General features: G+C 44.8%; 2 protein-coding genes across 2 annotated transcripts; one reads left to right on the top strand and one right to left on the bottom strand.

The window, feature by feature from the left end:
* The first annotated feature begins 3,103 nt into the window (after positions 1-3,103).
* On the top strand, positions 3,104-5,810 carry RAX (retina and anterior neural fold homeobox). The gene is given in 3 exon segments (XM_077816230.1): positions 3,104-3,377; positions 3,535-3,794; positions 5,355-5,810. Coding segments are annotated over 3 exon segments (990 nt in total).
* Positions 5,811-35,756: 29,946 nt separating this feature from the next.
* Positions 35,757-43,582, bottom strand: GRP (gastrin releasing peptide). Its single transcript, XM_077816716.1, has 3 exons — positions 43,138-43,582; positions 39,928-40,178; positions 35,757-36,124 (listed from the first exon to the last, which is right to left on the bottom strand). Exons 1-3 carry the CDS (start codon positions 43,580-43,582, stop codon positions 36,071-36,073), a joined length of 750 nt encoding a protein of 249 aa, XP_077672842.1. The 3' UTR covers positions 35,757-36,070.
* Positions 43,583-72,089: the final 28,507 nt, after the last annotated feature.

Here is a 72,089-nt window from a genome sequence, read left to right as displayed (position 1 = left end):
CACACAAAAGCTAGCCTACCCTTTTCTTGTCCTTTCTCCGTCTCTTCCCTCCTTGCCAATGGCGGCTGAGGTTTTGCCTGCTTTCCTCCACTACACAGTAACTCCAGGCTAACCTCACCAGGCGCTATTCGGGAGAGCCGGGCAGCTCTAAACGGAATTATCTTTGGGGAAACAAACAAAACCATAAGCCCCTTCGCAGCGTGTGGGCAGGAGCGCAGGAAAGCGCTGCCAGTCTCCGTTGGAGGAACAAACACTGAACCTGAACGTGCCCACAGGACACAGGCTGATACTGTCTTATGTATTTTTCTCTCCCCATTTAGGCTTTTCTGTCCACCCAGAGAGAGAGTCTAATATGAATGCTCGGTTTAATATTGAGCATGCATTTTATGTAAACTTCCTCAAGTAGGGGGAGAGACAAGTGCCAAGGAAAAATTAACGAGCTCGCTAACTTCCTCTCCCACCTGGTGAGCAGAAACTAGACAGGAACAAACTCCTCTCTGACTGTCCTACGTGATGGGCGCACGTTGGCCATACCACTAGTGTAACTGTTAACTCCGACGCTATCGGAGACAGCAAAGTACTAGGAATGGTTTCCCTGTCCTGTGGGTAGTTCATTTGCAATTTATTCAGTCCCTCTTCTTAGCTGAAGGTCCACTCAGTGGCCCCCTGTCTGATCACCCAGTACAAAATCGTTCCATCTCTAGGCATTAGGTGCATCTGATCACGTCCTCAGTGCGCCGGGTTTATCGGCTCGCCAGGAGCCAGGCACTCCTTCCAGACGTCGGCTAATTCAGAGTCTCAGCTTTAACCTCCTCTTATTTATGCTCAGCTTGTTTTAGGAATAATGCCAAGATCCGTTTTTAGATTTAGAAATAATGGTAGATCAGTAACTGGTGATCCCACCACATAACCCCTCTTCGGCTGAAGTCAACTTCTATTTGAAAGCTAACGATGGTTTTTTTAAAAGAAAATTACATTGGCGAAATTTTGGAGAGCAAAACGTCAACAGATCGTCAGAGAAAACGTCTGCCTTTGAATGGATTCTTTATTGTTATGGTTAATGTAATTAACGGGTTTCTGGTGAGCTGAGACACACAATCGAATTTTAACTACCCTGTCGGACTTCGTGAAAGGCTCAAGTGACCCCATTGTCAATTTTATGTCGGTTCTGCCTGGGATCGCCGAGCTCTGAGCGATGAAAAGGGGTCGCTGTGCTCTGAGTGCTTCGCCTGGAACCTACCCAAGAGTGTCTCTCCAGCACCCCTAACTGTTGCTGAAGAAGTTAGCTGGTCTATTGAATGTGTAGCTGGTACCCAATGCAGAATTGCTGGAGAGCTCTCCCCAGGTGAAGGGAAATGATCTGATCCGTCCCAGCGGCTGAACAGCACCAACTTTGACGCCCCGTTCTTCCTGCAAATAATCTCTGCTCACTACCAAGAATATAGCCCGTAGGGCACCCCTCGGGCGGGGCGGCGGCGAAAGTCTGCCTACGAAGTCTCTTCCCTTCCCTTCCCTTCCCCAAGCCTGCACTGAGGTCAAGGCATGACGCCAGACCCTGCTTGTTTTACTTACTCCCATAGACCCACTGGCTTCAATGAGACTGGGACGTTAGTGGGACAAACTGGGAGGAGTAAAACGAACAGGAAGGAGCTGAAGATGTCAGGAAACAGCGCCCCTTTTCGTGCAAACCGGAGTGAAGAGGAAACGTTTAAATCAGAAGCTGTGTGAAGCCTGCGGTGGGTCCGTACCCCTTTTCTCCAGGGTCTGAGGCGGTAGTTAATCTCTGACGCCAGTAACGTTTGGATTTTCAATACACTTCGTTCTCCGGAGTAACCATCCCTCTTTTACTGGGAGAAACGCGTCTCATACTTGTTTGCCTTTCATTTCCGTTCGCTTCGTTTTTCACACACCTTTGGAAATCGATCCACAAATCTGCACTAACACTGAGAGCAAGGACGGATTGTTTTAAAAAAGCGGAATAGAAAAAACAATTAGCCTGTGTATTGCTGAACGAATTTAGGAAAAGGCATTTCGCTCCCAACAAAACAGAGAGCCGTTAAACATTTTACAGAGGCCATTAAACCAGAAATATCCAAATACAGAGCAAACTAAAAAGGGAAATGGGATAACAAGACAACCCAGAACGCAATATAATCAGAGCCTAGTAAGACGGCCTGATTTCTTTTTAATAAATTCGATTTAAAAAGTAAAAAACAATGTGTTTTTTTAAAGCATTCTTCCCAAACTCAGGATTCCGCTGATGCCGGCGGAGTTGTTTGAAGCACTCTGATAGCAACACAGTAGGTTAGATTTGGAGAAACACAGCGTAGGTCACTACATCTGATTAGGGCAGGAGCTGCATTTCCCCCTGGGTTGTGTGATTGGCTTTGGTCAGTTGAATCCACTTTTTAAAAGACCAAGTGGTTTTCTAACCGGGCCTTCCCCCACCTTCGGGTCTGACGATGCAAACCCGGCCCAGCGCCAAGAGGATTTCAGAGTCAGGAGTAACTGTGGAATAATTGTTCCTCCTCTGGCAAGCCTCGGGCTAATTCCAGCTTCGGAAGCTCTGGCCCCGCGAAGCTGGGCCTGAATGCGTAGGGCGGCCCCTGCTCCCTGGCTGCGCGGGTAGGAGTCGATCGCCCCATTCACTCAGGTGGACACAGCGTCCGCAGGGAGACAAAGCCGCCGGGCTGAGGCTAATCGTGGCAGTGGCGGAGAGGAGCCCGCAGCGGGCGCAGCTGACCACTGCCCGTGGAAGGGCGCTTTAAAACTCTCCGGCGAGCCCTGCCCGAGCCATTGGGCGAGGAGAGGTCACCGGGCGCCCAGCCGCGGCGCTTCAAGGACAAGCAGCCAGGCCCCTAGAAGGCGGCCACGGGCTCTGACACCCAGCCCAGCTTAAGGACTCAGAGCGTGCGCAGGGGCTGGTTTGCAGCCTGCCCGGGCTCTGACATCAGGGGATCGGGGGGCGGCTTCCCCCCCCTCCCCCTCCCCCCAGCCCGGAGCTCCGCGGGGCTTCGCCTTGGAGTCAGCCCAGCCCAGCCCAGCTCGGAGGGGCAGCGGGTGAGCGCCGAGGAGGAGGGACGAGCCGGGGCAGCGGGTCTCCATGCACCTGCCCGGCTCCCCTCTGAGCATGGCGGACGGGAGCTTCTCTCTCTCGGCCCACCTGGGCAGGAGCCCCGGCGGCGCCCCGTCCCGGCTGCACAGCATCGAGGCCATCCTGGGCTTTTCCAAGGAGGACGGGCTGCTAGGCGCCTTCCAGCCCGTGGGCAGCCCGCGGGCCCTGAAGGAGGCGGACAAGCGGAGCCCCCGGCCCTGCTTCCCCAAAATGCCCGGGGAGCCGCCGGAGGAGCAGGAGAGCGGGGCCGAGGAGTACGAAGGTGAGCCGGGGGCTGGGCGGGGGGGACCCGGCTAGGACGGACTCAGCCCCCTTCGGGGAGGGGGGGGGCCCCGGGCCTCTTTCCCCGGGGAGCAGGGCACGTGCGCCCTGGGCCGCGGCCTGGCTGGGCAGCCCGCGAGCTCTGCCCCGCCCGGGAGCCGCCTGACGGTCTCTTCCCCCCGTTGCCCCAGAGCCCGGCTGCCTCCAGCACCCGCCGGAGCGGCTCAGCCCGCCGCTGCCGGACGCCAAGCTCGCGGACGAGGAGCAGCCCAAGAAGAAGCACCGCCGCAACCGCACCACCTTCACCACCTACCAGCTGCACGAGCTGGAGCGGGCCTTCGAGAAGTCGCACTACCCGGACGTGTACAGCCGCGAGGAGCTGGCCGTCAAGGTCAACCTGCCCGAAGTGCGCGTGCAGGTAAGCGAGCCCCGCTGCCCGCCTCGCGGGGCCAGGCCGGAGCGCCCCGGGGGTGCTAAGCCGCTGGCCCCGGGCGAGCGCTCCCGAGCGCCGCTTTACCTCGCACGCCCAGGAGTCGTGCGGGAAGGGATTTTATTCCTCGCGCCTTTCGCAGCGGAGATTGCGAGCTGCCTGCGTTTGTTCCCAGGAGGAACATTCCCCGCTCGCTGCGCAGCCCGCAATTTACCTTAGTTCCCACCGCGCGGCGTTTGGGTGGTAAACTGTTTTGCTTTGATTATGGCCTAATTATCTTTAATCCCCGGGTCATTAAAATGTTTGAAAAGCCTTCAATATTTACTAGTCATCTGTGAAAAATCTGGGAGCGATTCCAAGCGGTGTGTGGGTTTTAAAACTGCCTGCAAGGGACATTGGTGCTTATTTCATCACAGCGACTAGTGGTGTAATGAGACCAGATGTGGGTGGATGGGGAATTACTTGGTTTGGGAGGGTGCCTCTAAATTGCCTCGAGGCGTTTTCTTTTAAAAAGATCAAGCTTGATTTCAGCCGGGGAGCCGGGATCCCGCTTTAACGGGTTCTAGCTGACACTCTAGCTGCGGGATCTCCGGAGCCTAGCTCGCAATGAGAGCTCACCGCTTTGCTTTCGGGGCGTGTCGTGGGGCTGATCCAAACCCGCACTGAAGTCAGTGAAAGGCTCCGATTAACTTCAGTAGGCTTTGGATCCGGCCCGAACTCATTGCGTTTAAACCAGGGCTGTTTCCCATCGGTCCGGACAGGGCATGAAATATTTCTGTGTCGTGATTACCAGTGCCTCTTGGAGAAGGTATTCGGGATAACTCCAAGCACCGAGCAAAGCTATGGGTGATGACTATTTCCTGCATTAAGGCCACAGTATTCCAATAAAGCCACACCGAAGGCTAGGAAAGTTATCCCAAGAGAACTCCAGAAATAGCTAGAATTTTCCACCACAACTAGAGAAAGTGAGAAGAAATGATAGATTTGTACGTGTGTTTTCCTATCCCAGACACTTTCCTTGTCTTGCTTTCTTCTGCCATGCCTGTCTCCTTAAAGGAGTCTTCAGATCTATTCTTCTGGCTTCAGAAAGTTTCTCCCCAACCCAGAAACCAGCCGATTTCCCTCCAAAAAATATGTGGTGACTCTCCGCATAAAAAGCAACTCTGCCTCCTTTGCATCGCGGATAACCCGCATCTTTTCTCGCTTTTTTTTTTTTTTTTTTTTTTTTGCTTTCGGATGAAATTCAATCCCACCCATATCCCGCAAGCGATTTTGAAAAGACTTCGGTTTAAAAGAAACGATTTCAACCCAAGGAATCGCTTTTCCCCCCCCCAGGCCGCGCTGGAACTAGTTCAAGATTCCAGCGTTTTTGTTGGCCGCTGTCTCAGCTTGCCGCAGAGCTGGGGCATTCTCCGAGAAGCAAAGAAGCACAGTGGGTAGACGGATTGTTGTTACCCCATGATTTTATGATTTGCTCTTTGCATTGGAGTTGACAGGAGGAAAATTAGAATCTCCTTTTCGGTGCTAATCCCCAAACTGTGTTTTTAGGTGTGGTTCCAGAACCGGAGAGCCAAATGGAGAAGGCAAGAGAAACTGGAAGTCACTTCAATGAAGTTGCAGGACTCCCCTATACTCTCCTTCAGCCGATCCCCCCAGCCCTCCGCCATGGGCACGATCAGCAGCAATTTACCGCTGGAATCTTGGCTCACCCCACCGATGGCTAACAGCACCCCCCTGCAGACTCTGCCCGGCTTCGTGGCTTCCCCGCAAAGCCTCCCCAGCAGCTACACCCCTCCACCTTTCCTGAATTCGCCGCCACCCATCAGCCACACCTTGCAACCTCTGGGGACAATGGGGCCTCCTCCGCCCTACCAGTGCGGGACCAATTTTGTGGACAAATTCACTTTGGAAGAGACGGATCCTAGGAACACCAGCATAGCTGCGTTACGGCTCAAAGCAAAGGAGCATATTCAGTCCATGGGGAAACCGTGGCAGACAATCTGAAGGGACACACAGACTTCCACCTCCCCAGAACAACAGAAGACCCTACCAGCATGGCTGGTAGCTTTCGACAAAGATCCCCCCAGGAAAATAAGTCACCGATCATAGATCTTTCCTCTGCAGTAGGCATGTAATTGAGAGGAAGGAACAGTCTCCTGGCACAAGCTGCTCACATCCCAGATGGAGCTAAGCACTAAAGAAATGCGTTTCCTAGATCCCAGTAGCCTCCCACCCCTGAAGTTGCTTTGTTTGTATTTTTTTGTGTCCCTTCTGTATCCCTGTGCAGATTAGGGTTTGATTCTAGTTTCAGGAGCTAATAATTTGATATTACTTGTTGACTGGACATTTGGTTATATTAAAAACTACAGTAGGGGCAGAGAAATGTGTAGTCTTAGGGGGTTTTGTAACATTAAAGAAGGACGATTTTAAGACCATGCATTGTACTTGTTGATTCCGAATGGATCTCGACTAAATATGATCAGCAGCTAGTGTGTCTTCTGTTTCTTTTTCGTGTTTTAGTACACAGTCTAAATGCATGGTCTCACTAAACCAGGGGTCGGGAAGGGGGCAAGCTCCGGCTCCGGCGTGGAGAACCACTGTGTTAGACTATTATTGTTCTCCACAGTTAGAGAGGAAAATACAGAGTAGTGTTAAGGAGGTAGCACACAACGAAGTGTGTTCCCGATCCATTTCCAGTGCAGAGTGATCTGTGCGTCGCTGCCACCCAGACAAAGTCAATATACAGGTATTTGTGTGACAACCACCCAAGTTAAAACAGCTGTAAGTAATAGACAGGGCGCCTCTCTTTAAATTCTCATTACCTTCCCCCTCCCACCCCCATTTCTCTGTTTCAATCAAAATGTCATTTTGCAAATGTTTTGGCCTTGTCTTTAATGAAATGACACGAGCTTGGGGCGGGGGGGGGTACGGGAGGCCTGCAGGTTGTACCGCACACGTTTGGAGGGCTGTGAATATAATCTTTTCACCCCCTCAAATCTGCTGTAGCCGCATGTTCCTGCCATTCACCTGCATCTCTCTCCCGCTGTTCCCTGTGACTAAAAAGTCACTGCGGTGTGGAGCCGGGACTGGAAAGATCAAAAGAGCAACCAGAGCTTTTCAGAGCGGACTGGATTCCATTGATGTTGCAGAGGAAGGGATAAAGAGTAAATTGTTCCTATCCAGTTGTCACTTTTCCCGAGGCTGGCCCCCTTTCCACAGCTGAACTCGTCCTGCCTGTCCCGAGGCTGACTCTGCGGCCACCTAGGCGGTGCAAATCAGAAGTAATTAAAAAAAACAAACCACCCTTGTAAGGGCTCCCTCCTGCAAGTGGCTGAACATGCTGGTCACAGCCCAGCAGAGCCCAGTATGTAAATACCTGCTTAATGCTAAGTGTAGGAGTAGCCCCAGTGACTACTACTCAGGGGCTTAAAGTTAGGCGGGTGAGCAAGCGTTTTGCTGGCTGAGGGGCAGAGTGCTCAGCACCCATCTGCCCCCAGCCCTAACTGAGGGCTTGTTTGCTTTTTACACCAGTGTACCTACTTCCATGCTGCTGTACCAAAATCAACGGCTGGTGCGAATTTCCTGCGCTGGTGTAAAACGTGACTTGTGCCAGCAGAGGAGCTGCACGGATGCAGAAAACCCAGCGCCCGGAGAGCCTGAGACGGCACTCAATCAGGCTCAGTGAGGTCAAGGGACCTCAAGCCGGAAGGATCCCTTCCTAGTCTACCCCAGAAGTTCGAGCCCTTACGACATTCAGAAGAGCAATCGCGCTGTGAAGCGGGGCTTCGTTTTCCTATAACAGGGGAAGGGAATTTGGGGTTCAAAGGGGGGCATTCTAGTGAATATTGAGTTAAGAAATATCACACGCTTCCTTTCCTTCCTGGTGCAATCAGAAAAATCCCACCCACGCCCTCGGGAGCCCGCTGCCTACCGACTCAATAGCAGGATCCAGTGTGAAAGGAGAGCTCTCCCTTGAACAGAGATATCTCGCGGTAAGGGTATAAAACTTTGAGACAAGAATGCAGAGGGCGATTCACACGGCCAGTGTAACTCCTTTAGCTAGGCTGGCACGCCTAAAACAAAGGTTAGCTCTGAACTTTCCGGTCGTTCAGTTGTCCTGCACAATATCGTAGTGAAATAAGGAAGTCTAAGCTGAGCAATGAATTCTGCATTAAACCGTTTTTCTTAAATCCGGAGCATGACAGGTGTCTGCACAGCTGGGTCACTGGAACCTCACATTAAAACAAAACCAAACAAAAGCATGGAAATAAATTCAACCCCCTCTGCTGCCCATCTATCTATTTTTGCTAAAATTCTTCCAGTTTTACTTGGCTGGTTTAGATGTTAAAGCACCTCCCTGTTTTAACTTTTCCGGTGTAGTTTGCACTCAGGGTGACGGATTGAAGTTATTTCTTGAAGTTAAAAGTGTCGTATTGTTGCCATTTTGAAAAGGCACGACAAATATTGGTATACTGTCCCCCACACCCTTCCTCACCCCACCCCCCCTTTTAGAATTCCTTCCTTGGGGCCTGATCCAAAGCCCTTGAAATCAATGGAAAGTTTCTCGTTGGCTTCAAGGAGTTTTGGATCAGGCCCTGTCCAGGTGAGTCACTCTCGGAAAACCAGCTCTATTGCAGTGCGGGGGTGGAAGTGTCCTCACCGCTGTCTCTTCTGTACGAGGGGCCAGAACTCCCCACAGGGTCTCTCACACCCTGATCGGGCGGCCTGGTCCTGCCGTCGGAGCAGGGGACCGGGAGGCAGGAACCCCCACGTGCTGGCCCCAGCTGTCTCATACACTCTCTGTGACTTTGGGCAACTCGACTAACTTCTCGGCGACTCAGGCGCCCCATCATTAAATGGGGCTAACACTTGTTCACCCACCTCACAGAGATGGGTTGAGGCTTAATGAGTAACTAATTAGTCTGTAAATATTATGATACTGTGATGCACCCGTGGGGTGAATAACTGATGTCAGCTTCTCCTCCGGGAACCGCTCCGCCTTTCCCTGGGACAACCTTCCAAAATGCCCCGGAAAACAGAAAAATGGAACTGAAGGCTGACCGTATTTGGCTAGCAAGTCCGTTAGGCGCTGGGAGAGTTGCCGCTTGCCCGTGAGCTCCGGGGGCTCGTGGCTGACACAGGCAGCTGGCTGGGCCTGGGCGAGGTACCGGGAGAAGCCACAGCCCTGCCATTGCAACAGGTGGAAAGGGCTGGTGACGCGCACAGCTCTCTGGAGGGTCAGAGGTGCAAATGTGACAATTGGAAATCAGCTTCACACTGGCTCCCACCCTGCAGTCTTTACACAGGTAACCCCCCCCCCATTACCTTCATAGGGGATTTAGGGGCAGTGCCCCTGTCTTGCACAGAGCTTACTCGCCTGAAATGTCTGCGAGGAAGTGACTTTCCTCTCGCTTCTTTATTACTGGTCCGTTGGGTTTGTTTAACATCATCAGGCACCAATCCGCAAAGCCCCCACTAGCGCGTGGGAACTGCGGGATAATCATTACCCTCCCCGCATATGGCAGGAGATCGCTAACTAAATTGTCGGGCCAGGGGATGAACCCAGTTTGTTCCGGTGCAAGCCAAGAAGTGAGTTCCCTGGACAGCAACCGGAGTTCCCAGGAGATGCTGTTCTCATCCACGGGGCTAACATTGCTCCTTCGAGCAAAAGCTCCGTGCCGGGTAATGTTAACCTGGGGCTCTTCGGAAATAAAGTCCCAAATCTCTCTCTCTCGCGCACGCGCACTTTCCTAAAGCCCCCCCCGCAGGCAGCCCGGGGCGAGCAGGCAGATTGCAGGGAGCAGCCCCCCGAACGTGTCCGGTCCCAAGGCTGCTGCCCGGGGGAAGCTGCAGGCTCCACGTGAGGGAATCAGCAGCAATTAAAATTACACATCTGCACCGAGCCCCTCGCCATTGTCCGAGCTGCAGGAATTAAAACCACAGCGTTTTTATTTCCCATTATCTCTGTTACCACATTTCCTGGGGCTGAGAACCTTTTAAAGAAAACACCCCTTCTTTTGGCTGGGCACAGGGTGCTTTACACACTCTGGAAATTGTGGCAATTAACGTTTCTCATTAGGGGAAGGAGAAGGACTCACAAGCCCGCTCATTGTGTCCTGGGGACGGGTCAATAAAGACGGGGAGCCCTCCTCTTTCAACATTTCCCACTCATTGTGGCCAGACAAAGGCTGGCTCCTAATTATATTTTCACAATCTGTGCGTATCTTTAAGGGTCCTGTCAGAAACAAGCACGTCAGCTTTGTTCAGCTTCACTTCAGGGAGCTTTTTAACCTTAGACAGCAGTTTCTAAACAGCCCTTCCCAGCAACGTGGCCCATTTGCAGACTTGAGAGCTGCTTTTGGAAAATAATAATGGAAATCGCTGTATTTTGAAAACAGCCTCCTCTCCTTCCATCCCCCTCCCTTTTCCTTCTCCAGAGTAGAAGGACATAAACTGCTCTGGGGACTTGAAAACCAACAGGCAGATCGTAGGGGCACTCCCCCAAATCATCTCTGACCACTTTGAGGACTTCACTTTCCAGCAAAACATACATCCATTTCCCCTGCCCCTCCCCACCTACTCTGGATTCAACACATTATTAAATATTGGGCCTAATCTTAGCACTGACTTCAAGAAGCTATGGATCAGACCCATTATGTACTAATTCCACTCTCAGTCAAGCTGGGTGTAAAGCTGGAGTAACTCCATTAATGTCAATAGATTGACACCATCTTCACAGAGGCGTAACTGAGGGCGGTTTGCCCCTTGGCCTTCAATAACAATAGCACTTCATTATCTTTCATGACCAAGCAAAGTAGTTTGTAAGTTTCTCATAAACCCAGGTGAATAAAACACTGGCTATAGATTGCCAAGGAAAGCTGTTTATAGCTTCAGCTGTGCATGTTTAAGGCCTGATGCTACAAATTCATAGTTACTTTTACAGAAGCAGAGATTTTTTTCCCCTCCGCGGTAGGGGAACATCTATTTTTCCCTTTGGCTGGCATGAATGCCCATATTAGTATATATGTAATATCCTGTTCATTAGCCATGCTCTGAGACCTTTTCATCAGTTTGCAAAGTGCCCAGCATTATTTAGGCTCTAACAATAAAGGACAAAACAATGACAATACTAATGAATAGCTACTGCCTCAGTGGTAATCATCATCGTCTGGCAACAATTGGTCTGATCTTGAAAACACTTAGACACCTGAGTAACTGTTTGCATTAGGCCCTAATTTCATTGTTGCCTGATTACTGCTCTGTCTGTTCTTTCTAGTGATTAATAAGTAACTTGCTGAAATTTCAATGATAATGACAAACATCAATCTATAGATAGACAAATATATACATACATACCATTTTTTAAAATCTAGCTCTATGAAGTCCTGCTCCAAAGGCTTCATGTATTGAAGTCAATGGAAACACTGCTAAGGACTTTAATGGGCTTTGGATCAGGACCTTAATAAGTGTACACACCCCCCCCAACATATAATATATACATATAATGTAACAAATAGTTGTAGAATTATACATTTATGTGTGTGAGAGGGAGAGAGAGCATACGTTTGTGTAGACAGATAGTGTATGTGACTCTAGCAGACCAGGCCCCAGCTCATGCCACAGTCCCCCTGTCTCCACTGATGAATACAGAGCTGGAACCAGACTGGCTCACCTGTGGGTTAGTATTGTTCAAATAGGTAGAATTCTAAGACTCTGTTTAATGTTTAGGTTTGATGGAATGCTTACCAGTTGCCGCCTGCATTAATCTCACTGATAATATCTGTATCCCGTATTATAAGATAATATTGAAGTGTTTGCATGATAAGCCTCTGTACCTGTGGCAATGTCTACAGTACAGACCTTAGAGTGGCACAGCTGTACCACGGCTATAGAAGGTCTCCTGTGTAACCGCTCGATGCTGGTGGGAGAGAGTGCTCCTGCCGGCATAATTAAACCACCCACAATGAGCGGCAGTAGCTATGCTGGCAGGAGAGCGTCTCCCAGCGACATAGCGCTGTCCACACTGGCGCTTTTGTCAGTGAAGCTTATGTCGGTCAGGTTTTTTTTTCCACCACACCCCTGACCGACAAACATTTTGCCAACAAAAGTGCTAGTGTAGATGAAGTCTGTATAAATCATCAGACAGGTGAGAGACATTAAATAGTGTGACATACTGGTCTCCAACACAAGGCGTTATTTCCTGCCTTACAAGGAAGGCCCATAGGCACCAGACGGACTAGAGTGAAACTTTAAAGAGGACAAAAGACTTTGCTGTTTATTCTCGCTGTCCCCCATGAAGATGAGTCTTGCAAGTAAATTCCTCCCATCAGCTCAGTTTGCAGTTCAAAGCAGAAGGGTGGAGAAGGGAATAAAAACCCCTAGCAAGAAGGAATAATATCTTTATGTTGCTTGGATTTTGGAGTTGTGAGTGGGGGAAGGATTATTAGGTACAGTAGAACCTCAGAGTTACAAACACCTCAGGAATGGAGGTTGTTCGTAACTCTGAAATATTCGTAACTCTGAAATGTTCGTAACGCTGACCAAAACGTTATGGTTGTTCTTTCAAAAGTTTACAACTGAACGTTGACTTAACACAGCTTTGAAAATGCTGATTTTAACTATCTTAATTTAAATGAAACAAGCTCAGAAACAGTTTCCTTACCTTGTCAAATCTTTTTTTTTTCAACTTTCCCTTTATTTCTAGTAGTTTACGTTTAACACAGCACTGTACTATATTTGCTTTTGTGTGTGTGTGTGTCTGCTGCTGCTGCCTGACTGCATCCTTGTGGTTCCAAATGAGGTGTGTGGTTGACCAGTCAGTTCGTAGCTCTGGGGTTTCTTGCTCTAAGGTTCTACTGTATAAGCAAAAGATCATTAGTGCTTGGCCTGAGTTAGCCCTAAAGGCTCATATAGAACTTGCTTATTATAGAAGGTTCTATTACTTTTTGAAACTTAAGATGGTAACTCATTTGTTTGTTAACCTTGTACATAACTCTCTTGCTTCCTTTTCGTATATAATAAATCTGCATATAGTTTATTATAGGATTGGCTACAAGCCAATACAAGTCTTTGGTGCCAGATCTAAAGTGCAATTGACCGGAGGTAAGTGACTTGTCCTTTGGGACTGGGAGTAATCTGAATATTGCTGTGATCCTTGGTGTAAGGAACCATCTATCACAAAAGTAGGTTACCTGAGTGACAAGACAGATTGGAGTACCCAAGGGGACTGTCTGTGACTCCATGCTCAAGCTGTTAGAGTGCCTGAGACTTTTACACTTGATCATTGGTTGGTGAAAGCTCAGTATAGATCTCACAGCCAGTTTGGGCTTTGTGCACTGGTTCTTAACTGCCCTGAGGTTGGTACTCATGCTCTTGAGCCACAGCTGGACAGCTTGATTGTATGCAATCATGTCCTTAAATAGTCCATAACTGCACACTGTCTATCTACACACACATTCTCTCTCTCCATCTCTCTCTCCATCTCTCTCTCTCTCTCTCTCATGCACAATTTTACAAATATTTGTAAAATGTTTTATACATGAGTGTGTGTGTGTAGATAGTGGTCAATCATGTCCTTATAAGAAAACTATATGTTCCTCTATTGCTGAAAATAATGAAGATAAGCAGGCAAATAACCTCATTTAGGAAAAAAGACTTAGTGAAAGTGAAGTGACAGCTCTAGGCACACTGCAGATGTACACATCCATACATTTTTGTACCATGGGTAGTTTTTTTGTGTCCATAATGTTTCTCTCAAATTGTTCTGTTCCATTGTAAGAGCCCACTTGTTCAGTTTGTTGTAAATATCTTCTCCTCCTTAATTGGGTACTGAGTCTAATAATCCTGCCTCAGCTTGTTAACTGTACAATAGCAGTCAGAGTTAATGACCCATTAGTGATTAATTCCTTAACCAGCATCTAATTGCTCACTGTAAAACCTTTTCTTAAAACTGGATTAAATCATCTAGATCCTTAACCACTTCTTTCCTGTAACATTGCTAAGGCTCTTAGCCTGGCCCTTCCTGAACTACCGATTTCCTGTTTTACTTAAACTATTTTAGAAGGATAGTAATTTGAATGTTTGTTTCTAACTTCCTTGCAAGCCCTCAAGTTCTAAAGGACTAAAAAGGCTGTGGAAGGGGGGAAAATGAAAAGATATAAATCTCCTTTAAGTTGATCATGTTGCTCCCTTTCTTTCCCTTCAGAATTGTGGAGCCACATTTTGCAAAGCCGTGAGTTAGGGCCACATTTTGCAAAGCCCTTAGTCAAGTGAATAGCACAATTGCACTCAGTGGGCCCCGCTCTGCATACAGAGCTCTGTGACAGTGATGGAACTACTTGGGTGAGTCAGGGTTACTCACAAAGGTCTGGAGGCTCTGGCCATTGAAGTTGTAAATAATTAGTGAGGTTTTCTATGGCAGTGGCTCTCAACCAGGGGTACACGTACCCCTGGGAATATGCAGAGGTCTTCCAGGGGGTTCCTGGAACTCATCTAGATATTTGCCTTGTTTTACAACAGGCTACAGAAAAAGCACTAGTGAAGTCAGTACAAACTACAATTTCATACAGACAATGACTTGTTTATACTGCTCTATATACTATACACTGAAATGTAAGTACAATATTTACATTCCAATTGATTTATTTTAGAATGACATGGTAAAAATGAGAAAGTCAGCAATTTTTCAGTAATAGTGTGCTGTGACACCTTTATATTTTTATGTCTGATTTTGTAAGCAAGTAGTTTTCAAGTGAGGTGAAATCTGGGGGGACGCAAGAGAAATCAGACTCCTGAAAGGGGTACAGTAGTCTTCAAAGGTTGAGAGCCACAGTTCTATGGAATAGATTCAGCCTTTGCTCGATGCCCTGAGCATAGGACAGTCAATAGCTGCCCTTCCCCAGGGAGAACCTGTGAGGAACCGTGATCCTACTCTTTCCTTGGTCATGGGGCAAAGTAATGTGCCACACCTTTAGGCACAGATTATTTCAACTCCCTCCTGATCCTGCTAGCTGAACTCTGCCATTCCATGCCAAGGGTCTGCCCCCCCCCTCCTGCTCCACTCTGCCCAACTGCTCATGGGTAGGTGAGGAGTAAGAGTCCTGCCAAGCCTGCCATCTCTCTGACATTAGGAGCACCAAGCCAAGCAGACCATGGAGGAGTGTGCATGTGTGGAGAGTTGTGGAGGATACAGCCCTTTGCTCCCCGGCACAGCCACATTGGACTGGGCCACATCTGGCTTTCCGTGTTGCACACAGCTACTGGAGTGATGAAAGCCAGCATAGGAGCCTAGCATTGCTCAACTGTATAGCCAGCTGTCATAAATATAAAGGGAAGGGTAAACCCCTTTGAAATCCCTCCTGGCCAGGGGAAAGCTCCTCTCACCTGTAAAGGGTTAAGAAGCTAAAGGTAACCTCGCTGGCACCTGACCAAAACGACCAATGAGGAGACAAGATACTTTCAAAAGCTGGGAGGAGGGAGAGAAACAAAGGGTCTGTGTCTGTCTGTATGCTGGTTTCTGCAGGGGATAGACCAGGAATGGAGTCTTAGAACTTTTAGTAAGTAATCTAGCTAGGTATGTGTTAGATTATGATTTCTTTAAATGGCTGAGAAAAGAATTGTGCTGAATAGAATAACTATTTCTGTCTGTGTATCTTTTTTGTAACTTAAGGTTTTGCCTAGAGGGGTTCTCTATGTTTTTGAATCTAATTACCCTGTAAGATATCTACCATCCTGATTTTACAGGGGGGATTTCTTTATTTCTATTTACTTCTATTTTTTATTAAAAGTCTTCTTGTAAAAAACTGAATGCTTTTTCATTGTTCTCAGATCCAAGGGTTTGGGTCTGTGGTCACCTATGCAAATTGGTGAGGCTTTTTATCCAACATTTCCCAGGAAAGGGGGGGTGCAAGTGTTGGGAGGATTATTCATTGTTCTTAAGATCCAAGGGTCTGGGTCTGTAGTCACCTAGGCAAATTGGTGAGGCTTTTTACCAAACCTTGTCCAGGAAGTGGGGTGCAGGGTTTTGGGAAGTATTTTGGGGGGAAAGACGCGTCCAAACAGCTCTTCCCCAGTAACCAGTATTAGTTTGGTGGTGGTAGCGGCCAGTCCAAGGACAATGGGTGGAATATTTTGTACCTTGGGGAAGTTTTGACCTAAACTGGTAAAGATAAGCTTAGGAGGTTTTTCATGCAGGTCCCCACATCTGTACCCTAGAATTCAGAGTGGGGGAGGAACCTTGACACCAGCTGTTCAACTACAGTTGTGGTTTGGTATTAAAAATGTCCTAGAGACCAAATAGCCAAGCTTAGCCAAGTTTATTGCCTAAGACAAAGCAGAAAAACACAGGAAGTAACCAATCCTTTTGGGAAGCTTGTTCTCATAGGTTTGCTTTGAAATATGTCCCCCAAACCATTTATATTTATAACATGGTTGTTTACAAGTTAGAAAGCACTTTCTATACCATCTAAACATCCAACCCACCAGTTTGTACCAGTTCCTTAACTTGTTGTTGTGTACCTTTCCTTAGCTCTGTTTTGGATACTACATTTAAACCAGTTGCCTGTGAAGGTTCCTGTACTAGGATATAGAATGAATGTATCTTGCTTTTGATGGGCTTTATTAACGGGTATACTCTATATAGCAGTACAGAGGCAATGACAGAAGTTGATAAAGTACTGGTCGGAACTGAAGAGAACAATCAGACGAAAAAGAGTCCTATTCAGTTACATCACATGAGGGCAGACAACTAAAAATTGATAAATGTTTGCATACAAATGCTAGAAGTCTAAATAAAAAGATGTGTGAACTTGGATGCCTACTGTTACATGAGGATATCGATATAATAGGCATCACAGAAATTTGGTGAAACTATGACAATCAGTGGGACACGGTAGTACCAGAGTACAAAATATGTAGGAATGACAGAGTGGGTCTTGCTGGTGGGGGAGTGGCACTGTATGTGAAAGAAAGCATAGAGTCAAATATTGTAAATGACTGAATCAAACAGTACCAGCGAATCTCTATGGATAGTGTGATGTTGTACCCCATAATGCTTTATGGGAATATCACATAACTGGAATACGTTTTATGCTACATGTGCCATATAACATATCTCTGTAAAGATTATGATCTACTGAATCTATTAATCCTATTTGTATGCATGTATCATTTTTGTACTCGAAGTTATGAATATTGGCTGCATATTTGTTTGATTCTGAGTAGGTTGTAGTGAAGCAGTTGGTCAGCTTCCTGAGAAAGGACTATTCTCAGTAAGTGCCCAGTCAAGAAGCCCTTAAGCCAACAATGAACTTGGAGATGCCAATCCACATCTGGGCTTTCCCAGGAATGTGGCTTGGCTGGTAAGGAACTCAGTCATGCATGGACATGTGACTTGCCCAGGTGACTCCAAAACTCCATTTTGTAGCTGGACTTTGCATAGGAGAGAGGAGGGCATCTGCACCCACAAGAGAAAGTCTATTTAAACCCCTGGGAGACCCCTCCATTTTGGTCTTCAGCTAGCTAGGGAGAGAGCCTCTCCACCCACAAAGACACCTGAAAGAAACTGGAACAAAGGACAGTAACTACAGGGGGTGTGAGTGATTGCTGGACCCAGACTAGAAGGAGACTAGTCTGTAAAAGAAAGCTTACTGGAACTGGTGAGGTTTTTAACTGTATTCAGTTTTATTACTGTACTAGACATAGACTTGCATGTTTTATTTTATTTTGCTTGGTAATTCACTTTGTTCTGTCTGTTACTATGTGGAACCACTTAAATCCTACTTTTTGTATTTAATAAAATCACTTTTTACTTATTAATTAACCCAGAGTATGTATTAATACTTGGGGGAGGGGGCAAACAGCTGTGCATATCTCTCTATCAGTGTTATAGAGGGCGAAGAATTTATGAGTTTACCCTGTATAAGCTTCATACAGGGCAAAACGGATTTATTTAGGGTTTGGACCCCATTGGGAGTTGGGTGTTAAAGGCAGGAACACTTCCTAAGTTGCTTTCAGTTAAGCCTACAGCTGTTAGGGGACGTGGTTCAGACCTGGGTCTGGGTTTGCAGCAGGCTAGTGGGTCTGGCTCAAACCAGGCAGGGCACTGAAGTCCTTAGCTGACAGGGCAGGAAAGCAGGAGCAGAAGTAGTCTTGGCACAGCAGGTGGCAGTCACAAGGGGTTTCTGTGATCCAACCCGTCACAGATAGAAATTCCCTCCTTGAATAACAAGAGGATAGCATTAGAAATATGATATTGACCACCTGACTAGGATGGTGATGGTGACTGCAAAATGCTCAAGGAGATAAGAGAGGTCCCCAAAACAGAAAACACAATAATAATGGGGGATTTCAACTATCTCCATATTGACTGGGTATGTGCCATCACAGGATGGGTTACAGAGATAAAATTTCTGGACACCATTAATGACTGCTTCTTGAAGCAGCTAATCCTGGAACTCACAAGGGGAAATGAAATTCTTGATTTAGTCCTAAGTGGACCACAGGATCCGGTCCAAGAAGAGAATATAGCTGAACCATTCAATAATAGCAATCATACTTGTAGGGGGGGACATATCAAAGCCCCCACGACCATAGCCTTTAACTTCAAAAAGGGGAACTACACAAAAATGAGGACATTAGTTAAATGGAAATTAAAAGGAACAATCAAACAAGTGAAATGACTGCAAGCTGCATGAAAACTATTTAAAAAATACCACAACAGAGGCTCAAACTAAATGTATATCCCAAAGTAAAAAAACAAACAAAAAACAAAAACAAAAACAAAAAAACAGTAAGAGGACAAAAAAAAAGTAACAATGGCTAAATGTATACCCCCAGAGTAAAAGAAGAAGCTAGAGGCAAAACAACATCCTTTAAAAGTTGGAAGTCAAATCCTGGAGAAAATAGAAAGGAGCATAAACTCTGGCAAGTCAAGTGTAAAAGTATAATTAGACAGGCCAAAAAAGAATTTGAAGAGCAACTAGTGAAAGACACAAAAACTTAAAGCAATTTTTTTAAAGTACATTGGATGCAGGAAGCTGCAGGAGCACTCAAGGCACATAAGTCTGTTGCAGAGAAGCTAAATGAATTATTTGTATTAGTTTACACTGCAGAGGATGTGAAGAAGATTTCCACACCTAAGCCCATGGGTGGTGGGTGGAGCCCACCTCTGGGGAGGCTAGCCCGCAGCTCCACCCCTTCTTCCCATGCTCTCCCCATGGCTGGAGCCCAGAGACCTTCTGTGCACACACCTGCCCCACAGCTAGAGCCACAAGCCCCCCCCTCCCCCCAGTGGAGCCCCAGTCTGGCTAAAGCCCTGAGCAACTCCCCCTCACCCCGCCCAGAGGAGGTCTGGCTAGGCTGGCGAAAGCCTCAAGCCTCCTCCCCCAACCCACCCAGAGGAGCCCCGGCTGGGCTGGCCGAAGCCCCGAGCCCCGCCACCAACTCGTGCCCAGAAGAGCTGGAGGAGCCCTGGCTGGGCTGGCCAAAGCCCTGAGCCCCCCTCCATGCCAGGAGGAGCCCCAGCTTGGCTGGCCAAAGTCCTGAGCCAAGCATCCTCTGCCCAGAGGAGCCCAGCCCTGTGCCTCCCCTCACCCAACCCGCCCACCGGAAAAGTGTCTGCAGAAGATGATATGCCCCATGCAGGTTCTGGGGCAGCTGAGGCGGCAGTATGTGCCTCCTCAGCCGCCCCGGAACCTGCATGGGGCATAATAAAGTAAAAACTTTGCTGCCAAGCCCTACAGCCTGGGATCCAGAGGCTGTGGTCACAGCAGAGCCTCCCCTGGCCTATTATAATTGCCGCCCATGCCTAAGCCTTTCTTTTTAGGAGACAGATTTTAGGAACTGTTCCAGATTAAGGTGTCAATAGACACAGAGATACGAGATGTTGGGGGAAAGTCCAATGGCTTTTGTAAAGGAAAATCATGCTTCACCAATTAGAATTCTTTGAGGGACTCAACAAGAATGTGGGCAAGGGTGATCCAGTGGATATAGTGTGCTTGGACTTTCAGAATCCCTTTGATGAGGGCCCTGACCTAAAGCTCTTAAGCAAACTAACCAGTCACGGGATAAGAGTGAAGGTCCTCTCATGGATCAGTAACTGGTTTAAAGACAGGAAACAAAGGGTAGGAATAAATGGTCAGTTTTCACACTGGAGGTAAATAGCAGGGTCTCCCAAGGATCTGTACTGGGACCTATACTGTTCAACATATTCATAAATGATCTGGAAAAGGGGATATATAAACACTGAGATGACACAATTTGCAGATGATACAAAATCACTCAAGATAGTTAAGTCCAAAGCCGATTGTGGAGAATTATAAATGGATCTCAGAAAACTTGGTGACTGGGCAACAAAATGGCAGGTGAAGTATCAGTGTTGCTAAGTGCAAAGTAATTCACATTGGAAAACATAATCCCAGCTATACATACAAAATGATGGGGTCTAAATTAGCTGTTACTACTCAAGGAAGAGATCCTGGCATCATTGTGGCTAGTTCTCTGAAAACATCCACTCAATGTGCAGTGACAGTCAAAAAAAGCAAAGAGAATGATAGGAAACATTATGAAAGACATAGCCAATAATACAGAAAATATCATAATGCCATTGTATAAATCCATGCTATGCCCAAACCTTGAATACTGTGTGCAGTTTTGATTGCCCTATATTAAAAAAAGATATGTTAGAACTGGAAAAGGTACAGAGAACAGCAACAAAAATGATCAGGGATATGAAACAACGTTCATAAGAGGAGAGATTAGATATATTGGGACTGTTCATTTTAGAAAAGAGAGAGCTAAAGGGGGATATGATAGAGGTTTATAAAATCATCAGTGATGTGGAGAAAGAGAATAAGGATGTTTTATTTACCCCTTCATGTACCACAAGAGCCAGGGATAACCCGACGAAATTAATAGGCAGCAGGTTTAAAACCAACATAAGGAAGTACTTCATCACACAGTGCACAGTCATCCTATGGAATGGTTTCCAGGGGATGTTATGAAGACCAAAAGTATAACAGGGTTCAAAAAAGAATTAGATAACTTGATGGAGGCTAGGTCCATCAATAGCTATTAGCCAAGATGGTCAGTGACACAACCCAATGCTGTGGTTGTCCCTAAACTTCTGGCTGCCAAAAGCTGGGACTGGAGGACAGGGGATGGATCACTCAATAACTTCCCTGTTCTGTTCATTTCCTCTGAAGTTACTGGCACCGGCCACTGTGAGAAGGCAGGATACTGGGCTAGATGGACCATTGGTCTGACCCAGTAAGGCCATTCTTATGTTCTTATTTTCAATAATGCCAAAGTCTATGTTAAATTTTTCAGAGAGTGGTGGGATATATATCTCTTGACATAAGCAAGCAAAGTGGACAGAATTGTTGGAAAGGCAATATCATTTGGTTAACCTAATTGCCCACATGTTGGGTTTAATACGATATTAATATGGTATGCCCTACACCTAACACTAGGGCATAACACTAGAGTAATGCTAGTAAGAATCTAAATAGAATCTTTTATTTATCTCATATTTTGTTGACTGTACAAGATAAAACACTTTATAATTTTGCTAATACTGCCAGTTAACATTTCTGAATCATTTCCATTTAAAACCTGACAGCAAAGGTCCCATTTCTAAAATGACTAGTCAATGGTTTACATTTTAAAATCAGGAAAATGATGTATGGAAATATATTGTGACAGGGCAAGGCCAGGTGGCTATAGTAAAGTAATGGGAGACAGATATATTAGCCACAGGCTAAACAAATCCCTGTTACCAAATGGCAAATGGCAGCTGCTTCAGGTCAATTAAGACACCTGTGGCCAATTAAGATCTTTCCAGAAGGCAGGGAGGACAGCTAGGTTGATTTGGACATGTGAAGCTAATCAGGGGCTGGCTGAAACTAGTTAAAAGCCTCCCAGTTAGTCAGGTGGGTGTGCGTGTCAGGAGCTGTAGGAGGAAGCTGCGCTGTTGGAGAGACTGAGCAGTACAAACCATATCAGGCAAAAGAAAGGAGGCCCTGAGGTAAGGGTGAAGTAGATCTTGAGGAAGTGGGGAGCTGCAGTGGGGAAGCAGCCCAGGGAATTGTATGTTTCTAAAAGGTTTATAAAGAGTCAGCTACCATAGCTGATACTATTAGGGTCCCTGGGCTGGAGCCTGGAGTAGAGGGTGGGCCCGGGGTCCCCTCTTTGCCCCCTGATTAATCACTGAGACTGGGTGTCATAAATATAAAGGGAAGGGTAACCACCTTTCTGTATACAGTGCTATAAAATCCCTCCTGGACAGAGGCAACATCCTATTACCTGTAAAGGGTTAAGAAGCTCAGCTAACCTGGCTGGCACCTGACCCAAAGGACCATTAAAGGGACAAGATACTTTCAAATCTTGCGGGGGGGGGGGAAGGCTTTTGTTTGTGCTCTTTGTTTATATGGTTGCTCTCTCTTGGGACTGAGAGAGGCCAGACAGAAATCCATCTTCTCCAACCCATCCTACTCCAAGTCTCCAATATTGTAACCATTATAGGTAAGCCAGGCAGGGTGGATTAGTTTATCTTTTGTTTTATGTGAATTTTACCTGAGTTAAGAGGGAGGTTGATTCCTGTTTTCTGTAACTTTAAGGTTTTGCCTAGAGGGGAATTCTCTGTGTTTTGAATCTGAATACCCTGTAAAGTATTTTCCATCCTGATTTTACAGAGATGATTTTTACCTTTTTTTTTTTTTTAATAAAATCCTTCTCTTAAGAACCTGACTGATTTTTTCATTTTTCCAAGATCCAGGGGTTTGGGTCTTTGACGATTTTGTAACAAATTGGTTAGGATATTATTCTCAAGCCTCCCCAGGAAAGGGGGTGTGTAGGGCTTGGGGGGATATTTTGGGGAAAGACGTCTCCAAGTGGTCTCTTTCCCTGTTCTTTGTTTAAAACACTTGGTGGTGGCAGCATACTGTTCAAGGACAAGGCAAAGTTTGTACCTTGGTGAAATTTTTAACCTAAGCTGGTAAGAATAAGCCTAGGGGGTCTTTCATGCAGGTCCCCACATCTATACCCTAGAGTTCAGAGTGGGGAAGGAACCTGACACCAGGAGACAACAGAGACTGTGCAATGGTGGGTAGCTTCTCCTCACCTCCCTTGCTGGTTTATGATGAAAATGGCTCAGTAGGCTGTGCCCCTTGCCTCTAGAGAGAGAGAAGGGTTATGTGAAGGGTCACAGTGAGCCTCTGAGGCTAGCGAAATGTACCAGGAAATGCGGGACCCACAGAGACAAGGACAGAGCTTTGTCACAGTATTTAGTTGTCCAGTTTGCTCTTGGATTTATATTGTGTTGGAAAAAATCTCTACCTCCACCATCTATATTAATCGACTGATTGACAGATACTGTTAATGTCAGATGACTTGCCATCAAGATATTGAATGTACACAGCTCATAACTGGTAGAGTCTCTATTACCTGAAGTCTTTAAATCAAGGCTGGATGTCTTTCTAAAGGGTATGCCCTAACATCCAGAAGTTATGGGTTTGATGCAGAAATCACATTGTAAAATTCTAGGGACTGTTATACAGGAAATCAGATTAGATGATCACTGTGGTCCATTCTGGTCCATAATCTATCAATCTATGAATTAATAATTCTGAGGAAAATATCCAGAAGAAGCTCACTCCCTGGGCCAGATCCTGCAGTTATAATGCAGGCAAAAAGTCTATAGAAGGCATAGTCTAATCTCTTTCTTCCCCACACCTATGCTTAAGTACACACGTCAAAGATCTGCTCCCACTGAAGTAAATTTATAGCTTTGGACTTCAGTCATAGGTCCAGGATTTCAATCCTATTAATTTTAAGTAGAGAAGGATTGAGCCTTCGGGCACTTTCTATCACAAATCTAAACAACTGTTTATTCAACCTATAAAATAATGCTCCTGGCCAAGTCTCTCTTTAGTACAGTATCCTGGGGTATAGTATAAAACCAAAGTTCAGTATGCACCCTGTGCTCACTGAAACCCAGATCCACAAATGTATTTAGGCTCCTAATTTCCACTGAAATCCATGCAAGTTAGAAGCCTAATAAATTTTTGGCTCTGGGCCTGAAAGATTTTCCGTTGATTTTGATGGGCGTTGGATCAGGTCCTAGGATTCTTTCCTACCCGCCACACACATCTTCCCTTTGTTCCTCTGTTTTTCTGTGCTATGAGATGTAATACTTTAGGGCTTCTTCTATTTCATTGAATAGATTGAACTATTTGAGGTGATGGATGCAGATTTTCAAATATTTTTACCATAGAAGAAAAATAATGTAAAAATTTTAAAGAACAAGAGGCAAAAAAAAGAAAGAAAACTCTCATTTCTCTTTATACACAAATATAGAAAAGAGACTATTTAAAACTAGACCCTGTAGGTCTTATGCAGTTGAAACACCCATGAATAGCAAGAGGGCTCTTGACTGAGAAAAGAGTGCTGGATAGGACCTTCCGTGAGTAAATCTAGTCCAGTGCACTGTATGCTATTCACGTGTGAAGTAATGAAACTGCTCTGTTAATTAAGATGCTAAGGCAATTAGTTTTATTGTACTGGCATTTTTTTCTCCTGCTAAAGCAACACATTTTATGATCTTCCACTGATGTCAAAAGGGGTTTAACTACATTAAAGACTCTGGAAGTCGGCTCAAAGTGATTGAGTCCTTGACAGAGAATTAGAGGTTAAAGATGGAAAAGATCAGTTAGGTAACTAAGAACCAAAATTGGAGTCCTTACTTGGATAAAAGTTTAATAGGCATCAATGGGATTTTTGACTGAGTAAGGCTGAGCTGAGAACTGAAGGATTTGACTATTATGTATGACCTTGTGGATATAATATAATTAATTAATCAGTAATACTTAATGTGTACATAGTTTGAGTATGGAGCAATTAAAACAAATTAAAATACGATCAGTTCAAAATTAAAGCCAGCAGCCGCTACTCACCCTCAAGCCAAAGGAAAATGACAAACCACCAGAAAATGAAACTCCAGCAACCCCCTCTTTCGCTATAGAGATCATCCCATGTTGTGCCCCACCTTCCCCTGTTAGCGATATTATGAATCATGTTTATTAAAGTAGTGCCTAAGGATTAACCAAAAATGGGTTGTGCTTAGCGCTAAACAAACACAGAGTAATAAACAGTCATAAACAAAGAGCTTACTATCTAAACTGACAAGCCCAACACAAGACTGGGGACAGGGCAGAACACACTGACGGAGTGAACAACATGATAGCAGCAAATGACATATCAATTCCACAGGTTTTTTTTGGTGGTGGTGGGGAGGGGAGTGTAGTTAGGAGAGGATCAACTAATGCAAAGAGAAGGGAAAGGAGAAGGGTCACTGAAGGAAAGGGGACATGGCAAGGGAGAAGTGGGTAAGGGGGCAGGTGTGGAGTGAAGCTGAGGTGAGGAGGTTGAGAGTGGGAGGGAGAGGGTTGAAACAAATAGCCCAGCAACACAGGACAGAGAAAGTCCAGTCAAAAGTCCAGTCAAAACTGTATCAAGTTATCTGAGGGCTTGTCTACACTTGAAATGCTGCAGCCACACAACTCTAGCGCAGCCTTCAGTGTAAACACTACCTATGCTCATGGGAGGAGTTCTCCCACTGGCATAAGAAATCCTCCTTCCCTATGGAGGTAGGGTGGTGGAATAATGCTTCTGTCAACTTAGTACTGTCTGCACTGGAGGTTAGGTCAACTTAACTACACTGCTCAGGGGTGTGGGCTTTCCATGCCTGAATGAACCAAGGTCCCTGCTTTGGCTACTTCTGCTCCTACTCCTACAGGCTGGAGTCTCTGGTAGTTCCTCCCTGCAGGTTTTCCCAAGGTTACATGGGGAGGCACCACCTGGGTCCTTGTGCCCCATGGTATGTGTGTGCGTTAAATTTACACTTCTGGGTTAAATGTACACTTCTGGGTCTGGGAGGTCCTGGAAAGAAAGGTGGCCCCAGCTGGGCCCCATTTTACCCCCTGTCCGCTGCACCAATCCACCCTTTGGCTGCTTCTTCAGCTGATCCTACCTTCTGAAGATGGTAAGAAGATGGGTCTCTGTGCATGACCAGAAGGTCAAGAAATAAATAGTATTTTGGACCAAGGGTTCCAGAATGGAGGGCCCCTTAGCGGAGTGAGGTGGTCTGTCAAGCAGGAGAACACAAGTCATTTAAGGACCCAAATCTATCTTAAGTACTTGTGTGCCCCTCCTTACCATAATATCTGAACTCTTCCCAGTTGTTAATGTATTTAGTCTTACAACATCCCTGTGAAGTACGGCAGCGCTATACCGGTATTGTACAGATGGGGAACCAAGGCACAGACAGAAGTGACTTGGCCACTGTCACACAGGAGGTCTGTGGCAGAACTGGGTAATGAACATACATCTCCTAAGTCAGAGGTTAGCACCACAACCACCGGCCCATCCACCTTCTTCATTTATTCTGAATGTTTTTGTAAGAGATCTGATTAAATACGCACAGACAGAGCTGAACACGAAGGACAAAGCAAAGTTCCCAGACAGCTCCCCACGGAGCACCTTTTATCTATTATTTTGCTCCAACCCCTCTGAAATCCTTATCGAAGTTTTTCAATTCCAGCTCACTCAGTGTTGCCATTCCTGCAGCTGAAGAGGATTTCCCCCCTTTGCTGGCTCATGTGGGTCTCACCCTAGAAGACTGACTCAAATGCTAGAGGGACGATTACTGGGCAAGGCCCGGTGCCGTGGCTGTGTACTGCAGTGCACCAGCTTCTTCATGAATGAGAGCTCCAGGGTGGAAATAATTTGAGCCACATTGGTGAACTATTGTGGCGCTGGCTGGGGGAACTTCACCCTGTCCTTTTGTTTAACTGAAAAACCTTCATCCACTGTTCAAACTCACTCCACATATTTCCCTTCCTTTCCCTCTAGCTGTTGTAGCAGAACATTTCTAGGGTGAATAGCAAGGAGGAGGTCAAACACTGCAGCTAGCGACAAATTATATAGCTTGATGGGAGGAGCCCAGATTTGTCTGGACCAGCCCTGCCTCACTGACACTTTCAATAGGCCCATAGCAATGCTGGAGAGCATTGGCACCAAACGAGAAAGGATTAGCTCATCAGAAAAATCCCCTAACCCACAGCAAGGCCTCTTGCTGTCAGTTGAGCAGGATGAAGGGTGCTATGACTGTTAGGAAATTTCCAGACACAGAAAGAGAAATGAGACAAGCCAATAGATCTACAGGATTTGTGTGAAAAGCCAGTGTTTAAATATATAGATCCTCAGCTGGCATAAAGTGGAATAGCTCCAGGGAGGTCAATAGATTGACACTGGTTTACATACTCTAAGGAAGAAGTGCCAGAATATTTAGGAAGATGAAGCTTGTAAAACCAATAATTATTTTATTAAACATATTCACCATATGTAGCCAGATTCTACAGTTCCCATTCACAGCAATAGGAGCAAGACCTGCAGGAGTGAGCCATGGGAGTCCTGTGTATATATTAGGACAGTAATTAGACTACTCTGTGACTAGATCAGCATTGTATTGATACAAAGGAAATAAAAAATGGTGTTAGAATTGTATAACTTGACACAGCTTGTGTATTGCGTATCAAAGACATATTTGACCTCATATAGTAGCTTGTCATCTAATGCATGTGGTACACTATTTATGTGACAAAAAACATGAATATCGTACAAGTCTCCAAAACTTTTATCATGCCATAAAATCTCAGTGGTGACAGTTCTAGCAGTAAAGTTTTTCTTTATTTCAGATCCTGGGAATAAAGGATACGCAAGATAAAAAGCTATCAGTCATGTTTGAAAAATACCGAGTTTAGGGACGAAGCCTTGTTGATCTTATTTGAGTTGTCCTGTTGAGGTAAACAGAATGCTGGTATGAGTAGAAAGAGCAGGATTTGGCCAATAAATTCTAAATTGATCAGAGCAGTTAACACATCTGATCTTTGTTTGTGACATGATGTGCAGCACAATATTGCAATAAAATAGACTGATAATAATGAACCAGTAGAAGTTATAATAAAATGTTAAAATCATATTTGTTCTCTAGGGACTTGTTTGCAATCAGAACCTCTCAGACAGATATTGCAGTGATAGGTATATTGCAAATTCGTAAAAGAGACTTGTAGTTCCCTACCAGACCTTACATCCACTTTCTGCTAGTGAGGAGTGCTAGGTTAGGGGGTGAGAACTGAGTAAAACTCCCACAGGAAGCAGTCAAAGGATAGGGGAGTCACTAGATTTTTAACCAGAACACCCATGTATGAAAATAATAGAATGTATTCATTGCCGATGAAAATCATTCAGATTTCAATACAAATGAAGAAGAAGAGGACAATTTGACATGTCTCTGATAGATACCTTATGCCAGTGGTTCTCAACCATGGGTCCGGGGGCTTCTAGAAAGGCTGTAAGCAGGTTTCAGGCAGTCCACTAAGCCAGGCCAATGTTAGACTCACTGGGGTCAAGAGCAGAAAGCTGAAGCTCCACTGTGCAGGACTGAAGCCCGGGACCCTGAGCCCCGCCACCTGGGGCTGAAGCCAAAGCCTGAGCAACTTAGCTTTGCGGGGCCCCCTGTGGCATGGGGCCCTGGGCAATTGCCCTGCTTGCTGCCTTCTAATGCTGGCCCTGGCTTTTATATGCAGAAAAACAGTTGTTGGGGCACCGGTGGGCCATGGTGTTTTTATAGCATGTGGGTGGATGTGGGGGGGAGGGCTCGGAAAGAGAACCCCTGCCTTATGCAGACCTTCACTCTCCCAAGAATATAGCCTGTCTCCTATAAATTAGGTTGCAGTCAAGGGTATGTTAATTGCATGAGACTGAACTACTCAGAGCTCTTCATTTTGTCCAGCGGCTTCTGTTCATATTCACTAATATAAACTTTTTCTTTTAAAAGTGAGAAAGAGAAGAATTAAATCTACACAACAGCTTGAAGCCCTGTGGCAAGGATCCATATTTTGGCGGAGTCTGCCACCTGCTGGAATCCAGGAGACCTTCATCAGAACTATTTTACAGGTTATGGCTGAAGAAAATGTATAGTTTTACAGCGTTTAAGGCCATTAACTAATCGAGTCTGGCATTCTGAATATCACAGGCCATTAAATTCTACCCAGGTATCCCAATATTGAGCCTTGTGCTTGACCAAAACATAGCTTTGCGTTTGGCTAAAGCACGTCTTCCAGAAAGCCATCCAGACTTGTTCTGACGATACCAAGAGCTGGAGAATCCCCCCGTTCCCTTGGAAGTTTGTTCCAATGGTTAATCACCCTCATTGTTAAAGTGCTAGTGCTAATTGTTAAAATATTCACTTCTTAATCTTCATTTTGATAAACTAAACAGAGAGCGCTCTTTACGTCGTTCACTGTAAGACATTTTCTCCAACTCTTGGAGTTTTGTGGCTGTTTTCTTCCCCCTCTCCAATTTTTCAACATTCTTTTTAAAATGCAGACCCCAAAATTGAATGTAGTATTCTTGTATCAGTCTCAATAATGTTGTATACAGACATAAGAATAACATCCTACTCCTACACACTATTCCCTGTTCAGACATCCAATAATTTCCCCCCCCGCCAACCTTTATATGATGGCTGTACTTAGAGGCCCTCACTGTACACAGTACAAGGTAATTCCTGCCCCCAAAGAGTTTACAATCTATTAAATAAATCTCTGTGTTAGTTATTAATTAATGTCTGTGATACAGTCATTCTCCAGTTTGTAACAGAGGCTCACGCCCTAAATTTATAGATTTTTTTTTTTTTTTTTAAAGAACCGAGGGGACCCTTTGGTTATCTAGTCTGACCTCCTATATGGTCCACAGATAATAGAATTTAATCTGGTTACTCCTGTACTGAGCCCAATCACCTGTGTTTGACTAAAGCCTATCTTACAGAAAGGCTTCCAGTTTTCTATGCTGTTCTACTGTACTCTGGTTTTTACACCGTGCTCATCACTGTAGTACTTACACTTCAATAAAAAACCCACAGCAGTGAGTCTCCGAGCCCAGGTCAATTGACTCAGGCTCACAGGGCTCAGGCTAAACATTGCATTGTCGATGTTCAGGCACAGACTGGAGCCCAGGCTCTGAGACCCTTCCCCATCGTGGAGTCTCAGGCCCAAATGTCTATACTACAATTTTTAGCCCCGCAAGCCCAAGTTAGCTGACCCAGGCCAGCCATGGACATGCTGTGGGTCTTTTATTGCAGTGTAGATGTACTCTGAGTGTCTTCCCGTACATAGGTGCTGACTTAGTGGGTGCTCTGGGGCTGGAGCACCCGCAGGGAAAAAAATGGTGGGTGTGGAGCACCCACCGGCAGCCACCCCATCAGCTTCCACCCTCTGGTTCCTCCTGCCCACTGGTGGCCCCATTGATCAGTGCCTCCCCCTTCCCAACCCTAACCCTCCCACCTGCCATGAACAGCTGTTTCACAGCGTTCAGGGAGACTGGGAGGGAGTGGGGAGGAACAGGGACATGGCATGCTCGGGGGAGGGGGCGAAACTGGGTAGGAAGAGGCAGGGTGGGGGCAGGAAGAGGCGGGGAAGGGGTGGGACCTTGGGGAAAGAGGTGGAGGGGGGGCGGGGCCTGGGGCCTGGGGCAGTGCCAGGGGGTCGAGCACTCCCCAGCAGTTTGAAAAGTCTGCTCCTGTATTCCAGTAGCGCCTTAAGTAACATTAACATCTGTCATGTGTTCAGTCTCTAATCCTTCCCTGAAGAGGAGAAGTGCAGATACACACATGTTTATGTTAGTAAAGGCAAGGTCGAAGACATGCCCCTTGCACTTGGAGCAGAAGGTGGTGAGGTTTGTGATGGTCCTTAGTTCCCAGAAGAGTTCACTGACAGTTTCAAAGTAGCCCTTATTGTAGCGAGTTCCATTACGCCAGCAGAGCATAGCTGTCTACCCCTAGCTTCATCCTGTAGCTTCAGGTGAACTTTTAGGTACCCTCAACCTGGCCTGTGGAGCACCTTGAACCTGAACTTGCTTCAATATTCTACGGAAAGCCAGTGGAGGGGGAGGAGGACAGGTCTGATGTGTTTGCAGACATCGAGAGATGGAGAATCCACCAGTTCCCTTGGTAGTTTATTCCAATGATTATTCACTCTGACCGTTAAAAAAAATATGCCTTATTTCTAATTTGAATTGCTGAGTTTAACTTGGCAGCTGGCATCTTGCTGTGAGATGCCACGTATGGGAATTTCACAGAAGGCTTCTTTAAAAAATGAAGATTTCAGAAGTGGTTGGCTGACACTAATGAGACTTAGGGCTAGTCTAGACACTACATCGGCGCAGCTGCACCGCTGTCGTGCCTCTGGTGAAGACGTGCTATGTCAGCAGGAGAGCATCTCCCACTGACTTAGTACTGGTGTGGACAGCGCTTAGATCAGTGTAACTTGCGTCGCTGGGGGGGGGATGGTTTTTCACATCCCTGAGCGATGTAAGTTACATCAACCTAAGCAGTAGCGTTGCCAAGCCCTTAGATCAACAAACGAGTGACAGTAAAGCAAGCAAGCAGTGAATCCTCCCTACTTAAATTAATACATTTCCCATGCAGATTTAAACCTGTTCACATAAGAGCTTTGAGTCTCATGCTTCCTTTAGTTAATGGATTTAGTCCTTTAGCTCAAGCAGCTGAATATATTCTTTTAATACTGAAGCTCCTGCTTCAAGCTCACTCCCCCGTCAGTCTTTGTGAGGGTGGGATGCTTTAGACCAAGAGAAACAACAGCCACATAAGATATTATTAATTGATTAATATTGTTATTATGAAGGCTGACATACAGTGCTTAGAGAATGTGGCATGTAAAGGACCAAGCCAGCTCACATTACCATCAATGGCAAAACGTCCATTTGTTCAACAGAAACAGGTTGGGCACCCAGCCAGATTGACAGGGTCTGGCCCCAGCCTTTAACCAGTGTCTGTGAGTCCCCCTTTCCTGTGCAGATCCCCAGAATCCACGCTGTCCTGCAGGGGCAGGCCCAGGGCTGACACAACTTTGGAACGGGGCCTTCGGGCTCCAGCAATCCCTGGCTCCCTGCAATGAGTCCAGCTGAGCCAGGCTCCTGTGGGAGACTTTCTAACCCTTCAGAGTGCAATGCTCTCCGTGTCACAACAACACCAGGCAGCCTTTTCAAGACAAGGTAGCAATTTGTTAGTTACCTGGCATATGGCATCTGAACGTCTTTGGGTTATCGTGAGAGGATATGGGTCCTGTTGATAGAAGCCAGGGCTTCTCATGCCCTGTTTCCTCTAGTCCAGCCCAGAATCATAGAAGATTAGGTTTGGAAGAGACCTCAGGAGGTCATTTAGTCCAACCCCCTGCTCACAGCAGGACCAACCCCGCCCTCACTAACCAATCCCTCACTCTCTTTATCTGCTTTTGTCTCTCAGTCTCAAAAGACCCGCAAAAGACCCACACTGGACACTTCCCCCCGGCTTTGTTTCTCGTCTTTTCTTCTCTGTTGCCGTGCAGTGTTGGAAGGAGTCTCCTCTTCTTGGCTAGGTGTTGATGTCCTAGCCACTGGGGTTTCCATTGTCCCCCCCAGATTCTCCTTACACTTGGGTGAGGCCTAGCTAGCCTTTCTGAGGCCGCCTGTTTCCAGCTCAGAGGGGATGTCTCCATAGCGTTTCGGAGCCCCCGGCAGTGAGCCTCCCAACCCAGGTTGACAGATGTGGGTTAGCAAAGCTCTCCCTAGCACTCTAAAAAAACCCCGTGTGTAGACAGCACTTTGAAGCTGCTGTTCGGGGTAGAGCTTGGCCTTGAAGCTTGAAGCTTTTGAAGCCCCTGAGTGTTGGTTATCGGTGCTGGGCACCTTGCAGGATTAGGCTGTTAAGGCACAGCATTTTGTTCATCATTTAACACAACCTTAATTCGTTATAAAAATTCATTAGAATTCACCCCTCTTAAAGGAGCATTGCCATCCCACTTTGAACCAGGTGTTGGCAACTATATTTGCAGCTCGCATATTAATAATATGTACCATAGTTATATATTAGTATCAATTAAGCACAAATAGTGTCACAGTGATTTAGCCTAAAATGACTTATGCCATAATCCTGTTCACTTCGGCCAGGTATCCCATAGCTCCTTGCGTTTTCTGAAGGAAGCATTTGGCATAAACGGATGGGAAACTTGTCAAAAATCAAGCTACATTAGTTCTATATCTTAGTACAAGCTAAGGAAGTACCTTCACAGAGTAATACCTGGAATGCTAATATCCAAAACAAAACTAAGGAAGGAACAGACCAACAAGTTAGGAAACAGGGACAACCTGATGGTTTGTATTTTAGTGCTGTGTAAAGTGATGTGTAACTTTTAAAAATCATACAAATAATATCAGCTGAAATGTGTTACTTGGGAGCACGTCGTCTGTGTAAGGTGAATGTAACATCGCTGCACAGGCTTGGTCTTTGGAGACTGGTATTGTATAGGACCTTTTTGCTATACTATATTAGTAAACTTGACTGACATTGTTTAGTTGGTCCCTTGAGTATATTTTGTAATGAACCAAAGTATGATCAAGGAATTGACTATACAATTTATCAACAAAGGCCTGATGGTTTCAGCATTTAGTTAGCAGGCGAAGACATTTTTCATTCCATTGACACTATCCCTTTGTGGAGTGAAAAATGTGTGTGTTTATTTGGGGGAGGTAATGAAAAAGCATGTAAAATGTAACACCAAAGCACTAGACATTTCCTTTCCTTTAGAGTCATGGTTATGCACACTCTGTGTGCTAGGATCAGTCCCCCCTTAGTGCCCGTTCATTCGTATTAAAGCACCTCTGTTTCTGGTCAAAGCCATTTGTACCTAACTCTTTGGACAAACACATGTCTGGCGCTCTCAAGAGATTATTCCCCAGCCTTGGGGGATTGTTCAAAGTGAAAGGTAGTGATGGATGGCCACAGCTGTGTGCTCAAGGAAGGGTTTGCTTTGCTTTGAAACAAACGTTCAGCTGGGAATCATTTTTGTCATCTAAAGTTATTATAGTTTATAATTATGAGATGCCAAATGTCGCACTGTCTAGCCTGATTATGTATTTTCATATGTCACCACCCATTCTTTAGGCATTTGCATAGAGAAATTATTTTTAGTCTTTGTGGTCTGGTTTTAGGCTGTTCTACTGTGGGAACTAGTAGTAGCAGTCTCCCTTTGCTAGGTGGGACTCCCAGTAGGAAACTGCCCAATTGAGTGCAAAGGCCTCCTTCTATGGAGCAGATTACTTTGCTTGGCCAATGTACACACTGAAGCACAATGCAGCTGAGGGAAGGACTGTTCAGGCCCAGCAAGTGTTTTAGGAGCCTGTCGCTATCTTACGCGGCTGTGTGTGTGTGTGTGTGTGTGTGGTAGGAATGCTCCTCCTTCATGCTGAATTAGGGCCATATGGAACTGCACTCTGTGTGGACCACCTGACCCCACCCTTATTTGTGTGTGACATCCCACATCCCCTCCACATTCCACTCTGAAGACCCACTGGAGATGTCATTTATGTATCATGCAGAGGAATACAGGGTCCGTCTGGATGAGCTTATCCCAGTGCCTGGGCAGAAATACCTCACTACATTGGAGCCTTACACATCTAGGTGTAAGGGGACTGCTGGCCCTTACTGAAACTCAGTGGGGTTTGTTCTTGTTGGCTACCGCCCAGTACCAAAAGGTTGGGGACGGGTGGATGGGAAATCAGGACCCTGACACTGACAGTCCCCAGGAACATTGGGGAGAGGTCAATGCTCCAGGTCAGCCTGATTGACAGGGTTGGCATGCTAATAAGGGAGTCAGGAGGCCAGGGTGGTTCCGTCCTCTGTGTGAGCAGGAATTGCCTAGGACCTGGGTCAGCCCAGGGAGCAGGTCAGTGCTGGAAGCAGAGTCACAGCAGCAAAAGCCAGAGAAGCAGCCCAGGAAGCTGGAGGCAGAGCAGCAGCACTGCTGACACAGGGTGGAGCTGGAGCTGGGGCTGGAGCAGTCCGGAGCTGGGTACGGTGAGCAGCTGGGCAGAACGAGGGGGGGACCCTGGGCAGGGGAACCAGCACAGGGAGAAGCCCCCAGCCAAGAGGCCTTGCAGGCCAGACTTGGAGGAGGAGCATAACCTTGATGTGGGAGGGAGGCTGACGCTGGGAAGGAGGGTCCTGGCACCTAGAGCCTGAAGGCATGTGGCCACCACCAGAGCAAGTGTCCGACCTGCAGCATCCCTGCAGCGCAGCTCAGCCAGGGCCTGGGCACGAGGCCTGGGACTTGTGAGGAACAGACTGAACTTCCCTTACACTTCAGAGATGGTGGTTGTGACGTCCCCATGCCACAGAGCAGGATGATGCATTTTCCTTTCACCTTTCCCATTTTTTCCTTATTTTTTAAAATTGATTTCTGTTTAATACATTGTATTTGCTTTGAATGGTATGTAATGATCAGTGGGTCACGGAAGTATCCAGTGCAGAGAGAGCACCCCACAGTTGGGACACCCTAGCCACTGCCTGAAGTGACCATGACAAGGTTGCGGGTCGAGCCCCCCAGGAGTCCTGGGCCCAGCCTTGTTGGGGTTACGAGGACTCTGCCACACAGGAGAGTGGAAGGGGAGCCTTCAAGGTCAGGCAGGCCTCTGGGTAAAGGGAGTGGGAGTGAGGACTCAGATCCTTTCGCTGCCCCATTTCACCGGGGTAGTGTATAAGCCAGGAAAGTTCCCCACAATAGCGGGACCCCCGTTTACATATGTAAGGCAGTTTGGATCTTGGCTCACTGAAAATACACCCCTTAGGGTCAATGGAACAGATGGACAAGTCCTGACTGGTGTAAATCAGTGTAGCTCTATGGGATTCAGTGAAGCCACATCAATTTATACAGCTGAGGATCTTGCCCAACATGTAACGAATCTCCCAGTTGTTTGTTTGTTTGTGACACAGTCAGTCAACATTTTGTAACTCAGATAAAAACAGAAACTTGGCCTTTCTTCTTCTTCTTTATTGTGAATGTTGAAATGTCATGTAGTTTTAACCTAAAGGTGAACTGATTAGACAGAGAAGTCAGATAACTGGAAGACCCTTCCTGGACATTTGTTTACAGCAAAGCAGTTCAAATAAGAAAATGCAGCTTGAAGGAAAAAAAAAAAGAAGAGTTTAGTCAATGTTGGAACATACAAGAATACAAGTGTTTAGGTATTTTACACAAAAGTAATCTTGTTTACACAAAAGAAACCTTGTTGGTTAGCTGTTACAATTGAGTGCTTGTGAAACATAGTCTCTTAAGGATACTATTTTATTCCTTCAAGGTTGGAAGATCTTCACTTCAGCTTGGAGTGCTTTCTTTCCTATTCATAACTTGAAGCAGATAATCCATCATCTAATAAAGAGAAGTAAATAATATTTACAGAACAGACTTGTCAAAAGTCACATGCTGATTCAATAAACCTAATGTATAACTGTTGTCTGCTTCTATTCCATACAACATATACATTCCTAATACTTGCCCCCAATGTTAGCTTGCTAAAAGGCAACCAAGGTCCAAGAAAAAGAGTTATTCAAAATTATTTTCTTCATAGTCCCATTTACAGAACATCAAATGAATGTTGGAAAGTGAGTTCGTAGAAACATTTTATAATTTACTTTGGATTGCACTTGCGACAGCTTGCAAGAGCAAAACCTTAGCACAACAAGAAAAGCAGCGGCTTCAGTTTTCTACAGCTGTTCCAGATTAGTTTTAGTTTTAATTTACTCTATGTCTGAGGGGTGGGAGGGTTGGTGTTGATTTGCGGTTGTTAAATTAACTGAGGCAGAAGAATTTGACAGTAAAACAAAAATCAAAACCTTGGGGGAATGATGAGCAAGGCTGAATTGTTAGGACATGACATGCAAGAAAATAAAAATGAAGAAGCATTGTAAACTCCCTGAACAGACAGGCAAAATCTGTGGAGGAGGATGCAACTATCGGAAGAGAGAAGAATTGTGCCTAGAACACAATAGTAGCAATGGGAGATTTCAGCTACACAGATAGAAAAAGGGACTAAATAAGCCTGATTCTTATATATGAGCCAGACATGAAACCAGAGGGACCTTCTGCTTCTTGTTTTTAAACTCTAGATACTTTTAATTTGGATTTTTAAAATGTAACATTTGAATATATACATGGAACAATGAAATTACAGCACAGTGACTATGTGTACATTATGGCAACATGCCTTTGACAATCCTATAAACCTATACCCATGCTACACACATTAACCTAAAGTATAATCTCAACAGGATCTCCTCCTGCACTTTCCTTATGGAATAAACCTATAGAATTTAATGGGATGAAACCAATAAATTTCTGTAGAAATTACTGTATGACATATAGAAAACATTACTGAGTGACAAATACTTGGTACCCACTCAGGAGGGGGCCTATCTTCATTTGACTTCATCACTTATTTGTATGTCGTACCCCTTCTCCCACCCTGTGTCTGTCTTTTGGATGGTGAGTTTTTCAAGGCGGAGATTATAGCTTTTATGTTTGGAAAATGCCTTGCACATTGTGGGCACTAGGGGAAATAAATAAAATAATAATAATGCCACTTAAAAAGAAGGAAGCCTAAGTAAATTCCACTTGGAAACAACCCTGACAAAAGGACATCTAGCAATACCGTTTTATATTCTGTAGTTTTCTATTCCTAGCTCAAAACATATAAAGTGTGTTGCTTATTACATTTTATGTTCATACATTAGTATGAAGAGTTACTAGTAAGATTCTTGCCCTCACTAAAACATGCTTATATGTACATTCACTGGATGGCAGTCAATGGTGATGCATACTTGGATGGACCCTTGCGATGCTAACATCTCCACAAGCACATATGTAATCTACCATTATTTACAGCCTTGTAATAGATTGACCATGCAGTGGTCCCAGAATAATTTATATATGTTCTCTCAGCCTGCATATACAGTCTGAAATTTTCTTTGGAACATTTACATTTAATTGCTTGACCCCAGTATCAGAACTCAGCAGCAGATACAATCTACCATGACTGATTAAACATCTCTTGATCTTTCTAGACAGTTGGCTTCCACTGAAGATTCAAATACAGCAAAAGTTGGGACTTATTTCATGCGACTTACGGGCCCCATCCTGCATCCATTGGAATCAGTGGCAACAGCATTATTATAATAATAAATAAACCCTATCTGACCATCTCCCATCTAGCCATGCACAACACATTCATCATTGGGGTATCTATGCACCTTCATAGAGGTGTTCTACAGCACCACTTTAAAATGAAAGGTTTGACTAGACAAAGTCTGAGTAACTAAGACTGTATCATATACCAAAGATTCTGCAGAGATAAAATCTGCACGCAGAAGGATCCTGCAGATCTCTGATAATTACAGCTTTTATGCTCCAAGTCTCATTGGCTATCAGACCAGTGTGCCAGTTTATTATATTAGGCTCAGTTTATTATTAAGGTGGCTAATTATTGTTATTATTTAAATAGTATCATAAATGCTCAGGGAATTTGAAGCACATAAGATCCTTGGGGTCTCCATGTCTGTAAGAGCAAATCTCAGAAGATGGGAAAATTTCCACTGACTCCAGGAAGCATTCGCTCAGAGCCTAAACAGATTGCTTATGACAAAAACAGAAGCTGTTTGTAATACTATCGTTGAAAAATGCAAAGCAAAATCTCCTTTCATGTGTGCCCTAACCACCGGGCTATTGAATATTTTGAGGGGGGTGGGGAGCTCAGTCTCTCCTGCTGAAGCTGTTCCATTTGGATTAAATAGAGTCATTTGTGGGGGCCAGGTTGGAGGGTTGGAGGAGAGCACAAGCATGAGAATGACTCCCTACCTTGGTGGTTACAGCACTCACCCAGCATGTGGGAGACCCAGTCCCCCCCACTCCAATAGTTCTTTCATTATTTATACACATTGGAACAGCTTCAACAGGAGAGACACAGGGAGTTCCCTATATCAGACTATCCCTATTCCCAAAGGTTAGAGCATCACCAAAGAGGTGGTAGATTCCTGTTCAAATCCCTTGTCTTACTCAGGTGGAGGGGGGACTTGAACTGGGCTTCTCCCACATCCCAGGTGAGTACCCTAACCACCTAGCTAAAAGTTACAAAGGAGGTCCTCCTCCCTCCCTGCAGCTGTTCTGGGTGAACTCGCATGCAGGACCCAATCTGCCTCAGAACATGCCTACAGGCTTGGGCCTGGCAGGAGAGTTAGGCAGCCAGGTGCATCTCGCTGGGGCTCAGGATGCCAGATACCTAGAGTGAGGCAGCCCTGTACCTGCACAGAGGCAGAAACATAGGCACCCAGGGAACTTTTACCCAGTGAGTTTAGGCACCTGCATGTTTGGCAGCCACTGAATGGGGGTTTTGTGGTTCTCAATGGGGCCTGATCCTGGGATTTAGGAGCCTAAAATGGCAGTTAGATTCCTAAATCCCTTTCTGAATCTAGCCCCAAATTCCCATTTTGTGATAAAGTGAAATTTGTTTTGAGTGGCAGAAGTTTATCAAGGTTAGGTCATAACATCAAAGGACAGAAATAATATCAAGTGATACAGATGGCCATTCATGTAGCTCAAATATTGAAAGGGGAATACTGACAATTCAAATAAATCAGCTAGCTAATGAGAAGCAGATTGGGCAGTAGTTGGGGATATCTTGTTTGTTTGTGTTTTTAAAAATACAAAACCACTGAGTTTGAACATAGCTCACCTACATAACCATCATGTAATCTTTTTATCATCACCCTTAATCTTCCTCCCTGATGGTTCCCTCCTATTGTTTGCAGGAGTTTTCAGATTACATTGTGAACTCTTCAGTGCAGGGACTACATCTGGTTGTGTGTTTGTTTGGCAATGATTGGGGCACTTTTTATAATACAAATAAATCACAATACTTGAAAAAATATACACATCAAATAGTTTTCACCCAAGCCATAGGCTGAAATTTACAAAATATATGCTGAGCTGTTCTAAATAAATACACCCATAAAAGGTATGCTCTATTCAGTGACAATTTGCGATCAGAAGTAAGGGATAAATTCACTGAATTAGTTGTTCTTTACAAAATGTTTGACCAGCTCTACCAACAATCCCAGAGTGAGGAGCTAATTTGTTTTTTAAAAAATTAGATTTACAGTACCTTCTTGTTTTAAACTTACATCTTTAAAGCTGCTGTCATCATCTGTCTCCCAAGTGTTCTTGGTATACCATGGAAGCTCTTCCCTTAGGGTCTGAGCACTTCTGTTTTCATTTTCTTCTAACAGCCTTAGCAAATTCTTCAGTGTTTCTTCCCATTGCAAGTAATCTCCCAGCTGCTTGACATTTTCAGGTAATGCTGAAAATGGGATCTTGTTTTCTTCTTCATAAACATAGGGAAAATCTCCAGTGCTCTTTTTCCCCATTAAATGTCCTATAAAAATAATCAGAATATCATGACATTAACCAAAAAATAATTAGCATGTGAGTGTGGATGTCCAAAGCCACATTCTGATTGGCCAGTAGAGCCTTTTGGATGATGTCACACCAACTCAGAGTCACACACACAAAAGTCCCTAGGCCCATTATATTAAATGGGCGGGGCGATATGTTGATGAGAAGAGGATAGATATAATAAGCCACCAAGAGAGGCAACTGAGAGCAGGAGTGAGTGTGAGCAGGTGAAGGAGAGGTTGAAAGTTTTATTTTCTTCCCACCCAAGCTTCCAGGTCAGCAGCAGAGTGTGGCTTTTCCTACCACTTTTAACTGTAATTTTTATGGCAAAAAGCTACATTGGATAGGCTTCAGTATTCCAGGTCTTGTTTTTATGAAAGTGACATTGAAATTGGCCGTGGTCCACAAACTGTCTACACTGCAAAAGAGAAACGCTGCTGGGGACAACAACCTGCAAATGATCGTTGTGATAAGTGGAGCGAAAGTCAGCAAGGCTTTCAGGAAATAATAATAATAAGTATCAATTGGGGCTCATTGCCCCTTGGATCTCACTCTCCAATATACATTTTGAACTCAGAAATAGCGCGATATGTTACCATGATTAACTCTTCCCAAGGGTCAAGCTCTCCTTTCTTATTCCCCACAGTAGCGCCTTTCTTCCCCCGGTCGCTATCAGCGCGAATTGCAAGCTTTCGATTCCCTTTGACTTTTGCAAAGATGTATTATTAGTCTGTGGTCACCGGAGCTGTATTTAATTCCGTTTCCACCTCTTGCCATGGCTGATAGGAACGAGCCAGCGCTCTGCGGCTTTCGATGGGGGAAGCAGACCAAAGGAAACAATTCTGCCCCTGTGTCAAGCACCCCAGCCCGCAACCTCCCTGCCTCCGGGGAGCGGCAATTTAGACACATAGATAAGCCTACAAACCAATACTACAAAATGGAAACAACACACGCGCTAGGGGAGTGAAGAGAAACGAGGCCACTCTGGGAGTCTAGTGACTAGCTAGACAGACACTATCAGCTTCCAAATGAAACCGCATCCTCCTCCAGGATCAGTAACACAAAAGGGCCTTGCTGGCCATGGAAATCAGGGGCTGGAGCCAGCTCGTCCGCCTTGAAGAAGAGCTCTGTGTAGCCCCAAAGCTTTTCTCTCTCACCAGAGGAGCTGGTCCCATGAAATATATCACCTCACCCACCTGGTCTTTCTAGGGAGAAGGAATGATCCAAAGAATGTATTTGACTCCTTTTCATTACACCTGCCCTTGGTTCCCTGTCCCACAGGGCGGCTCTGATGGATTTCACTAACGCCTCCTGCCAACTATTCTGATGGAAGAAAGCTCCTCTCTTGCCACCTCCAGCCCAGCTCACTGCTCTGAGTAAAGTGAAAAGAAAGGAGGACTTGTGGCACCTTAGAGACTAACCAATTTATTTGAGCATAAGCTTTCCTGAGCTACAGCTCACTTCATCGGATGCATACTGTAGAAAGTGTAGAAGATCTTTTTATACACACAAAGCATGAAAAAATACCTCCCCCCACCCCACTCTCCTGCTGGTAATAGCTTATCTAAAGTGATCACTCTCCTTACAATGTGTATGATGATCAAGTTGGGCCATTTCCAGCACAAATCCAGGTTTTCTCCGCCCCCCCCCACCCCCCACATACACAGGGACAAAACCTGGATTTGTGCTGGAAATGGCCCAACTTGATTATCATACACATTGTAAGGAGAGTGATCACTTTAGATAAGCTATTACCAGCAGGAGAGTGGGGTGGGGGAGGTATTTTTTCATGCTTTGTGTGTATAAAAAGATCTTCTGCACTTTCCACAGTATGCATCCGATGAAGTGAGCTGTAGCTCAAGAAAGCTTATGCTCAAATAAATTGGTTAGTCTCTAAGGTGCCACAAGTACTCCTTTTCTTTTTGCGAATACAGACTAACAGGGCTGCTACTCTGAAACCTGAGTAAAGTATTTAGATGTATTATTATTATTATTTTCCTAGTGCCCCAGGCATGGACCCAGGGACCGCTTTGCGCTAGGAGCTGTACAAACACAGACTACAAAGATGGCCCGTGTCCCGCACCTGGCTCCAGGAGAGAACGGCCGAGGTCTGGCCGGGAGAAGCAGCCGCGGAGCCCACCCTCCCTGTCCTCGGACGGGCTGGTTTTACCGCTCTGCAGTGTGCAGGGCATTCCAGGAACAAAGCGGCTTCAGATCAGTGCTGCTCAGCGCCCCTTGAAGCCACGGGGAGCCCTGCCACGGACTGCAGGTATCATCTTAAATGAATGACACGGGTTTAAAGGTGGCATCGCTCTTCTCTTGGCTTTCAGTGGCTGTCGCGGGTTTGCTCTCGAGCTCAGCCATTGCATGGGCCAATTGCACGCGGGCTCCTTTTCTTCCCAAATTCTGGGTGTGTTGCGGTGACACTGATCCGTGTGTGTGTGTGGGGAGGGGGGGGAGTCCGCTTTTCCAACAGGGATTCCCAGCATCCGACGGCGCCTATCTTTGCATGTATTCATCATTATAATTCACGGGCCCCCCATGTAAAAGTGCATCTGTCTCGCCAGATCTCCTGCTTTCGTGAGCCGGAGGAGAATCAGCGCCCTAAGCCAAACGGCTCTCTGAACACAAAGCACATCTTCCCCTCAGTGAGATAGCCTGTGTCACGCAAAAACCAAGCCCACAGGCTAGTAAAGTCTGGGCTGCGGTGCTAATTAACAAGAGGCTTGGAACTCAAGCCATCAATCGCTCCCTAGGCAGACACATGGTCGGGCGGGCAGGTGGACGGATGTTACTGGGAGGAGGATCGAGCTAGTCCGAAGTTTCTAGCAGGACCATGAAGCGCTGCAGCGCCTGGAGAAAAGCCCCCTTTACCCCCAATAAATGCTACAGCGGGGTCCGGGGCTGCCCCGGTCTCCCTGCGCGGCGCGGACACTTACCCACCGCCCAGTGGCTGCCCCTGGGGTAGATCTTGGCCAGAGGGGAGGCTCCGCCGTTGGACTGCAAGGGAGCCGCGGCGCCCCAGTGCACCTCGAGCAGGACCAGGGCGAAGAGGCCCAGCGAGAGGAGGGAGCGGGGCTTCCCGAGGAGGAGGAATTCGCAGCCCCCCATGGTGCGCGGCGCTGCACGGGCGAGTCCGGCTCCTGGCTGGAGGGAGGGAATCCGCTGCTCTGGATCTGCGGGGCCAGGTGCTGCTGCCGCCTCTGCTGCCTCCGCCAGCGCTGACCCGAATTTATAAGGAAGCGGGACGAGGTGACAGCGAAGTTCAGGCACCTGGCGCCTCCCCCAAAGGTGGCTCTGGGAGCGCGGGGGCTGCGGAGCGCTCAGCCAGCCAGAGCCACACCGCACCGGCAGGCTCCCTGCGGCTGGGGATGGGCGGCGCATCCTTTGCGAGCCCTCGCCGGCCCCCTCCCTGCTGGCTGGGGCAGGACTCGGGATTCGCCTTCCAAATGGACCATTCAACCACCCCCAACCCGCAGCCTCGGCGTGACAGTCTCTGGGGAGCGAGTTACTGCGCGCTTGGGTCCCCCAGTTATCCGACCCCCAGCTCCCACCCCCAATATCCCCGCCTCCGGGGAACATGGAGCGCAACTGTATCAGACACCCCACACCCCAGTATCCCCGCCTCTGGGGAGCAGAGGTGTTACTGGGGTTCCCCTGTATCAGACACCCACACCCCAATATCGCCGCCTCTGGGAAGCATGGAGCGCAACTGGGATGCCTCTGTATCAAACACCCCACACCCCAATATCCCAGCCTCTGGGGAGCAGGGAGTGTTACTGGGGTTCCCCTGTATCAAACACCTCACACCCCAATATCCCAGCATCTGGGGAGCAGGGGGTGTTACTGGGGTTCCCCTGTATCAAACACCTCACACCCCAATATCCCAGCCTCTGGGGAGCAGGGGGTGTTACTGGGGTTCCCCTGTATCAAACACCCCACACCCTCAATATCCCTACCTCGGGGGAGCAAGGGGGTTACTGGGGTTCCCCTGTATCAAACACCAAAGTCCCCAGTATCTCTGCCTCCTGGGAGCAGGGGGTGTTACTGGGGTTCCCCTGTATCAAACACCCCAGCCACACCGATATCCTCGCTTCTAGGGAGCGGGGTTACTGGGGTGCCCCTGTATCAAACACCCGACCCTGCAAATATCCCTGCCTCTGGGGACACAGGGGCTGCTACTGGGGTTCACCGGTATAAAGCCCCCCAGCCCCCCAGTATCCTCGCCTCTGGGGAGCAGGAGGTATTACTTGGGTTCATCTGTATCAACTACCTCAGCCCCCCACCCCAATATCCCCACCTCTGGGGAGCAGGGGGTGTTACTGGGGTTCCCCTGTATCAAACACCAAAGCCCCCCAATATCACCGCCTCTGGGGAACAGGGGGGTGTTATTGGAGTTCCCCTGCATCAAACACCCCAGTCCCCCAATATCCCCGCCTCTGCGAAGCAGGGGGTGTTAGTGTGGTTCCCCTGCATCAACACCCCGCCCCCCACCCCCAGTGCGATATCGCTGGTTCTGGGGAATATCTGGGTGTTACTAGGTTCCCCTGCGTCAAACACCTCAGCCCCCCAATAGCCCCGCCTCTGGAGCGTATTAACCCGTTCACCCACTACTCCTACTTTTGGGTAGCAGGGGCCCTGGCATTGCGGTTTCCTTTCCAGCCCGGCTCCCAAAGTAACTCCAGGGCTCGGGAACAAGTTGCTAGTTACTGATATGTCCTGAGCACCCCCTCCCTCCCCCGGAGGTTTCCCCGTTCCCTTGATCGACAAGCCCTTCCCTACAATTCCCAGGCCGTACAAAGCCACCACTAGCCCCTCGGCCCCTTCCCCGCACACTCATTGAACGGGGGCGCTTTGTTTCCTCTGTGGGTTGTGAGACTTGATAAGCCCTTGGATGCGCCCCCGCCAGCACGTTCTTATCAAGGCAGGGGGCGAGGAGGAGGGGGGGGTATCTTTATTTACCCAGTTACTGTCGCTGATAACCACAGGGCTGTTCACACCGGGACAGGCGCCCTCTAATTGATGGCCCCCTGTCATTGTATCGTGCACGCGTCCTTCCTCCAGGCTCATTTAGGCACACCCGTGCTCCCACCCACCACCTGGCCCGATTTGTCACGGGCTCACATTATCCGGTTCTATGCTGTACACTTTTAGTGCATCCTTCACGTTGTGGCTTCCCCTCCCTCGCCCCACGCACTTGCACTGCTGCTGCGGATTCTGACAGTATCTCTGTGGCTGCACGTGCCTGGCTATATTGTGTCTGGGGGTCTCTATTGTTAATTAGAGTGACTTTACATTTATCTGCTCCCTTTCACAGGTATCAAGGTTCCATACCATGGGCTGACCAGATGTTTGCTGCCTTCAGTCTGCACCCTCTCTTGTGTTTGTTTTTGGCTCTCCTGTTTCACTCTCTTTTCATTCCCATTTGTGTTGCCTTCATTTTGCTGGGTGAGTTACTTAGTGTATGGGCTGTGTATCTATGTGCCTACATGTGGCTCTTGTGTTTCTGTGCCATTCACCTACAGTTGCTTTGTGTGTGTGGTGTGTTGTGTACCTAGCCAGGTATATAAGGTCTGGTGTGGTTTTATACCTGTGAAGTAGTGGTGAACAAGGGAGGCAGAATTTCATTTTGGATAAAAACTTATGAATCTTGTAAGCAATGTTCCCTCTAATTTTTGACAGGCTGTGTGCGCACAAAAATTCTTTTGCACAAATTGTTAAAGCAGAGTTCAAATTTGTGCGCCATGAGGCAAATGCACCCAAACGAGTAAAATGTGTATACATTTAAAAAGTTTTAATTTGCAATTTGTGATAATAGTTTTACACCATGTTATTTTATTAATGTCATTTTTAAATATTAGAAAAAGGAAATGTAACCATTCTTCATGAAGCAGAAGTTAGTTTTAAGCATTACGCTTTATGATCTTTTTTATAGATAATCATGAGCATATATCAAGCACATATGAATTCATGATCATTATCAGTCTATAGGCTTCTGCCTGTTGGTGTCCACTTTCACCTTTCATTCTATACCCATCTGAAAATATTTTGATAAACATATAATAAAGACAATTCAATAAGTATACCATTATGTCAATTTTTATGGGGGTTCAGATAGAGACATCATCAGTAAAAAAAGAAAAACAAGAGTTTGTTTTTTAAATTTAAAATTTTCCTAAAAAATATTAATAAATGATTATCAGCCAAGAATAATATATGTAATTACAAATGCATTTTAATTTCCTTATTGGTCGAAATGTCAAAGAGCGCTAAATTAACCTTACTGTTTTTCCCTGTGATCTTTTTCATTTGCCTATGCAATATAAACTCTGCCCAGATCTGTCAGTCCTCCATCCAGCTGGTAACTCTTAATACACATCAGCATGTCCAAATGATCTACTTGTAAATGATTCCGTAGTTTGTTTTTTAGAGTGTTCATTAAGCTAAAGCCACGCTCACAGTCTGCACTTGATGCTAGGAATGTTCCTCCAATATCCATCAACTTTGCAAGATCCTGAAACTGTTCGTTCTGGTGAGCAAATGTCACCATATCCAGGAAGCTCAAAACCAATTGGCTTTTGATTCTTTCGGCTACTACAAACTTGAAGTCATTGTACTGACTGACTATAACAATCTCTTCAGCAAGAATGTCTTTGTATTTTGAACATAGGGATTCGACCTGATGAATTCCAGAATTGAAGTCACACTTAACTATTGCTGCACAATCAAAAGCGGACCACTCCTGGACTTCATCCTCTGGAAACCTGTCTGCCAAATGTGCACACAAGATGTTTATGAAAGTTATTATGGAACTGGAATCAATTTCATTATTTTCTTGAGAGCTCATATCTAAGAGAGCCTTAACTTTGTCACTCCATAAGACCGAATCTCCAAGGTACTGTCTTCTGATCTTGTTCAGTTTACCTTGGGCAAGGTGAAATGCTTCAAGAGGTGTAAGGCCCTGTTTCTGGAGCAGCGTGGATAGTGAAGCCAGCTCTGACAAAACATTATTCAAAACTTCTAATGTTATTCACTATTCCATGGTATTCAGCTTTTTGTGGCAGTATTTAGAAACTGTCTTTATCTTTGTCTTGCTCAAAATATTCCAGAAGAGGATTATAGTTGCGAATAATTGCTTGAAGTGCAAAGTGCCTAGATAACCAGCACACTTCACTGAGTGGCCTGAAAGCCACTGACTCACATTCAGAAGCATCCACTATTTCCTGAAATTTGCATTTTCTCCTGGATGACTGACAGAACACTGTGTAGACAGTTCTCATTAAGGTTTCGATATCTCTTATCAGCTTGACCTCTTTCCATGCATCAGAAATCCCCAAGTCTTCCCGGTGCGCAATGCAATGGTGCTGGACTAAGTGTGGAATATCACGTTTCAGCTGAGCTGCCACACCGTTGAGTTTGCCCAACATCACGGAGGCACCATCAGATGTGAACATCACCATTTTCATTAGATCAAGTTGGTGTTTTTTATAAAACTCTTTGATTGCAGGCACTATTGAAACAGCATCACATTCTTGCAATCGTAATAGTCCACCAAACAAAGTTTTATAGTCTGCAGAATTTATGGATCTATATTGAAAGTAGAGTATCCAGTATCTGTTAATGGATATATCAGTGCTTTCATCAACAGCTAGAGTATGAAACATTGCTGATGCTGTTTCATGCATGAGGTCATTTTGGACAATGCAGTTGATAATTTCAAGAAATTCAAAAGCATAATTTTTACTTCTCCAGCTCGCTGGTATGCGTGCATACTTTCCATATGATCATTAATATCCTGAACAGAAAGCACTGAGCTGTTCATTTTAATAGCCAACAACACATTGTCAATAAGTACCTTGATTACTTCTGGGTTTGAGCTCTTGCGTTCAAGATTAATTTGCCTCCTCTGCTTTTCAGCTGGACTTTCAAGAATCATGCTAAGCAATCTGCTCCGTAAGGAAGGGTTTTTGTTTCTAAGTTTTGTTACATCATCTATATGAGACTTCCTTAACAGATGACGCTTTAAGAAATCCAACTTCCATACATCGTTCCACATTCTTTCCGTTGAAAATCCTCCCGAAGCTCTGGTATCTCGAGAATATACAAAACCACTCTGTTGTCCTCATCATATGTGAATATTTCACGAAGTTTAACAAGCATTACACTATGTGACTTTGGTGTAACCGTCCTTATAGTATCATCCAGCCATCCAGATTTAAATGAATTCGGTGTTCTTTTACGCTTTAGACCTCTAGACAGTGACATTTTGGGATTGATTTTTTACCAGATTGGTTTATTTAAAATTAATACTTTTATTATATGGCTACTATTTCAATGTGCTTAACAGCATGACTCGAAAAAAGGGCAAACAGGAAATCATTCAGATCAGGATACCAGAAGTTTGTGCATAGCTCCGATCACGTCCATGCATCTGCGGCAAAAAACGAGGGGAAAATGGTAAAACATCATGAGTAAATGTATGAAGTCCAATGCCTTTGAAAGATTTCAATCACGAAAACAACACTTACCTTTGTTCATTTCTGGGAAATCTTTGCAGTTCCTTAGCAACTACGGCCAGGCATTTTGACTTATTCGCACATATTTGAGTTTGTACACAGCCAAATGAACAGACTACAAGGAGATGTGTGGGTCCCGACCATCCCGACGTGATCAACGTTCCACGTTCAAAATGCTGGCGGGGATGGGTACGATTCATTATCCTCCTTTGCCTTTCCCTCACTTGCCAACAAGTAGAATCTGGCTGTGTTGATAGATGGTGGGCAAACAATGTCAAAAGTCACCCAATATTTTGGCCTGGTTCCGATTTCATTTTTTGTGTGCGTGGTGTTTCGCCGTGTGTGCGGGGTTCAGGATCTGTGTGCACATGCAGACGCGCACAGCTTAGAGGGAACAGGGCTTGTAAGCGCTCTTGTTCCGTTTTTCTCTTGACTGAATTTCACCTTTCTGAATTTTGTTTATGACTGAACTGTATGCCCTTAATGGACAAACTAATACAAATTGCACAGCTAGATAAATAATTTTTAAAAAACATTCACAAGTGCTTATTTAAATCCCAGACTGGCAAACTTCATTTGAATCCACATTTCTTTTGAAACTTCATTTGAATCCAAAATTCAGTTTAATTCTACTCTTTGTTACTTCTTTCTACTCAGCTCTGTGTTTTGTATCCCTCCGTGCAAGTGATGTGAATGTCTGAGTGCACTGTGTTTTTCTGCACATCTTTACAATTGGGGTGCCTGTGTGAATTTCTAAGTTGAATCTGAATTTATTAATTACTGATTATTATTACAATACTTCCTAGAGACCCAATAAGGATTGGGGCCCCAACGTGCTAGGCTCTGCACAGACATAGAATAAAAGACACCCTGTGCCCTGAAGAGTTTCCAGTTCAAATATCAGACAAGACACGAGTGGAGTTTACAAATAATAGGAAAAAGGAGGAGGGTTAGGAAAATTAGAAGATTGTGTGATTTCAGAGATAAGCTTGTGCACAACATGTATTTATGATTTATGTTTTTGTGTGTGATTAATGAAAGGACATTTGCAATTAAAAGGAATCTCACAACTGTACCGGAAATTTGAAAATGAAAATGGCTCCAGAAATTGTTGCAGGAGCAATAAAATACATAATACTGCCTAAAAATAAACAATAATGCATAATAAAAATACATAATAATGCCTAAAATAAATAATAATAACAAAAATAAATAATGCCTAAAAATACAAAACAACTTGACAGAATTACACAAACATTCATGCAAATAAGAGACAATGAAAACAGGCATGAATAGTTTCCTGAAAATCAGTTTTGACTGACCTGCTCACTGTAAAACAGAAAAACCCGAAAAGTCCACATATCACTCAGGGAGATGGCCTGGGACAAAGATTTTTTTTTTTTTTTTTTTTCAAATTTCTTAGTATCTTATGTATTTTCCGTATCTGGGATTTAATAGTATGGCTCACAAGTCTATGGCCTGGTCCACATTTAAAATTTAGGTTGTCATAGCTACAGCACTCAGGGGTGTGAAAAATGTATACCACCAAGCACTGTAACTACGTCAGTCTAACCCCCGGTGTTGAGGCAGCTAGGTCAATGGAAGAATGCTTCTATCAACCTAGCTACCATCACTCAGGGAGATGGTGTTCCTACAGCAATGGAAAAAACCCTTCCATGGCTGTAGGCTGCATCTATACTATGGTGCCATATCTATATCCATGTCTTCACTACAGGGATTATGAGAGAGCTAAAGGAACCTCCTTCCTACCTTGCACAGAGGTCCTGCAAGCTCTCCAAAGCTTGAAGGTCCTCTGGGACTGGCCAATATTCTAATAGATGAAACAATTTCAACCACATTGCAAGAAAAAAGATGCAGTGAAGGAGAGAGTTAAGGAGTCTAGCAGATGTCCTTAAAGGCCATGATCCAGAAAAACACTTAAACCCAGGCTTAACTTTAAGCACATTAGTAGTCCCATTGAAGTCAAAGATAGTATAGGTACATGGGTATGGAAACTTGATGTGCTAGTTAACCTGGACTCAGGAACCAACAAACACAATGACACAGTCATGTGTAATTGTTGTGGCTTGTGTGGTGATTATGCTACCTTGACAAATATCTGTTAGGTACTTTTAAAAACTTAGCCCTAGGATGCACAGCTGATAGGGTTGACTGGAAGGGTCCTGCCAAACCATCCAACTGAAGAATCCTACATCACTTTGACCAAAATTGACCTAAATTTGCCTTGATGAACACTCCTGATGAATGTGCTACAATTATATTGCTACATAAAGTGTTTCACTGTGTAATCATCTTTGGAGACAAATGTGTTTTCTGTTGTCTGGGCTAACTCATATCCTTGATTAACTTAAGTCCATCATATCTTCCTTTACTTTTGAATGTGAATCATTCTTTTATTTTGTTTATTAATTATATTTATTATTTATTATTTAAATTATAATCAGCTTACAGGTCTAGTTAGGGATCAGGGCCCCGTTGTGCTGAGTGTGGTACAAATATATATGAAGGAGACATCCCCGTCCCAACACACTTACCATTAGAGTTGATCATAAAACAGGATTTCTGTTCCATGGGAAATTTAATATTTTGACATTTGTTTTCATCCTAATTCAAGATGAAGAGATGAAAGTTCAGAAAAATTTCAATTCAAGAATGTTGAAACAATCAGAATGAAATGTTTTGACATTCCCCATTTTGTTACAGAATCTCTCCTTTTGCCTTTACTACTTCAGTGCCATGGGAGTCATTTCAGAATCTCTGTTTTTACTTGATCCACCATGCTGCCTCATGGGAGTTGTAGTTCTTTATCCCTCCAGCCCACATTATCCCCTCGGGGCTCTTTTCCCTGTTCGGTCTCCATATTCCATGATGCACTATGGTCTTCTTTGGCTGAGCTGCAGTGATCCTTTCTGGAAGCTGTAGTTCTTGTCTCATATCTCTGTGTTTCAGAATCTATACAAACATTTCTTCCCTACATAAGTTGTGACATGAGAGAAAGCAGAGAGGTGCTTGTAGGAGAAATGAACTAAGGTGAAGGCTGGGAACATTGGCAGGACAAAGGAAGTAGCCAAGTTCTCCCTAAAACTTCAGTATTCTAAGCTGTACAAACAAAGTTAGGAAGATAATGCCCATTTTCCAATCTCGTTATCATTTTATCATTAGTATTTTAGCTGATCTTTTAGCTCTTTCCAGCTTTTTGATGTTTTTCCTTGTAATGTGCAGGGCTATTGCTGTATTTACAGTACAAAGTGATGTTATAACCTCCTGCCCCATAGCTCTGTATATAACTCCCAGAACTCTGTTAATCTTTTGGCAGCAGGATCACAAACTGAGTTCATATTCAGTTTATTATGCACAATTAGCTCCAAGTCTTTTTTTTTTCCACAGAAGCTATGAGAATAAATATTAACAGTCCTTTAAAGTATTAAATTGTACTTCCTTACATTAAATCTCATCTCACTCTGCCTCAAGATATGTTCATTTTATTCCTTCTTCATTTGCTTTTTATATTATCGTTGTGTCATTCATACATTTAATGAAAGTTTAATTTACTTCATCCTTTAGGTCACACATTACTATTGTGAACAATACTGGTATATAGAGCTGGTTAAAAATGTTTCATTGACTTTTTTTGGTTAATTTATTTTTAATTTTTCCCCCCAGTTTTTTTTTTGTTGAAATCTCACTTTTTCAGTATAAACCTACCCCTTACTTCCTCCCACAAAATATTCAGTTTGGGGTTGCCAAAAACAATTTAGGGTATTTCAGTTTTTGATAATATTTTCCCATTTAATTTTCACAGGAAATAAAATAAATTCCCAAACAGCTGTCCTGGTTTCTCTCTCTCACTACTTAACTTCTGTTAGCACCCACCATTAAAGTCTTATCTGAACACCTAGTTCTATTTCAGATTGAAAGCTGTGGGACTTCACTAGATACTTCCCCCTTCCCTCACCCGCCCGCCTTTCTAAACAGAGATCAGAAATTTGGATGTTAATAATCCCAACATTTAGGGAATGTCTGAAATCTGAACCAGATTCAAATTTTGCATATACTGCACCAACACTTCAGTTACAAACTGTGATGAATCCACAGGGCATGCTATGCTTCCAACCTTTATACATTCTTTCTAGGAGTATACCTTTCTTAAATGATAGACCCGAGGCCTCTGCTTTTATCCAGGTCAAGCCCCATGACACTGCTGCTCTGAGCCTGGATCTCTGGCTTCAGCACCTCTCTTTCTTGCCGCGGTTCCTTCAGCATTTCCAAATGAGTAGGATTCCTGTTGGAGATCTACCCTGTTGGGAGTGGTGCAATCAGCAGACATTTGCAGTGACAAAACAAGATATAATGTGACAACCAGAATACAGTATTTAGGGACATTGCACATGTCTCTCAACTAGCTTGCCAGCTTTTCCTTGCTTAGTTAGGTGGACCTGGTAGGCAGACTGCACACCTGCAGCAAACTTTCCTGACTTTGTCCAACTATCCAAGAGCGAATTACCTCCTTGGCTGGGAGAACAGGATTCTTATCCATCTTCTGACACTCAAGTCCTTTGTCTCAAGTTCCAGTCATGCTGTTTTCACAGGCACTGTCCCTCCAGATTGAGGTAAGGGATGAGTTGTGGTCAGACAGGTAATTACCCATCCACATCCAACAGATCCTCTTGGCCCACAGTTATTAAAACTTAATGGTCCGGTGGTTGGTCTGCATCAGAGAGCTCCTTTCACATGTGGACAGTTCTTGATAGTCCATTCAAACCAACCCGGACACATGTATATGGCCCACACCCAGTCAATTCATTGTTCATTCTCCAGTCTCTGGAAAGAAATAAACTCCTTTATACCAAATAAAAATGAGTGGGGAAACTGAGTCCCACATCCTTTTCATAAAAACAATACAGAAATTTCTCACTTTCTCCACATAAATATCCCAAAACGTTGAGGTATTCAAAAGCCTGACCCCTTCAGGACGTTCCAAGAGTTATGCCTGGGACCAAATAGACCTTATGACTGGAGAAACACAAAAAGGTGACTTTAGATCCACTTTTGTCCCCTCGTCCCTCAGCCTCACTGAGCATATCTCAGACACAGCTAAGGATTCAACCCTACATATCTGTGCTATTTTGCACATTGCTAGTGTTTCTTTTATACATGCCTTTGAGGATAAGAATGTTAACATAGTTCCTGATCACATTTTGTATTTTCCTGTTAACCTTTTCAGAACAAAATAATTAGATAATACACAGGAACCCCTCAAACTCAGGAAAGATTCCCGGTACAAGAGGTACAGCTAATCTATTTTTAAGTGACTCACTCATATTCGTTTGAGACAGCCTTTCTTTGCTAAAGCAGAAATCCAATAACATTTGCATATGAACTTCAAGAGATAATCCCCCTAATTTTAAAACAGCGTTCATACTTCTCTTATGTCTACACACTGGCAAAATAAGTCACAATTAAGCTTTATGGCAGGAAGACATTAATGGCTTTTAATTTCAGTAACATTATTACTGTACTGTTATTTCATTTGCTTCCTTTGCATTTCAGGCAAATATGATTGTTCTTCCATTAAAGCAGATTTTATGGAAATAACAGGCACGAAAGATTAAAAATGCTGTATATCTTTCACCATCCCGTTTGCAGTCAGATCCTAAAATGTTAGAGGCACCTATACTGTATGTACAGAGCTGATAATGGTTTGAACCGATCAGCAACAGAATAATAGGGCATAATCCCTAAGGAATACTTTGTAAATGTCTAACATACCGAATTGATTGATGTGCAGTTTTCAGAATCTGGAAACATGCTAGTTGTTTTTCAAATAACCTGCACAATGACCTTCTGCAATAATGGCTTCCTAAAGAATCACTATTCTTCTAAGAAGTGGTGAGAAAAGAACCACAAGATAAATCAGCAGTCACTGAACAATATGCTGTAATAAAGCATTTATTTAACAATAGATGGGTTAACATGTTTTAAATTTTGGATTGGTGCTGTATTTTATAAAGTACTAAATCTATCCACGTCAAGTCCTGCTAAAGCGGTTTCTTATGATATTTGTGTATATGCCTTTGTTTAATTAATGTGCCATATTTATTTCTTCAATTTTGATAAAACTGTGGAGGTGAAGTGTTATTTGCCGATTCCAAGTGGGTAGGGTTTACTTTCTGAAGTTCTCAAGAGCTGTTACTGGTCTGATGCATCTACCATAAAAGTCAGCGGGAACTGGATTAGATCTTGTTAGGGATCAGGCAAAGTTGTTTGGGAAAACTTTGAGAATATAGGCAGGTGGGTTTTGAAGAGCTACTTTATGTACTTACTGCGGGGCTAAATGCTGGACCAAACTGTACGCCTGGATACAGACATCCTGAAACTTGGAGAAAGTTCCCATCTGGATCCAAGTTTCATAATGGCCTAAATCAACTTCACAGATCCAAACACGGCAACCCTTGGCCAAAGTTTGGATCTAAAGTCATAAACACTTATGGGCTAGAATAATGTCTCTCCTTGTGTTTTTGCAACAGCATGGGCCTCTGATCCTGACTGGGATTTCTGTGCACTGTTGTAATAGTTATAACAATGGATCTGAACTTTACCGCTCAAAACCCAGCTGTATAGAAAATAAAAGGCCAGATTGTGTCTGTTAGGTACTGTCCCACATTCAGGGTGGAGCAGAATTGCCAAGAGCGCCAGAAGATTTGGCACCCTCTGCAACAGACAGCAGGAGGTAGTTCCCCACTCTGCCAAAAGCTAAGCAACATCTGTACAGTAGACCACACTCACCTTAGAGGATGCCCAAATTTTTCCATTGTTCACCTGAGTAGTTTATCTTCTGGTGATTTAGATAACATGTGACAAGCATAAAATGCATCCCTGTGCCTGCATACGTCCCTGTGTATTCTATTTCAAAAAGCAATTACGCAGGGTATTGATTTGGCAGACTCTCCCGTGTCTCTTACATTTCATAGTTTGCAGGAATAGGGTATAATATCCACATCTTGAAAGGTCAGCTCAGAAGCAGTTACTCTATGTTTGATGATTGTTTATCGTATTCAAATGCCTACCTTGAAAAAAATAGGAAATTTTAGGTCAATCTCAGAGCTATAATATTCATGGCATGCGTGCATGCTATGTCAAAATATTCATTTTCACTGGCACAGATTGCTTTGAGCAGATAAGACCAATGCTTTGGGCTCTGAAATGGTTACTCTTTCACCTTCAAGTACCTAGTCTCTTCAATTGAACTATCTTTGAAGCATGGGCTAGGAGCTAGTTATAAAAAAATACCATTTTTCCTCCCATCTCTCATTATGACAGTCCAGATCTGTTTGGCAACATGGTGTTCTCAGCTGAGGGACCTCTCCTGTAGAAGATGCTCAGAAGATATGGCAATGAGCACATTGTAAGTGCTTAAATAGACAGATTTGCTCTCTCAGAACTTGAGTTTGGCAAAATCAAGACACGGTGTAAGATTTTGTCATTGAAGGCTTTCCACACAACAGCTATGGACCCTGGTGTAGCAAATAACTGTCAGTGATTTTAATGAGTATTCAAGGTAGGTGACTCATTTGGCATCTGCTAGTTTTCATTTAAAACTATGGTAATGGGTGTCTAGATAAAACACATTTATGTGTGTTGGAATTTTCCAAATCTCAGGTTTCTTCCACATCAAGCTGCTGCTGAGTCAAGGCCATGCACAAGGGTGAGAGTGGGAGGGCAAGCAGGGGCATAGCCCCTCCCCCCAATATTAATCTTACAAAATATGTATTTCTGCTCCAACCCCAGCCCTAGCCCCAGCCGCTGCTCCAGCACCAGCTGCTGACCGCTGGTGGCTGCTCTAACATGCCTCTCCAAAGTCAGTCAAATGTAAATTCCTGAGCAGGTCCCTGTGCTGAGTTCATAGAATCATAGAATATCAGGGTTGGAAGGGACCTCAGGAGGTCATCTAGTCCAACCCCCTGCTCAAAGCAGGACCAATCCCCAACTAAATCATCCCAGCTACGGAAACACAGAAACACCAAATGTGTTAGAGAAAATATATGGGTAGAATATGTGGTTAGTTTTGATAGCTATTGGGCAAAGAGTAGGAGAGAGACAGGTGATATAGCAAGGACAGAGTTAGAAAACTGGAGAATTATCTGCTGGCCCAAACTCAAGTAACTAGGAGAAACAAAACAGTAAAAAGCAGAGTTCACGAACGCATTCAGCATGATTGCTCCTTTAGGTAAGAATCAGTAGAGTAATCTGTGTTCCTTGAGAAGAGTAGTTTTCTATCAAAGGAATGTGTGACTTCCTGGAAGTTTCATTGTTTCCACCTGCAAAGCTGTTCCCTGAAACCTTGGGGGAGAAAAACAAACAAACAACCCCCTCCCCCCACAAAATCCCTTTGATTATCATCAGCTCACAACTAAAACATGTAGGTTCTGGATCTGATCTCACTTACACCTGCATACAACAGGAATAACTCCGCTGAAGTCACTAGAGTTGAGTGGTGTAAAAACAATGGCAAGATCAGAATTGCACCAGTAATGAGTACAACACACTGTGTTGTACAGAAGGGGCCCTCTTATTCCCCATCCCACAAAGTATTTGATAGAATTCATCACTCCATGCAAAAATACAGCCGGCGGCTCCATGACCGCATTCATTATTTTAAAAATATTTTCTTTCATTAAAATGTAGCGTGTATACAAATGATGCATTCTCAGAGATGTTGGATAGCGAGGATATCCCATTATGAGATTACATATACAAATTTAGGGTGGTTGAATGGCATTTAGTCACAGACCTAGAAACTGAAGTCCTAATTTATCCATGAAGTAGGCACAGCTTGGTCAGCAAGTATGCCATGTGCAAAATTCAGATCTAGATTCATATTTCAAACACTTCCAACGTTCAGGTGTAGTTAAATCTGAGGTTTGGCTTCAGACCCATCTCTGTATTTTTATATGGATAGATAGTGGTTGGAACAGTATTAAATATAAAACGATAGCAGCAGAGAAAAATTATATAATTTTATATAATAAATATAATTGAACATTGTTAGGATATAGATATTCAGGCCTGTCTGTAAAGGCCTAGACTCTAAGAATTTAGGTGTATTCTTATCACTTAGCTAGTTATAGAGGTTTAAAAGAAAGAATCAAAATCACTGCCGGTGTAACGGCCTTCTCTTACTGAGACAGTCTGAGGCCCTGTTCTTAGGCTAAGATCTCTGGCTAAGCAGCAGAGGCAGCCATAAGCTGGGAAGGGAACGGTCACATCCTCACATTCCAAACTAGTCACATTGAAATAAGGCAATCTGGAGCTGTTAGAAAGGTGATCTGATCTATCATCTCCAGACAAAGGGAAGAGCCTAGAGGATGTAAAAGGAAGTTTAGTTTGATAGTTTTCTGTTCAGTAAGAACTCACTTATCAATAGATGCAGCTGGGAAACCCTTATGTCTTTATAGATGTAGCTGTGAAATCCTCACTTCTGTATTGTTTTGTCATTATAGTTCCCACTTTGCTATTGTTTATTTGCATGGTCTCGGTCTGGTTCTGTGATTGTTTCTGTCTGCTGTATAATTAATTTTGCTGGGTGTAAACTAATTAAGGTGGTGGGATATAATTGGTTAAATAATCATGTTACAATATGTTAGGATTGGCTAGTTACATTTCAGTAAAATGATAGGTTAAAGTATAGCTAAACAGAACTCAAGTTTTACTATACAGTCTGCAGTCAATCAGGGAGTAAGGGTGGGGGGAAATGGGAACAGGGAATGGAGGTAGGGAAATTGGAATCATGTTTTGCTAAGGGGGGAATGGGAACAGGGACACAGGTAAGGCTCTGTGGTGTCAGAGCTGGGAAGGGGGACACTAAGGAAGGAAACTAGAATCATGCTTGCTGGAAGTTCACCCCAATAAACATCAAATTGTTTTCACCTTTGGACTTCAGGTATTGTTGCTCTCTGTTCATGCGAGAAGGACCAGGGAAGTAAGTGGGTGAAGGAATAAGCCCCCTAACAAACATATTCAAAAATGTAAAAAAACCTGAATTTATCAGAGAAATATATGAAATTTATCATGGGCATCACTTGAATTTTCTTTTTTTTTTCTCTCTTTTTTTTTTTTGGACAAAGTACACAAGACACAAAGAAACATTGGGAGAGTCTGTGGGCATAGTGATGATAGTCTTTTTCAACACTAAGTTTAATAAAGATAAGAGGCAATGAAGACAAATAGTGCACAAACAAGGTAGAAATAAGACTTATCTGTTCCATATTTGTATTACCTCTTATTAAAATTATGCTGTATCTCAACCCGATGTTATGGGCTTGATGCAGGAGTTACTGAGTGAAGTCCTTTGGCCTGTGTTATGCTGGAAGTTAGACTAAGGGTAAAATTTTTGAAAGCATCTAAGTGACTTAAGAGCTCAAGTCCATTTTCAAAACTCTCTCAGACATCTTGGGGTCAGATTTTCAAAGGTATTTAAGCACCCGAAGATGCAGATAGGTGCCTAATGGGATTGTCAATGGGATTTAGGCACCTAACCCATTTAGGCACTTTTGAAAATCCCACTGGGCACCTAAATATCTTTGAAAATTTTTCCCTTAGGAGCCTAAATCTCACTGATTTAGGTTTAACCCCTAGTGGGCCTGCTACCTATTGGAATTTTCATCCCTGAGTTAGGTGGGATAGTTAAGTGCTTAAGAACGGGATTTTCAGAAGCTGGTCAGCTGAACAGAGAGCTGCTTATCCTAGCCAGGAGTGAAAGGCTAAGAAAAGGGATGGGGAGAGGAGAGGAGTTTAGGCACCCAAGTGGCTGACCTGCTAAGCCTGGCTGATGGGGCAGAGATAGACACTTCCTTCTTCTTGGGATCGTCAATTGTGAACCCTCTCCTGGAATTAGGCACCTAAGCCAGATCAGCCACTTAGGTAACCCATGCCCTAGCAGCTGAAACTTTCTCCCTCTCTCTCCCCTGCTCACACTCAATACCTTTCTCAGCTCACCCTATGTTTCCCTGTTCTCCTGGCTGTCTTTTTGCAGATAACGTACTGCTCCTTGACCAAGCAGTGGCCTCCTGCTGTGGGCTATGACAGGTATCAGACCTTAGACATGCTCAGGGCACAGCCGGGGGTCAGGCTCTGCTGCCAAGGTAAGTGTTCCCTTGCCTACTTTAAAAGATTCCACCTTGGGGCTTTGGCATGAGCTTGGGCTTCAAGCAGCTCCTTAGCCACGGAGTAGCAGCAGTGCTTAGGATGCTTTGAAAATGCTAACTGGTGGAAACTTAGGCTTCAAGGGGAGGTTAGGCAAGACTGGAGGTAGGGTTTTGAAAAGGTCAGTGGCATCCACCTGGTGGATATCAGTGCCTATATCCCATAAATATCTAGCCACAAGTGTCTAACTTGCTTTTGAAACTATGAGTTGGGCTCCTAAGTCACTTAAGCTATAGCTAGACTTATGGTGGTGTGTAGAGTACAGGCACTACCCAGGTAGCTATGCAGTGCAATGAAAGGGGAGCTGCATCCATACTCGTAATTGTGCTGTGTTAGATACACACCACAGTAAAAGGCTTCAGCTGTCTCCCCTCCCCCCTGCCGGAGCCTTTCCCCGCTCCCAGAGCCTTTCGCTGCAGCAGGACACTACACTGCTAAAAACAGCCATGTCTACATGGAAGGCACTGCTTGGGCACGTAGAGAGCTGGGTAGGGTATATAGCCTGTGGGCTGAGGTATGTACTTGACCCATCTAAGCCAGGCCTCACCGTCTCTACTGCTATTTATACCTGTGCTAGCTGGGAGTGCAGTGTCTGTATTCTACACACCGCTGTAAATGTAGATGTATCTTTAGACACTTTCGAAAGTGTTACCCTAGATCAGTGGTTCTCAGACTTTTGTATTGGTGACCCCTTTCACATAGAAAGCCTCTGAGTGCGCCCTCCCCCTTATAAATTAAAAACACTTTTTATATATTTAACACCATTATAAATGCTGAAGGCGAAGCGTGGTTCAGGGTGTAGGCTGACAGTTTGCGACCCCCCCCCCCTTGTAAGACCCTTGTGACCTCTCGAGGGGTCCCAACCCCCAGTTTGAGAACTCCTGCCCTAGATGAATATAATGGTCACTTATGGCTTTAAAAATCTCAAACTAGAAATATATCCTTGTTGGTTAAATAGGCACCTTCTTCTTTATGATTATTGTTGTTTATTATTTGTATTATAATAGTGCCTAGGAGCCTCAATCACAGACCAGTATGCCACTGTGCTAGATGATGTACAAACACATAACAAACTATTGTGTCCTGTACTGAACAGTTATCAAGACCCAATTAGAATCAGAAAATCGCTATCTGCAAATAAAGCCAGTCATATCATCATGAAGATTGTATAGGGAACAGTGGTAAATGTAGGTCAGAGAACATTTGATTTGTTTCCTCAGAAGCGTATGTAGGAAGAAATTATGCTAGACACTCCATTTCCCTTCAAATAAATATCTCCAGTACACCTGCAAGCGAGGCTGAAGTTATTTTACTAAACCCTAGCATTTTTCTGGTTCACAGGTCCCCAGTTGGGGGATGCATTACCAAATTTAATGTAAGGTGATGGGGTGTTTTGAAAAGCCATCTTTCCCCTTTGTTTCAAGCTTGATTTTTTAAATTTTTGTAGCAGCACCAGCAACAGCAGCAGCATAAAAACAGAAGAAAACCAGCACATGCTGTGAATTTATTGTACCTAGCCATTTTAAAGACAACTGGGATGATTAATTGTTCTTTGCTATATGACTGGCATAACTCTAGGCATGTGTCAAGGTTCCTCCCCCACTCTGAACGCTAAGGTACAGATGTGGGGACCTGCATGAAAACCTCCTAAGCTTATCTTTACCAGTTTAGGTCAAAACTTCCCCAAGGTACAAAATATTCCACCCTTTGTCCTTGGATTGACCGCTACCACCACCAAACAAATACTGGTTACTGGGGAAGAGCTGTTTGGAAACGTCTTTCCCCCCCCAAATACTTCCCAAAACCTTACACCCCACTTCCTGGACAAGGTTTGGTAAAAAGCCTCACCAATTTGCCTAGGTGACTACAGACCCAGACCCTTGGATCTGAGAACAATGAAAAAGCATTCAGCTTTCTTACAAGAAGACTTTTAATAGAAATAGGAGTAAATAGAAGTAAAGAAATCCCCTCTGTAAAATCAGGATGGTAGATACCTTACAGGGTAATTAGATTCAAAACATAGAGAATCTCTCTAGGCAAAACCTTAAGTTACAAAAAAGATACACAGACAGAAATAGTTATTCTATTCAGCACAATTCTTTTCTCAGCCATTTAAAGAAATCATAATCTAACACATACCTAGCTAGATTACTTACTAAAACTTCTAAGACTCCATTCCTGGTCTATCCCCGGCAAAAACAGCATATAGACAGACACACAGACCCTTTGTTTCTCTCCCTCCTCCCAGCTTTTGAAAGTATCTTGTCTCCTCATGGGTCATTTTGGTCAGGTGCCAGTGAGGTTACCTTTAGCTTCTTAACCCTTTACAGGTGAGAGGAGTTTTCCTCTGGCCAGGAGGGATTTTAAAGGGGTTTACCCTTCCCTTTATATTTATGACAGCATGAATGGCCAGTGGCAGTCTACAGTGCATGCTGCTGAAAGTGAAATGTCAGAAGCCAAACACCACTGACAAAACATCACTAACAAAAATGTCATGCAACAAACTGAGTAACCCAACATACCCCTGCAATATAATCTAGTTGTGATTAGACTTCTGTGTTGGAATGATCACAACATAAAATGGGATGGACTTGTTCCTCTGCCCCATGTTGTGAACTATGTGAAATATGCAAAATATGTCTTAATATTATCCCTTTTGTCTCTTACTAAATTAAAACCAGCCAACGTGGGAAAACAAATCTCTTGTCAAAGTCACCTTTTTTAAAAAGCAGCCCCTCCAGCCAACTTAGCCAAAGGACAATACACACACACAGCAGCAAGTGCTGCTGAATTCTTTTCTTGTCTCAAGGTTCTTTTCATTGCAGTGTCGGCTTCCACTGGAAAACAATAAGAGAGTCTCCCCTGGAGATCATTGTCAGATTCAGCATTTTGCCCCCCTCCCCCACGTCTGCCGGGGTACTCAAGGCTGCAATGCCCATAGGGTTTCTTTTCTCACCATTCTGTAGAAGTGTAGCTAGATGGAAAACAGCTTCAATTAAAGCATTAGGGTTTTTCATTTATCCAATTACAAAGTTCCTTCTGATGCCTGTAGGATCTTGATCGCTCTCAACTCTCCCCGCCCTGCCCCACAGTCCACCTTGAGGCCTTGCTGGAATGGAGGGAGTTGCATTAAAATGGTTTCACTCATTTCTCTCACAGATCCTTAATGATCATGATGGACAGCTACTCAAAGTACTGAAGCTGCCCACCCTACCATCCTTATTCAACATTTATGTCAGACCACTGGTTGGGATGAGACACCATTAACTTCAAAGCTCGTAGAATGCTAATGGCACGCAGCTCCCCCACCCTCCAATCTCTCATATCAAGTACAGACAATTTTGCATCTGATCTGTCCCAACATCTAAGGGAAATTGCAAGCTAGATGAAAAGCAGCCTGTTCAAGAAAGCGGTTATGAGAGGAGGAAGGAGAAAGCATTTTGAGGAACCAAGAGGAGCTATGACCTCACCCTTCAGTGCAGTCATTTGTCCTCTGATACACAGGCATGCATAGTCTTAGAATCCCAAGAGATTATTGCTACTCCCACGCAGCCAGGACATGTCCCTTACTATGTGTATGCACAATAGGGCTCTCATCTCCGTTTGGATCTCTAGCTGCTACTGTAACAAACAATATTTTCAATTTTGGTTGGCCTGCTCCCTAGTCATGGCATAGTGAATTGTAGAAGTGCATCTCTTTGATGATCTTCACTCTCTAGTAGCTCCCTGTCTGATTTCACATCTGTTATAAGCTGTTGATCTCAAACAGCTTGTAGCTGACCAGGCCAAAGCTCTCAGAAAACTACCCTGAGATCTTTAATATCCTGAGCAGAGAGGACGTTCATTGTTAACGTCTCATACAAGAGACCCTACCTATCGTAAACTACAGAGAAAATCTACAGAAGGAAGCGGTCTAATCATCTCTGCTAGAACTGGAACCTTTCGTTCTAGAGAATCTTGGTATTTTAACACTGACACAGACTGGGATGAAGGAGGGTCAGAGAGTAGTGGAGGACTGGTACTGCTGAACCTCTATGCAAGTGCTTACAGCACCCATGAAACACAGCACATTCTATGCATATTATGAGTCTAGGGGGTTTTTTATGCACAAATTTGCACAGATTTAATTAAAACAATGCAAACCCTGTGCGGACACTATTCCAGTTAAAGAGCAGCTTCTTTCAGTTTGGTTTAGACATGTTCCAAAGTGACACTCTAAACCTAAACCCAAATAAACCCGGTTTAAACCAAATAAGAGAGCCTCCTCGGCCTTTTGCACCGGTTTAACTAAAATCAGTTTAAAAACTGATGCAACTCTGCACATAGACAAGCTCTGGAAATCATTTGAGGGCTAGACCCAAAGCTGAGCACAGATGCTTGGGCGAAAGCATCTTCTAGCTCCCTTATCAGTTGGTCACTACAATAAGCAAGGGTCAACATGGGCTTGGAATCACTGGGTGGTGGAACATGGGTTTGGAAAAAGGTGAGATGGACTGAAGACATCGGTTCCCTGATATTACCTGAGAGAAGTGAGCATTTAGGGCTTCTCCAATCTACCCCAAAACAGTCTGTGCATCTTCCCCTTTGAAGGATCAGTGTAACATTGTAGACAGTGTTTGAGATAGGCATATTTATTTTTAATGACCTGTACTATACATGCTATACTCTTCCTACAAAACAGGTGTACAAATCCACTGTATTATCCCACCATTCATACTCAGCCATCATGAGCATCACATTATAAACTAGCCTTACTTCCTGTCCCCCTCACTTTGTGACTGGTGACTGTAGTTGAGATGAACTTGAGACTCCATACAATTGGATCTACACAGAAGGATCAGGGAGACACTTCACTTACTGCAATTTGAGATCTGTCACTATCATACAGCTAACAACGTTGCTCAGGGGTGTTGATTTTTCACACCCATGGGTGATGCTGTTATACTGAAGTAAGAGTGTAGTGTAGACCTGGCCTCAGTGTCGAAATACAGTTTATGGCACTATCAGCCAGTACTAGAACCCTGCTCTGACAGCTCTCAGTCCAGGAAAGGATTTTCCATCCTGCTACTTAACTTTGTGGCTATATTTCCCCCTCTTTTTAAGTCTGTAGTACAAGGGACAAAATCTTCCCAAAAGCAACAATTTTCAGACTATGGCTCATAAGTAATTGCTATAACATCTACTAATTACTAACAAAACATAAAATTTAATATTTTCAAAGTAAATGTGATAAATGGGACTTATTGCTAGCAGGGAAAAACCTCTAACATTCAGCCACCAAGTATTCTCAATAGCAAAGAGTACCCTCTCTACTGCAAGTATTAAATGATATTAAATAGACATTAAATATAAAATGATTTAGTCACAGCAGCAAGAAAACATTCTCCTAATGTGAGTTTCAAGATTATTTTGGTATGAAAACCAGCTAACATATACTTAATTTACCTCTGTTACCAAGTCAACATTCGGGGGATGCAGAAAATCTAAGAAAGAATTTAAATCTATGCCGTGCCCTGGGAGAAAAACAAGTGCACACAAGACCTGAATTTCTAATGGATGGAGAAAAAACAAACAAACCAAAAAAACCCTTTCAAACTTCTTTTTACAGCAGAATGAAACAGCAAGAACAATCAAAAGGGCACAAGCTCATTGTTACCCTTGCACTTCACTTTTAAGGGATGACTAAAAATGTAGGACATTAGGGTGCAATCCTTATTCAAACAAGACAGACTTCTATAGAAAATTTATGTAAGGGCTGCATCATCAGGCCTAAATCTTTCAAAATGTCACATTTTGAGGTCTGTCTATAAATGTGATCAAATCTGGTAATGCCTCATTTTCCCATTTATGGGATTTTGACCTATTTTACTTGCCCTGATAAGTCACTCAGTATTAACAAGGGTGATTTTGTGAATACAACTGGAGCACATATCCAGAGATAATATAAAACGTAAACACACAGTACTAAATTGATCTTGATGAAGGTGGAGCATAGAATCTTTAAGATAAACATTATACTGATTGTGACAAAATTATAACTGATAGATATAGTTGCAGTTTGTGTGCAAATATTTTCCTTGCCTTTTTTTCTCTCCACAGAAGGCCATCAGTTACCAGTTTTAGGATTAATATATAAAAAAAGATGGTACTGTATTTCCTGTGAAAAACTGAATAAAATGGTTTCACTGTTATTTTTGAGGAAACAAATCAAACTTAAATTGTTTTGATTTGATTTTTTGGGTTACCCCTACCAAGATTTTCAGTGGGGGAAGGGGGGAAATAAAAAAAGGATTTTTATTCAAACTGAAATTTTTTTTATTAGAATTGGATAGATTGAAGGAAACAAAACGAATATTTTTGTATCTTTTGAAAAGCCATTTTTCATTAAAAAATTCTAATCAGCTCTATTATTAACCCACCTTAGTTCTGCCTCCCTCCTTAATACAGAAATCCAGTAGCTTCATAACATTCATACATTACTGTGTCAAAGTTTGCTCCAACTTACAACCTGAAACCCAAACTAAAATCTTCCGAAGGTGTCAGTGTCCAAACGGATCTGGAACTGAAGATCAATTATTTGTATTGTGGTAGGACTTACAGGTCCCAGTCCCGTTGTTTCATGTGCTGTATAGACATAATGGAAAGATGGCCCCTGCCTCAACAAGAAACAATAGTGGATAAAAACAAATGGAATAGCTGCAGCTTTCTCAATCAAGTGGACAGTAGTTGCCAAGAGGCATAGAGGAAGGCGCTTCTCTATGCCCTGGTCTACACTTGGACTTTAGGTCAATTTAGCAGCGTTAAATCAATGTAAACCTGCATCCGTCCACACGATAAAGCCCTTTATTTCGACTTAAAGGGCTCTTAAAATCGATTTCCTTACTCCACCCCTGACAAGTGGATTAGCGCTTAAATCGGCCTTGCCAGCTCAAATTTGGGGTACTGTGGACACAATTCAACGGTATTGGCCTCCGGGAGCTATCCCAGAGTGCTCCATTGTGACCGCTCTGGACAGCGCTCTCAACTCAGATGCACTGGCCAGGTAGACAGGAAAAGAACCACGAACTTTTGAATCTCATTTCCTGTTTGGCCAGCGTGGCAAGCTGCAGGTGACCATGCAGAGCTCATCAGCAGAGGTGACCATGATGGAGTCCCAGAATCGCAAAAGAGCTCCAGCATGGACCGAACGGGAGGTACGGGATCTGATCGCTGTTTGGGGAGAGGAATCCGTGCTATCAGAACTCCGTTCCAGTTTTCGAAATGCCAAAACCTTTGTCAAAAATCTCCCAGGGCATGAAGGACAGAGGCCATAACAGGGACCCGAAGCAGTGCCGCGTGAAACTTAAAGGAGCTGAGGCAAGCCTACCAGAAAACCAGAGAAGCGAACGGCCGCTCCGGGTCAGAGCCCCAAACATGCTGCTTCTATGATGAGCTGCATGCCATTTTAGGGGGTTCAGCCACCACTACCCCAGCCGTGTTGTTTGACTCCTTCAATGGAGATGGAGGCAACACGGAAACAGGTTTTGGGGACGAAGAAGATGATGATGAGGTTGTAGATAGCTCACAGCAAGCAAGCGGAGAAACCGGTTTTCCCGACAGCCAGGCACTGTTTCTCACCCTGGACCTGGAGCCAGTACCCCCTGAACCCACCCAAGGCTGCTTCCTGGACCCGGCAGGCAGAGAAAGGACCTCCGGTGAGTGTACCTTTTAAAATACTATACATGGCTTAAAAGCAAGCATGTGAAAGGATTACTTTGCCCTGGCATTCGCGGCTCTCCTGGGTGTACTCCCAAAGCCTTTGCAAAAGGTTTCTGGGGAGGGCAGCCTTATTGCGTCCTTCATGGTAGGACACTTTACCACTCCAGGCCAGTAACACGTACTCGGGAATCATTGTACAACAAAGCATTGCAGTGTATGTTTGCTGGTGTTCAAACAACATCCGTTCTTTATCTCTCTGTGTTATCCTCAGGAGAGTGAGATATCATTCATGGTCACCTGGTTGAAATAGGGTGCTTTCCTTCAGGGGACACTCAGAGGAGCCCGTTTCTGCTGGGCTGTTTGCCTGTGGCTAAACAGAAATGTTCCCTGCTGTTAGCCACGGGGAGGGGGTAGCCACGCGGTGGGGGGAGGCAAAATGCGACCTCGTAACGAAAGCACATGTGCTATGTATGTAATGTTAACAGCAAGGTTTACCCTGAAAGAGTGTAGCCACTGTTTTATAAAATGTGTCTTTTTAAATACCGCTGTCCCTTTTTTTCTCTCCACCAGCTGCATGTGTTTCAATGATCACAGGATGTTCTCCTTCCCAGAGGCTAGTGAAGATTAGAAAGAAAAAAAAACGCACTCGAGATGAAATGTTCTCCAAGCTCATGCTGTCCTCCCGCACCGACAGAGCACAGACGAATGCGTGGAGGCAAATAATGTCAGAATGCAGGAAAGCACAATAGGACCGGGAGGAGAGGTGGCGGGCTGAAGACAGGGCTGAAGCTCAAATGTGGCGGCAGCGTGATGAGAGGAGGCAGGATTCAATGCTGAGGCTGCTGGAGGACCAAACCAGTATGCTCCAGTGTATGGTTGAGCTGTAGCAAAGGCAGCTGGAGCACAGACTGCCACTACAGCCCCTGTGTAACCAACCGCCCTCCTCCCCAAGTTCCATAGCCTCCACACCCAGACGCCCAAGAACGCGGTGCGGGGGCCACCGGCCAACCAGCCACTCTGCCACAGAGGATTGCCCAAAAAAAAGAAGGATGGCATTCAATAAATTTTAAAGTTGTAAACTTTTAAAGTGCTGTGCTTAAAGTGCTGTGTGGCATTTTCCTTCCCTCCTCCACCACCCCTCCTGGGCTACCTTGGTAGTCATCCCCCTATTTGTGTGATGAATGAATAAAGAATGCATGAATGTGAAGCAACAATGACTTTATTGCCTCTGCAAGCGGTGATCGAAGGGAGGAGAGGAGGGTGGTTAGCTTACAGGGAAGTAGAGTGAACCAAGGGGCGGGGGGTTTCATCAACTTTCACACCGTAGCCTGGCCAGTCATGAAACTGGTTTTCAAAGCTTCTCTGATGCGTACCGCGCCCTCCTGTGCTCTTCTAACCGCCCTGGTGTCTGGCTGCACGTAACCAGCAGCCAGGCGATTTGCCTCAACCTCCCACCCCACCATAAACGTCTCCGCCTTACTCTCACAGATATTGTGGAGCACACAGCAAGCAGTAATAACAGTGGGAATATTGGTTTCGCTGCGGTCTAAGTGAGTCAGTAAACTGCGCCAGCGCGCCTTTAAACGTCCAAATGCACATTCTACCACCATTCTGCACTTGCTCAGCCTGTAGTTGAACAGCTCCTGACTACTGTCCAGGCTGCCTGTGTACGGCTTCATGAGCCACGGCATTAAGGGGTAGGCTGGGTCCCCAAGGATACATATAGGCATTTCAACATCCCCAACGGTTATTTTCTGGTCTGGGAATAAAGTCCCTTCCTGCAGCTTTTGAAACAGACCAGAGTTCCTGAAGATGCGAGCATCATGTACCTTTCCCGGCCATCCCACGTTGATGTTGGTGAAACGTCCCTTGTGATCCACCAGAGCTTGCAGCACTATTGAAAAGTACCCCTTGCAGTTTATGTACTCGACGGCTTGGTGCTCCGGTGCCAAGATAGGGATATGGGTTCCGTCTATGGACCCACCACAGTTAGGGAATCCCATTGCAGCGAAGCCATCTACTATGACCTGCACATTTCCCAGGGTCACTACCCTTGATATCAGCAGATCTTTGATTGCGTGGGCTACTTGCATCACAGCAGCCCCAACAGTAGATTTGCCCACTCCAAACTGATTCCCAACTGACCAGTAGCTGTCTGGCGTTGCAAGCTTCCACAGGGCTATCGCCACTCGCTTCTCAACTGTGAGGGCTGCTCTCATCTTGGTATTCATGCACTTCAGGGCAGGGGAAAGCAAGTCACAAAGTTCCATGAAAGTGCCCTTACGCATGCGAAAGTTTCGCAGCCACTGGGAATCGTCCCAGACCTGCAACACTATGCGGTCCCACCAGTCTGTGCTTGTTTCCCGAGCCCAGAATCGGCGTTCCACAGCATGAACCTGCCCCATTAGCACCATGATGCATGCATTGGCAGGGCCCATGGTTTCAGAGAAATCTGTGTCCATGTCCTGATCACTCACGTGACCGCGCTGACGTTGCCTCCTCGCCCGGTATCGCTTATACTGCTGGATAATGCGTGTGGTGTTTAATGTGCTTCTAATTGCCAAAGTGAGCTGAGCGGCCTACATGCTTGCCTTGGTATGGCGTCCGCACAGAAAAAAGGTGCGGAACAATTGTCTGCCGTTGCTCTGACAGAGGGAGGGGAGACTGACGACATGGCTTACAGGGTTGGCTTCAGGGAGCTAAAATCAACAAAGGGGGTGGCTTTACATCAAGGAGTATTTCAGGCAGGACTTCACGGAGGGTTCCAATAAGAAATGGTGCACCTAAGTTATTGTTCTTATAAGGAGGTTAGTCTGGCCTCTGATTGATACATGGCTAGATTTACCTCGCTGCACCTTCCCTGTGAGTGACTGCAGTGTGACTTAGAGGAATGAGTCCCCTAGACAGGGGAGGAGGCAAATGAGTACAAAACAAATCTGGTCTATTTCTTGTTTTGATCCACTCCATCTACCTTTTACATCTTTGGCTGGCAGCAGACGGTGCAGAAGGACTGCATGCCATCCACATCTCATGGCTGCTCGGCAGAAGATGGTACAATACGACTGCTAGCCATCCTCATCTCTTGCCTGCCCGGCAGAAGATGGTACAATACGACTGCTAGCAATCCGTATTGCCTGCCTGCTCACCATAAGACGGTTCAATAGGACTGACTGCAGGACTAAAGAGAATGACCTGGTCAAGTCACTCCAAATTTAGTCCCTGCGCCCACGTCTGCCCAGGTGCTCCCAGCCGACGTGGCCAGGAGCACCTCGGACACGAAGATGACGGCTACCAGTCGTATTGCACCGTCTGCTGCCAGAAGGCAATGGGTTGCTGCTACTGTGTAGCAATGCCGTACCGCGTCTGCCAGCACCCAGGAGACATACGGTGACGGTTACCTGAGCGGGCTCCATACTTGCCGTGGTATGGCGTCTGCACAGGTAACTCAGGAAAAAAGGTGCGAAACGATTGTCTGCCCTTGCTTTCACGGAGGGAGTTAGGGAATGGGGGCCTGACGATATGTACCCAGAACCACCCGCGACAATGTTTTAGCCCCATCAGGCATTGGGATCTCAACCCAGAATTCCAATGGGCAGCGGAGACTGCAGGAACTGTGGGATAGTTACCCACAGTGCAACGCTCCGGAAGTCGACTCTAGCCTCGGTACTGTGGAAGCACTCCACTGAGTTAATGCACTTAATGCACTTAGAGCATTTTCTGTGGGGACACAAACACTCGAATATATAAAACCGATTTCTAAAAAACCGACTTCTATAAATTCGACCTTATTCCGTAGTGTAGACATACCCTATGATTAAGGATAGGAAGCATCCTCTCCTCACTAAGTGAGGCATTAATAAGGCCTATCAATAGTGGCACTTATGCAAAACCACTTGCTTTAAGCAGTCAAGGTATGTAAGGATCAGAAATGCAGGTGGCTGGCCTGAAGTAACTCAGATGATTATGGGCATCCACATTAGAAACAGTCTAAAGCAACCAGGGCAGACAGCTCATTAATAATCTATACAATAGGTCTGAGCACACCAGCCACATGCCAGTGTGGATCACCCACAGAGAACATAGATTTGCCAGTGTGGTTAACCAACAAAATTATAAACCAACCTAACAGCATGAGGCAATCTGGATTAAACAGAACTGTACACCACCTAAAGAGGCCAACCTGGCCTAAGGCCATGTCTACACTTACTAGTAGATCAGCACTGCTGCGATCAACGCAGCAATGTCAATTTAGTGGGTGTAGTGAAGACCCACTAAGTTGATGGCAAAGTCTAGCACTCCAGCCCCCACACCCCGAGAAGGGTAAGGTAAGTTGGCAGGAGAGCGTCTCCTGTCGACACAGTACGGTGTAGACACTGCGGTAAGTTGACCGAAGCTATATCAACTTCAGTTATGTTATTTACTTAACTGAAGTGGCGTAACTTAGGTCAACTTAC

The sequence above is a fragment of the Eretmochelys imbricata genome, chromosome 5, assembly GCF_965152235.1.
Source record: "Eretmochelys imbricata isolate rEreImb1 chromosome 5, rEreImb1.hap1, whole genome shotgun sequence".
NCBI lineage: Eukaryota > Metazoa > Chordata > Testudines > Cheloniidae > Eretmochelys > Eretmochelys imbricata.
The sequence above is the reverse complement of the archived record's forward strand: the minus strand, read 5'-3'. Positions and strand labels throughout refer to the sequence as shown.

Excerpts from the sequence above, each read along its gene's own strand:
- GRP (XM_077816716.1), bottom strand. The coding sequence starts at position 43,582 with ATGCGCCGCCCATCCCCAGCCGCAGGGAGCCTGCCGGTGCGGTGTGGC. Across the intron at positions 40,179-43,137 it reads GGGCAGCCACTGGGCGGTGG|GACATTTAATGGGGAAAAAG; the intron begins GTAAGTGTCCGC and ends TTATTTTTATAG. Across the intron at positions 36,125-39,927 it reads ATGACAGCAGCTTTAAAGAT|ATGATGGATTATCTGCTTCA; the intron begins GTAAGTTTAAAA and ends TCTCTTTATTAG.